This window comes from Gastrolobium bilobum, unplaced genomic scaffold (assembly GCF_033153095.1).
Source record: "Gastrolobium bilobum isolate Gb01-03AN ecotype WA unplaced genomic scaffold, APGP_CSIRO_Gbil_v1 utg5492, whole genome shotgun sequence".
NCBI lineage: Eukaryota > Viridiplantae > Streptophyta > Magnoliopsida > Fabales > Fabaceae > Gastrolobium > Gastrolobium bilobum.
In genome coordinates this window covers 29,664-101,752 of record NW_026897747.1, presented here as the reverse complement: position 1 = coordinate 101,752, position 72,089 = coordinate 29,664, and the positions used below count along the sequence as shown (strand labels likewise).

The following is a 72,089-nucleotide window of genomic DNA, read 5'->3' as shown; positions in this document are numbered from 1 at the left end:
ATAGCACTTAAAATACTTGTAAAAGATTAAAAAAATAAAATAAAATATAAAACTTATAATAAAATAAATATTGTAATTTTTTATTGAATAATTTTACACTTTTTTTATTTCTCTCTTCTTATTTTCATGTTTAAACTTTAGACCCTACTGGAAAAAGGTGTCAGCCTTTTCAAATTAAAATAAGTGAACCTAATAGAGTTAAAAGGGTCGTGGCGTGAATGTGCTCTATTAGGAATTTTAAGTACTTTATTTGCTTTTAATTATTTTCTTTATTGGGACATTTTGCTACGGCCATTAATCATTATTTCGTCCTATACACTTCCACTATATGAAGCCCAAAAACAGCCAAATGGCGATGATAGTAAGACATAGAAAACATGAAACGAAAAGATAACCCAACTAAAGGGGACCAGCGAAGCCATGAGAGGTCAGTGTTTGAGAGAGACACAAGAATGTGGTGAACCAAACTGAAAGGACATGCCCTTTCTAGATGATCTAATTATTCAAAATCGGCATGTGTGTTGACTAGAGAAAACGTTTGTCTCAAGTGGGACACTGCATTGTAACTGACTGGTACGTGTTAATAATCTCCTAATTTCTTTTTAAACAGAACTATAGTAATTTTCATTCAGTAGAAGAAAAAGCAATAATTCGTTTTGATGGTGACAAATACATATGTAGTATATTTTTAATTTAAATAAACCAATAAAAATATAATATATATATTTTTTAAGAGAAAGAGATTTATGGAAGTGGAAGAAGAATATGGATTTTTGAATAAACTACCACAGAATCCAAGACTTTATGCGAAATGATAAGGTTTTAAATTAAAGACAAGTCCGGGGAAGAAGAACTTAATTCGCATTCTTTTACTCTTTTAATGTTCTGCGTGATCCATTTCATTGTCATTTCTATTCCATGTACAAAGTTTTTAATGCTCAAAAATATCTTTGGTTCTTTTTTTTTTATCGGTATACAAGTATATATGCACCAAGCCTTTTAATTCCATTAAAATTCAAGCCTTAAATAATTTTTGTTTTTTTATCCAAACAGGCACTATATGTTCCTCGACATATATATGGTGTATTGATAGCGCAAGCTTTTGATTCCCATTAAAATTGTAAAATCTTTTTGTTTTTTTGGTCACATCATTGGCTACTTTTAAGATTTCCTTCTGATTACAAATTGCAGAATGACGTGAAAAGATGAAAGACAAGAGTGGGGGTGGGAGGATCTAAATTCTCTATCTTTTCGGCCTACTTAATGGTCTATAGCACCTTTTTTTTTTTTTTTTTTTGTTCTTGTTCTTCCTCTTGCATTGCAAAAACTTTTTCATCCTTTCAGCACAGTTTTTTAGTATCTAATTCAAAGCTAAAAAGAAACCAAATTATTCTCCTAGTATAAAATTTTCACTAATTAAGCATATATAGTTATCCTTTGTGGTCTCATCATCATTGGGTGCTTATCAATTTATCCCAAAAAATGTCTTATACAAATACAATATTTTTCAAGCAAACTCTATCAACGTTGTTATCTTAACTTACCATGTGTCTTGTTTTCAATTCTCAGTTTTTTATTTATCACGGTCCACAATCGGCTTAACAAAAGTGTTTTCAATATTCTTTTTTGATAAAAGAATCGCGCAGCCTTATTGTTACTAACAATTTTAATGTGGACAAAGAAGCAAAACTTTAGCAAAATACCTGTCACGGGTGATGTTTACCTTCCATGTTCCAACCGCAACCTCGAGCCACGAGAACACATCGCAGGTCCACAATAGAAATTCGAGGGAGCTAGATTTCCATATAATTATGGCCACCTTGACTTGCATATAATCATGGCCACCTTGACCTTATTCTTAGGCTATCAACTTGGTTCATTATTTCCTTTCGACGTGGCATAATAAGCTGGTAGAGAAATTTGCCTTATTTCTACAGGCTAAAATGGCTTGCCCACAAGTTTGGAAAGAAGACACAAGAAGGGCTTGAGAATTGAGATGAAGTCTTTTTTTTAAAAAATAAAAATAAAATAAAAAATTGAAGGTTGTAGTTTTTGTTTTGAATTTTTTAAAATAAGCACGAGTTATATTCTCCTTGGTTTTAAATTATTTATTGTTTAACCCAATGATTGTAAATTAGTGGCTAAGTAGGTGAGAAAATAATTTGAATTCGATTCCAACCAAATAAAACTAATACAAATTACTTAAATTCGTCACCATTAGATCAATTCTATTTCCTGAAGAAGCAAAAAGCTTTAACTGTGACTAAGTCTTAAATCGAAATTAGTCACATATATAGTCGGTTTAAAAAATTTAATCTTGGGGATGTACGGACCTAACTTGTCTCAAAAAGATAATTAAGATCATTATAAAAAAATATTTATTGTTTAAGATTTTATATAAGAATTTTAAAACTTATTAAGATTTTATATATTGCATTTGATTAAATTATTTTTGATTTTCGTAAATTTTTTAATTTCACTTAAAGAGATAGTAAAAAGAAAGAATAATATAATTACTGTTTTTAATTATTTAAAAAGCAAATAATGTAAAATAGTAAAAAGTATTTTAAAATAAAGTGAGTATCAATTTAATAATGGAATAAACCGACCACTATGTGATATGACCACTTGGCGGGATTAGTTGAAATGTTTGACTATTCTTCAATCAAATTTAGTGACAATATTAATAAAAACTAGTCAAGTTGCACAGAGCATACATAGGAAATCAAACCATGTTTAAAAATTATTATCTGATTGATTTAATTTTTCTATACTCAACGTTTCGCTTCTTACAACGTCAATCATTATAACTGCAACAGATGCTTGTTGACATTTTTGCGTGTGTGTGTTTGTGTGATAATTGTTTCTTGATTTGCACGATAGTGATAGATTTACAAACTTACGAAATTGAAGTTACCTAAACTTTGTTTGGTTGAAAGATTATTTTGATATTGACGAGAAAGTGTAAGTGGATATTGAAGAATACTATGTTTGGTTCAGGTTTTTTCAAAAAATTACTAGACAAATGAGATAGATGGAGAAATGACTTTTGTGTTGATTTTTGGATGAAATTCACTGTTACAGAATACCACTTGAGATGTGGTATTTTGAGATAACCGGGGAAGTGAAAAAACAGGTGCGAAGTTTCTCTCGAACATAGATTTTGCAAATTTAAATAAATTTCCCTGGTAATATTTCGGTCAAACAAATAACTTTTTTTTACATTTTCTTACCAAACTCATTTTTTAACCATTTTCTTAGTAATTACATTTTTCTAGTATTCAAATTTTTTTCCCTCAACCAAACACCTCTTGAAGGTGTGTTATATTGCAATCAAAGTATTGTGCAGATGCAGTTGATGAAGCAAACACAATCACTCAAGGGAACCCACCACTGAGAGTATCTTTTACTTTTTGGACCGAGAATGCACATGAAAGAAGCAACTCATCCGTGCCAATAATATAGCATGCCATGGTTAGGCTTTGTTAACGGCACCAAAGGGTGGCCCACTCCTGCGATGCACAAACAGTCCAATTGGGTTGGCTGAAAACGACTCTCGTTAGATTCTGTATTCTCTGGGAAGAGAATTCCAATAATAATTGAATTATAAAAAACGGATTAACGATGCTTTGTGAGAATTTTCAAATAAAATTTTATATAATCTATAGAGACGGGATCATTTAAGTATAAAATTTTATTTCTTTCTGTTCTTGATTCTTAATTATATAGTTTATAATTAATCTTTTTTATTTTTTTGTAACTTCAATTATGATATATAGCAAGTAAGTAATTAATAACCCACTAGGTTACTTTTGGCCATTATTAATATCACGGAGTCACTATTTTATGCTTATTCACCTTTCTGAGAATGTTTATGATCAAGTTGGTCGATTTAACTATTGGAATTGAGATTATTTTATCATTCTTAATTACCCACCTAACCAATCATTTGGAATCACTGAGCTAATCAATCAGGGAAAATAAATTCGGAGTTCAATTTTTTCTTTCATTTAGTTTAATCGATTTTGTTAGTTTTGAATAACAGCAATAGCCAGAATCTCGTTTTCTTTATAAGTTTATATTTTCTGAATTAATAATCAATGTTTGTTATGATATTTCCCATAGGCCTTGCTGATTTGAATTGAGTATCTTTTCTTTAGATATTTGATGTCAAAATTTTATTTACGGGCCTTCATAACATCGAAACATTCCTTTTTGTCCAGGAGAGTTTTCTTTCCATAATTAAAGTAGGAGAGAATCATATCTAGAGTGTATTAATTATGTCTATATCTATATCCAGAGGTGGCAAAGTTAGCGGTTCGTCCCGCCTCACCCCGTCATTAACCCGCCAAAAAAAGAGTCAGCTTGTCCCGTCCCACTTTTGAAAATGGGTTGAAAAACTCAGCCCGCCCCGTCCCGTTTGGCGGGTTGGGCGAGTTGATCCGCCAGTCCAAGCCTATTTTACACTGACTCGCCTTGGCCCGCCATCAACCCGCCAAAAAATGAGCCCGCCCCACTTTTGAGATGGGTGAAAAAATTCAGCCCGCCCCGCCTACTGTGTAGAGTAGATCGTTCAACACCTTTAGCAGGTTGGCCCGCCGAGTCGAGCCCATTTTACCGACTCTATATATATATATATATAGATATAATTAAAATTATCTTGGGAAACATTGATGTTCATTATTAATTTTTTTCGAGAAAAAATATTTTGAAAAAAATAATAACGACATTATATATTGTTTTCAAATATGAACTATGAAATATAAAGCTTTTTTTTTCTTATATAATAAAAATGCAAAATACACCTATTTTAGTTTATCATCAAAGTTTTAATATATTAATATAGGAAAAAGTGTTTGTCATTTTAAATGACATAAAGTTATGTCATTTTAAGAGAGAGATAAATACAAGAAAACATTTTTTTATTTAAAATTTAAATTAAAAAAACACTCATTTTCTCTCCCATAATTTCCATTCCTTGTGTCTATCTCTCTTAAAATGACATAACTTATGTCATTTAAAATGACAAACATCAAACCCATTAATATATAATGGTTATTTATACTAAGAGACAAAGTATATATACAAGATTTTAAAAGAAATTTATTTAACGTAAAATAAAAACCAAAATACAATTATGATTAAATTAAAATTATTTTTAAAATAAGTTAATTCCATGCTTATCAAATAAAAAGTTTAAATTAATGCACACAACTTAAAACAACCTATATAAAATAAGATAGGAGTTATATTGACAAAATTTTTTTTTCTTACAAACTACATTAAGTATGATTAGTAAGACTTCAATCAAGAGTGTATAATTAGTCAGACTCAGTATAATTTATAAGTTTGTAAGAAGTTTTTTTTGTTAATATAACCTTTCCCAAAAAACAATGATAAAGTGACTTGTACGAACTGATAGAAACTTTAACCTTTAAAATATTTTTGAAACTTCGTTTGCTTCAGCGTGATCTCTCTGTAGTTCTTATATATGTGGTCATAATTATTCACTTTACAAACTCTTACGAATTACGTTATGTCTTATTAGTAAGATATAATATAGTTTGTAAATTTATAAAAATATGATTTATTATAACTCTCCTATATATATATATATTAAAATTTGTTTTCTATTTCTATGAAAAGAAAATCCCTTAGATAGGATATATTGCACTTCAAAGTTTAGATTTATATTCACCGTAAAAATCAAGAAGAAAATGTGTATAATTTTTTTTTTTTTTTTATAACAATGTGTATCATTTTAAAGGATGTAAAGTGGTGTCATTTTAAGTGAGAGAAATAGATAGATAAAGGGAGAGAGAGTGGACAAAAAATATAAAGGTGTGAATTTTATCGCTTTGTGAGAATGAAATGATACATATTATATCATCTTAAAATGACAAACACTTTTTCCAAAAAATAATAACGATGAGAAAAAAGTCACCGACAAATATTAAGGAGTAAACCTGACACGTCGTAAATACTAGATTTTAAATGCTGATGATATCATACTTCAAAATGATATTTATAAGAGGAAATATCATTTTGATCCTAACAAATTTCACGATACCCGCTTTAGTCCATAGCAAATAAAACGGCCCATCGTAGTCCCTAAAATATTCAAAATGGACCCATTTTAGTCCTTTTGAAGACTAATATGGATCTTTTTTGAATTTGTGAGGGACCACGATTTCAACTAAATGGGTCCATTTTGAAATTCTTAGGGACCACGATGAGCCTTTTTATTTGCTAGGGACTAAAACGGATATCGTGAAATTTGCTGAGGACTAAAATAGATATTTACTCATATTTATAATTTAAAGGTCTTCAAATAACAATTTTTTAATCACTCAATTACATTACTTTTTCTATCAAATATTAAAAAATTAGAAATAATATTTTAAAAAATACAATACTTGATTTTATGTTAGAAAATACGTATGTAAAAAGAATTTGCTAGTTTACCAACAAAAAAAGAAAAGAAAAAGAAATTGCTAGCTTTTGAAATAATCAAATGTGGTGCAGACCTTTGCTAAGTGGCAAATACTTAACAACTAGTCAACTACCACGTGCAACTATCCATCGTCATATTTACGTCATAGTTTTGTTATCGCATGCATGTTATGCGTGGCAAAATGAATTTTTATTAGATATGGGAGAGGGCAGGGAATTTTGTATGTTCAGTGACTACTTTCAAATACAAAACAGGCCATAAATCAAGCTTATCATTTTTTAAGTTGTTTTGAAATAATTTTATTTCGAACTACTAAATCATAATAGTATAAAAATAGATAAATAATGATAAAAGAAAAAGAAAAAGAAAAATTATAACTATTCGTGAATCAATAAATATAAATAAATAAATAAAATAACGTAATTTTTGGATGAATAAAAATAAATATATTTCAGGTTATTTAATAAATATTTTTCTCATATATATATATATATATATATATATATATATATATATATATATATATAAAAGTGAAAAAGATTGCTAAAGGTTGAATTAATGGAGTTTGAGTCTTTTAAATATGTAATTAATTCGAATCTGATTTAAATGTTTGTATATGTATATAATATTTTATTTGACACTTGATGGTATTTTGAGATTTTGTCGCTCACTGATGAATGAGGAGATTAAAAAAATTCAAAAAATAATTATGTAAACTTCAAATTACAAAAATCAACTTATGATAAATAAAACAATTGAGGATTGTAATTAGTGAGTCACTCTTTTAAACATGATTGAAATTTGAATATTAGATTAAGTATTTATTGAAAAATCGTATGATCCAGCCAAAAATGCGCATATAGAATTAACTTTATAATAATATTGGTAAAAATATCACACTCAAAAGCAAAATAAAAATGTTAGTTATTTCAATGTTAGTTATTTCAAAAGCATTATTCTTATACATGTTTTACAATTTGTTTTTCATATTTTTTAATTATTCAAAATAACTACTTTTTTATCATAAAATTAAATGGTTAATTTTTGTTATTTCAAAATTTACGTATTAAAAAATGTAAATGAAATTTGTAAGAATAATAATATCCCACTTGTTTTAGTTATTAGATGATCTAGTTTATTGATATTTTTAAGCCTAGTTGAACATATTCATTAAAAGGCACACCATTATACATATAAAATGGTTTAATTAGTTGTGATGCTTATGCATATATTTTTTTAGCGTAAAAGAGGTATACCCCCACGTTAAGTATAAGCAAAAAGTAACTTAGTTTATTAGTGTGATGACAAAGAACTAAGTCAGCCAACTAAGACATCTACTCATATTTCCACTAGGAATTTTCGAGAAATCATAATTAATAGTTCATTGCATTTGCGCGTGATCAAAACTTCGTGGGACCAAAAACAAAATCCCTTTCTTCCTTAAAAGAAATGGAAAAGAAAACAAGGAATGGAGAGTTAAAAATTTGGGTTTGGATCTAATTACGAAAAACCGAAATGATGACCTGATTCTCAAGCTTTTGAGCATGCTAAAACGTGGCGAGGGTCGACATTAATGAAAAGCCTCGTAAGCTTTTTGACTGAGTCCATGACAATGGATTGTGGTTGGTGGATTATTCACATGTAACAAAATCAATGGTTGAAACTTGAAAGTATATTAATGTAAATAATGATTAATAATCGTTATATTTCAAAGGAGATATAATTAAGGTAGGTGGGTGCAAATAGCAGAAGCCAAATCCTCTTTACTTTTATAAATTTAATTTGGTTTAAGATAACTTCTGATTTTTATGTGTTTGCTAGATTAACTTATTTTCAGAAAAACGTTTGTTTTCTAAAATTAAACCATTCTCAAACATGCCCAATTTTTTTTTTGGTAGATTGCCGTCATGCAATTTAGTTGTCAATCATTTAAGTTTTAGTCTTTATAATTTTTTTACAGGTCTAATAATTTTGGAGAGGATGATGCGCATTATGTGTAAGTTACATTTTCAATTACAATCGTTGATATTCGGTGATTAATAAATTAAAGTTGTTAAATGTAAATAAAATCAATGATAAAAATTCATTGTAAAATTTGTATAATTGTTATTTAGTTTTGATGATTAGAAGGTATAAAAACTGAAATTTTAATAACATAAATATATAGGATTTAATACCCAATGGTAGAAATAAAAAATATATTTATAAAGATAAAAAATTAAATTAGTAAAAATTATGAGCACTAAAATCCAATTTACTTTTAAGGAATTTTTTAGTTAGGAATAAAAATCATTGTTAAAAAATTAATCAAATGTAAAAAATACATTTATATAATAAAAAATTAAAAACATTTATCACTTACTTCCCTCATTAGTTAGAAGCATTCTATGAAATACTTTACATCCAAACACTACCCTCAAGATACCCTATTTTTTAATTTGTAAAGAAGAATACTAATTTTTTCACATATCTATATATATAATTCGATTGTTTAATGGGTTAATTATGATTTTTTATGCTAAAGAGTTGCACTAAATTTTTTTAAGAAATTCTTACATCTTACAGGAATAAGAAAGTTCTTAATCCAAGAATACCAGCTCCACAGTTAGTTTTAGACATATCTTGTTGGAATATTAATTCCTCTTAACCTTATGGTGATAACCCTCACCAACAAACCAAGATCTATTATACCAAATCATAAAGGTATATTAACATAGGGGTGGAGACATACTTGTCTCTATAGCAGCGGAATAACTTTGATCTTTTTCTTTGGGGTATGCGATCTTCCTTTGTCGAATAGCCTTATCCTTATTCTTTAGTACGATCTTCTCCTTATGGGGTATGCGATCTTCCTCAGTCAAATAGCTCTAATCTTTATTCTTTAGTGTGTTGTCTCTCTCTTAATGGGGAAAAGAAACTATGATTGTTATTTGACAGATTGGGGACTATAACCCTTTATAAAGTTTTTTCTTTATTGTTGGGCCAATAAACTCCCATCATACTTAGTTGGTCCAACACTGGTAATGGTATTCACCCATTTGTCTCACATTTACTCAGAAATCTATTTGGACATCTTTATTTGATTACTTCAAGTTATCCAATACATATTAAATAACAACATAATATAATTATTTATACAATATGTAGCTCGGAAATATAATTTCCTAACATATCTTTCTAAACTTAAACATACCTATCCAAAATCGATTGGAGCAAATCCACTGTGTAAGGATTTTTGTTATTGTTGGGGATGTAAAAAGTACTCATTTACGCTTATATATGCTGATGGTAGTATAGAATATAGTGCAGTGCTACATACTTGGCTAGTACAGAGCATATGTCATTGTTATAAAATAAAATTTTCTCGCAAATGTTGCGACGAAAAATTAAAATATTCTCTCGCAAATTGTGTATCAGAAACTTAACGCATGTCCTTGCAAATTTTACAAACAAAATTTAGCAGATTCTCTCGTAAATTCTGCAATGGAAACTTAACACAGTCCCTCGCAAATTCTATGACGGATTTCTTTTGTATTCCGTCATAGATTTTTCAACGATAGTCAGATATTTTTTCGGTCGCTAACTTGCGACGGAATTTACACCCGCAATTTTCCTCGCAGTCTACGACGAAAAAACATTATAGTCAGGTCTGTTGTTCGCTACGAAAATTAAGTTTTTTGCAAGAAAAAATTTTCGTAGCAATTTGCGAGGGATTTTACGTATGAAAAATTTCATTTGCAAATATCTTTGCGAGGAGGGTTTTAGCGACGCGCCGTGTTCCCTCGCAAATTTTGTCGTAGACCATTTTTGCATGGAAATTTTGCTGTTTTGACACAGAATTTTTCTCTTGCTAATTGTGCATTTTCTAGTAATGCTCTAATAATAAGGTTTAAAGCAATTAATATATTAATATAGGGATATATTATTCTGCCTACCCTTATTTTGCCAACTTTTGCCCACCCTTTCAATACTCTTCGACTACAATCTAATCCAACGATCCATATTTGCAAAATAAAATAAATCCTTTTTTTCCCTTTCTCTCTTCTCCCCTTTCTCTCTTCCTCTACCACCAATACCTCTACAGACATCAGCGAGAAAGGGAAAAAAAATAGGTATAGGTAAATCTGATTTGCTCTATTCTTAATGCAAACTATTGGGGATTGTATTCTCTGAAGGAAATCTGCATATTTATATTCCTTTGAGCGATTATTAAGTTTTCTATAGTGATGTTGATGGGTGGAAAAAAATAGAGAGTTGCTAGTAAACGATAACCCAGAGTTTTTACCTATCAGATCAATAACATTTCTTGAGATGAGTGTGTATTAAATTAACATTAATTAAGGGTCAGTCTGGTGTGGAATTAAAAATGGGGTGAAGAATTCATTGGTGTAAGTCTCTTAAGAAGTGACTGCTTCATGGTACATCCTGTGTGGATTTGGGTTCCCTTTGTTGTGTATGTACCCATTTTTTAGTCACCTTAAGCTTTTAAAAAAAATATATTCCTTCATTTTTATGGAAGGTTCATTTCAACTATAAACATTTGCTTCTGACCATACCTATACAGACATCGCGAGAAAGGGGAAAAAAAATAGGTATAGGTATTGGCATAGAGGAAGAGAGAAAGGGGAGAAGAGATAAAGGATATGAGAGGAAGTGAGTAGACAGAAAAGGGAAGAAGGATTTATTTTTATTTCGCAAATATGGACGTTAGATTATATTATAATCGGTATTGAAAGGGGTAGACAAAGGTAAGCAAAATAAGTCTAGGCAGAATAACATATCTCATTAATATATTGTATATATACATTCGTTTTTTTTTTTTTTTTTACATTTGTTATTCTGTTATAATTTTCTGAACATTCAAATAAACACAAAATTCACATAATATATGTAATATCATTTTCTTAGCATGTTAATTAGCGACCGTTAATATTTTATTCAAATTTGAATTTATGAAACAATGAAGATTATTAACTATAAGGTATATGCCTAGCTGCATGGCTATTATATATGCTTTACGTCACATGCAATGATTTCTAAAAGAATATGCGCACGCACTTTATAATTCTTCCCTGCCCCATGCATGCATGTGAGTTTCGCTATTTGGAAAACTTACCTATAATGCTTCGTATAATTTAAAAAAGAAGAAGAAAAGAAAACACGAGAATCCGATTCCTATGCGTCGGGAAATAATTTGTAGCAAAATTCCTTTTAAGATGAATATAAGAAAAGGCATGATAAGGAAGAATATTTTCTTTCTAGAGAAGTATATAGGTTCATAAATAAAGGGAAGAAATTTGTTAATTTAAAGGACAAAATTTTATGTGTAATGACTCACTCTCTTTTAAAATACTTTTTCTTTTATCCTAATTTTATGCAGAAGAGAGTGTAAAAAATCAACAAATATATATCAAAATACGTCTGTTTCATTTAAAATGACACAAAATTATATGTTTATATATATTCTTTAAAAATGACAAATGCTTTTGCCAATAAAGAATACATTGAAAATTTTGGGATTATTTCTTTTAATAAGTTGTCAATTTGATTGTTCATATCAAACATTTACAAGCTCAACAGGTACGATTATTATGAATAACTGTTTGGCAACTCAAAACATATGGCCCAGTGCAACAAAAACATATTGGTACAAGAGAATCCCATATGTAATATGTTGAGTGAGTCATGTGTGTGTTGTCAAGGCCACAGAACCGAAAAGGCAGTTACGTTGGTTTAAGGTCACTCGCGAAAGCTCTTGTAGAGTTAACTTCATTTAATGTTTACTGTTGATGACAGTTATACCATCTTTTCAAGCTGAATCACCAATCTTGCAATTAATATTCAAACTCTCATTATCAGTTTGGATAATGTTGTTTTCTCTTATGCCGGCAATCAAGGCTTGTAATCCGCTTGAGAAACACATCTCCATCTTTTGATCTTGAGTTTATCATGGTCGGTAGTGGATAAGACTTAAGAGATTAATCTCACAGTTTTCTGTTAGTTTTGGTGTCAGTCTTTGACTCTTGGTTAGGTGGAATTTACATGGTCCTACATTAATGGGATACTTTATTTATGGATCAACAAAATGCGTGGAGAATTAGTATAATTCCCTTTTCTTTTGATCTGTCTTAATTAATTATCTTTCTTTTATCAATGAGTCAATTTATGCTGAAGGATCCTATAAACTGGTGCCGACAATATACTGTTGGAGATAATGTAATTTACTCACACGGTTTGGAACAAGAAGTCTCTGTATATTGCAAAACATTAATTGTAAAAGCACTGCTTATGGAAATGATGGTTCAATTAACTTCCCCATTTGTTGAAACATTAATTGTAAGAGCAATGCTTGGCATTAGTTGTAAGTTAAGAATGAAAAGGTTGGTGTATATTGCAAAACATTAATTGTAAGATCACTGCTTATGGAAATGATAGTTCAATTAACTTCCCCATTTGACTATGGTAGATTGGTAGGTATGTATTTTGAAAAATAGGATGAATAATTAATTGTAGAAAACATATTGTCGTAGGGATTAATTCATCTAATAAGAATACATTTTTTTCAGAAAAAAAATAAAAAAATGAAAACATTTTCATTTGGCATTTTAATTTTGGAGAGGATATCCTCATTAGCATCTTTTAATTTTTTTTTTTGGACTCTACTTAAATAATTATTTTAATTGATCAATTTTAAAACGAGAAGTTGTTTTCTTCTTTTGGAAGATGCATTTTGTCTATATGCATCAAACAGGGAATTTTAGCTATTAGAATTTGTTGTGTTAGGATGTAATTGAAGAAGCAAGAGTGGTAGCTAGCAACGATAGGATTTTTTTTTTTTTTTTTTTTACTTTTGGTTCATAACAACGATAGGAATTTGATTGAAGCGCGTATGGTAACAAAATCCCCAGAAAAAAATGGCAGGTTATATATCCAGCGGGAGAATATCTTACAAGGAAGACGTCCGTTCTGTAAACGAATAATTGAACCATAATAAAGTATTTCCGTGAGGTAAAGTTTTGAAGAATCTAAGCACAGTAAGAATTCTAAATGTTTTTGAGATTTTACTTTTGTTTAATAAGAAAAGCGAAGTGTTACTTTAACGTAGGTTAAAGCACACAAAAAGTCTAAAAAAAATACACATCAAAACATCAGGGAGGAAAAAAAATTTGCTTGGCATAATTCTTATTTTGAATAGCAAATATATGCCTTTTATCGGGAGATTGTTTTATTTATTTATGTGCAAGTAGCAAAATAATAAAAAAAAATTATTTCAAGCTTAGCGTGAATGTAAAAGATAATTTTATATCTATCTTACTTTTATTCTTTAATAATTGAAAGTTAAGAATTTAGAAGGTTGGGGAATTGCGAGATTCTAATTAATTAATCTAACAATATGGTGATCATAGCTAAATTTTGCTTTATGAATTCCTTTAATTTAATTGTTGGGTTAAAAGTCTTTATGTTAGTCCGATTCATAAACTTTCTTATAATTTTAAAAGTAACTAATACTTCAAAATAACAATTTATTTAACATATAGTACATTTTTTAAATATAAGTGAATGCCTTCTATTACATTATATCCTTAAGAATATTCGATTAATTTAAAATTTTGATATGCATGACTAGTTAAACTCTTATTTTATAAATAATAATAATAACAACAAAAATTAATATATAGTGAGTTGGACCCATCTCACGTGGGATATAAAATCAACTCATAAATGGCCTATGAGGTCCAGCGGTCAAGACTTAAAGGTTAAGAAAACGTGTTTATGTCATCTTGCATGTATACAATTATGGTATCAGTATTTCAGAACTTTATAGCCACCCTAATATTAACCAATAGCTAAGAGAAAAACACCTGGTTCCATCTACACCTAGAAGACATAATCCACAAATAGGCATCGACACCATAAGATAGCATGCAAGAGCCGTTTCTGCACAACAATGAGGTTAAATATCATCATATTAATTAAAGCGATATAAGTAGGACAACCAACTACTATGTAACAAAGGCTTGAAGTACAAGTATGATAATCTTATCTGTCATTACTAATGTTAATTGATCAAATATTGACTTGAGTGTCGAAATGTCGTCCAGATTCCCCAATATTTGTCCTAATTAAACAAAACAGCCCAGCATCATACCCTCTATCCACCAAAAGGTTCCCGCTTAAGTATCCTGTAGATATATCTCCCAATAGCATCTATACCAGAAAAGACCTAGATTATTATTGGACCAGGCTCAATTATGTGAGGTCAAATTTAATATGTATTCATCACATAGGAATATTAATAAACCACGTGTAAAGAATCAATTCAAAAGCTTAAGCTATTGGGTGATGCTACCTTAATGGTTTTATACTTCTATAACATGCCCCTCACGCAAGAGCTCACTGGGATTAAATGGTGAACAATATACATGCCCACCTACCTATGCTAAGAAACTCCACAAGACTTGATTAATTATTAAATAGGGATGACGATGATCGAACCCGTGACACCAAGTCTATGATACAATGTAAAGAGCAAATTCAACCCAAAAACTTAAGCTTCTAGGTTGAATTGATTCTTATACATGATTAATATTTTAGGTAAAAGCACTTAACCAACGGAATAAATCTTAATTTGAGGTTAAGGAACATTTTGAACGAGCTACAAGATACTCACGGATAAATATTGTTTGCATAAGAAGCGTCTCTACATATGTTGCAAACAATTGTGGGTTGTTGGGATTTGACAATGCATAGAGGCTTCTCCAATTTATCCTGAAATAATAGTTTGAGGTTTGAGTAAATCTTTAGTATTATTATAGTACCTAGGCAAGTATATAAGACTCATGTGACATTAAAAATAAAAGAATAACTAAAATAAATATAATTAAGTGAATTTTTTTTTCTAAATTTGACTAATGATGTACTTATTCTTCTTCGTGTTAAGGTAGTCCTAAAGATTACATGTTGATCCCTTGTTGATCTGACATTGAAGTACATGCATGTGAAGAACATGAAGGAAATAGATACATAACATTGTCGGGTAGCCTATAGTGCAGAATTCTTATCATCAACTGTGGAAATATACAAATATATGGCATTGAAGATCAGATGCGAACAAGTTGTCAATAAGCATACAAAGGAGAAGCAGGTGCTCCACTTAAGTTTTAATGTTGACATGAAATTCTCTGGGCACAAGCACAATACATGTATATACCATGGTAATTGAGATGAAATCGCAGCATCTAACATTGCGGCACAACACATATTCATCCATGCATTACCCAAGAATCTCACACACGTTGACAACCATGACACAATGGGTCTTGTCTTTAGTTTCTTTCGTATCAGATTCTCAGCCGTGGGCACAGCGCATTGTTGATTGCCTTCCATATCAAGATTTCAATGCTCATTTCTTAGCATGTAAGTTAGGTATTTTTTTGACATATCTTCGTGTACCATGCATCGCTTCACTGCATTAATCAAGTGTTCCTGCACACCGTGGTTGAGGTAGCAAGTTACTCCAACAACGCCCAAGTTATTGTATGTCAAATATGGTAACTCCTTTTTTTAGTTGGTATAGTTATAGATATAATATATAAAATTATTAATATGATTTTTATTTAACAGTTTGAATTAAAATAATTCTTTATATAATCTTAAAATTTATGTAATAATGATTAAGTAATAGAGTTTTGATTCTCACCTTCCTATTTTCTAATAAAAATAAAAAGTATGTTAAAACCAGCACAAAGACAAACGAAACTCTCTGATTTATGATAATTTGAGTGAGATTTTTTATTATAATATAAATATAATGTATAAGAGGATGGCACGTGTATATTCTGTTATAAGAAAAATATCTTCTTGTGTAACAGGCTTTTTGGTTGGTGCTTGATGTGGGATCGATTGAGTGAGTGGACTGGGCTGGTCGGGAGGCCCATTGGGGAGGGTTGAGGGTGATGCAGAATATCCTTCAGGTGAGGTCACTATGTCGGGTACGGTCCATTAAAGAATCCGTAAGTGAAAGTTCCTCTACGTTAACATTGAGGAAACATATCTAAAATTAATCCGTGTAAAGACATGATGAACTCTGAATTAATCCGTTTAAAAAAAAAAAAGATAGTAAAATAAAACAGAACAAATAGAGGTTAATGGTAATTTAATAGTACAAGAGAACACATAAAAGCTAATAATAATATGACTAAAGAACCTCTTAATGTCAAATGGTCCAAAAAAAATGCAACTAGAATTTTATAGGAATTGCAGAGCAAAGCCCAGCAAATGTACTTCGTTGTGTTGCTGGCAATAGGAACAACCCACTACAAGGTTTTTTCTATTTCGACTTTGTGTAGGAACCTTAGTTACAAGAATAATACACTTTTGGTCCATTACAAATGACCCAATCAATTTATGGATTGATTGAATAAGTTTAGTGTCAAACATAATTACGATCCATTAAACATGACTCGAATGTTCAAAGAAGTAACAATTTAAAATCTAATAGATTATATGATCAAATCCAAGTTCAAATAAAACATTACATGTGATTGTGATTTGTTTGGCAAAAAAAAAAAAAAAACAACAAATTCGACATGATTCGAGAACTAAGATTCATAATATGTTTTGAATGATTCAATTGTAATTATTTATGTATTTTGTAATGTAGTTATAGTTATATTTATTTTAAGGATTTTAAATTTTAAATTGATTTGTAATTAGTTTAGTGCTTAAAACCTTTATTCTAGTAGTTGAATAAGTTGCTCAGAACGTTGAATTTCTCTTATATCAAATCCATTTCCTTCTGTTTAGCCATTTTTCTATGCTTTTTTTTTTGCATCATTTGGTATGTTACTAAGTTGCCTTCAACTAATGGTTAAACAGAATCGTAGAGATAGTCGATAGTGGAGTCGTGATGGTAGGGATGTGGATTCATTCCAAAAAAAGACGGATAACCATGTCAGATAGACCGAGACAGAAAATGAAGTTCTTGGAAGACAGATTCAAGATTTGAAGCGACAACTTGTGCAGGCACAAGGCAAAAAAAATCCAAGTTTTCGAGCGACAACTTGTGTAGGTGCAGAGCAAGAAAATTCAATATTTGGAGCAACGACTTGTGTAGGCACAAACGAGAAAATAGAAGTTTTGAATCGACAACTATATGCGTGTGCAGAGTCGAGAAAATCCAAGATTTGGAGCGACGACTTGTGCGGACAAAGTTGGACATTAAATCGAAAGAAGAAATGGAATTAGAAGACACATGATAATGCAAAGGAGGACGCCAATCCTTTGGGGATGCTAAACCAGGGAGTATGGACATAATTGAGGGGTACGACCTGGAAATCTGTCCATTTTTTAAGATATCAAGATGCATATCAATATTCCTGATTTTGAAGTCTATGATGACAATTTAATTTATGATGATTATCCAATCTATGATACTAAATCTAATTTATGATGATAATGCAATTTATGATCATTATTCAATTTACTATGCTATTGCATTCTATGATAATTCAATTTATGATAAAATTGATAGAGAATCAGATAAAGAGTGTTCGTTTGAGTTACCACCTAATTTTTTTTTTTTATTAATATTGTTGCAAATCTAGATTTTTTAATTTTTATTAAAAATTCATATGATTTTTCAAAATGTTGTAAATCTAGATTATCATTTCTAATATTACAAATTCTATTAAAATCTTTTAAAATTCAATCTTGTCAAATCTTGATTGTAAAAAGAATATTTTAAAAAGTCTTGTAAATTCATATTATCCTTAAAAATTTATTAAAATCTATTAAAATCCGTACTATTTTTTATCCCATAAAGTTCCTTACAAGTTACAAATCTATTTATTTATTATTTATAAGTGAGGAGAAGTGAGTTTATTTTGAATTGAGTTTCTAACCTTTTTTTGTTTAAATTAAATATAAATTAAAATTTTCAAATAAATAAAGCACATTGAAAAGCTGATTTGGGAGAAATTGATTTCCCAATGTTATTTAAAAGAAGAAAAGCATTAGAAAGTTCTCAAGAAACTGACTTCTTTAATATTTAAATTAAAGGAACATTTTGAAAAACAGCCATAGAAATAGGTGCTCAGGCCAAGAGGAGTTGGGTCTGATCGTACATGGTTGAGCTTGGTTCAAGTTGGTAACTGAATGAGTTACATCAGTAGTATTGCCATGAAGGATGGTATTAGTGGGATGATAATCTTGTCGTTGAAGTGTGTGTTATCTGGAATAGATGGGGTGGGTAGGCATTCCGCTCAAATAAATATTTAAGTGATGAGCTCAAGTAATTGGAATAAGATATCATACATGGGGTTTGATTTTTAATTGTCACTAATCTAAATGCTGATTAACGATGAAACTAGCAAGAAAGTGAAACCTTTAAAAGATATAAATTCCAATTAATCTTTCTAAGTGAAAAATACAAGAGACACAAGTTAACTACTTGTGACTTCATTCCTACCTAATAAATAGAAGAGAAGAGAAAGGTATGAAGGAACCTTAAACTCAATCCTGATTTTACGTTAATAAGTGGCAGCCCTTGATATTAGGAGGTACTTGAACTTGATTACTTGAACCTGAATAAAATAAAATATCAACTCAAGGCTACCTTCACAGACATTTTTTTTTTCATTTTTATGCAGAGATACACATTGGATCAAGATGTGAAACTGGAGTGGCTGTGGTTCTATCTCTCTTTTATAGAGGGAGAAAGTAGAGACAATGGGGACTGAGCCCAACCAGTTTGGTCTTGTTCTTAATTTGATCCATTGCGTTTCTTTCTTTAGATCGGTTTGGTGGATTTGGTCGTTAGAATAGAATATACGTGTACTTTTCAAATGGGTTCCCTAACCCAAGGTTTACATGTACTATAGAGATCAGTTTATCATTGAGCCACATATCCCGGTTTTGTTCTCCATTCTTTCATTCTATTAGTTTTAGAGAGAATTCAAATTGAATTAAGTTATCTCATATCTCATTTACATCTTACGTAGTATCTGCAGTACATCAACATGAACATGACTCAAATTTATTTGTATTTATTCCACCCATTTCTTTATTATTAAAATATTCACGTTCATTTGTTAATTTTGGTAAGAAAGGATTTATTAAAAAATTATTAAAAATTTACTCCATTTTAAGAAGGCAAGTTCATTATTTTGTGAATGTAAATCTGGCCCATAAAATCCTCATTTATGCTAAAATTCTTTAAGTAGGAACAATGCTTGTTATGCCCATGCATTCTTTCAAATTATGAAACAAGGATTAGTGTTCCCCATTACGCACTTGTAAATTGCAATAGCATAAAATTTACGACTTTATGCATCAGGTAATAATTTTCCCATTTATTTTTAGAAACATAATTTTCATCTTTCACACACAAAAAGAAAAAAAATTCTTATGTAAACTTTGTAAGCTCCTGTTACAAAAGTAATTAAAAAAAAAAACTTTATAAAAAGGTTCAACAAATAAGAAACAGGTAATGTCTTTCGTAAAATGTATCTCAATACTCATTAATGTTGGGTTGGTGTCAGAAAAATCTATCACGCAACATATAAATAATTTTTTTAGTACATTATTCACATATAAAGTCCACTTTTCTTCATCTGCTTTACACAATGTAACCTCTGTACTCTTAACAAGATTAAGAGGATAGAAAACATATGGATGAACAATTATTATATGATCTTGTAATCTGTACATATACATCTAATGAAAACAGTGGTCCCCTTTGTCCCCATCCCATATTCATCTACAACAATCTCAAAAAGACTATGGCTTGACATCACCCTTGCCTAGGAAAAACAAACAAACAAACATTTCTCACAGCTCACAAGAAACAAAGGAGGAGCACCCAACTTGAAGAAGCCGGTAGATTAATTTGATTCTAGCATATCCCCTTGACTTCAATATGTAGATATGCCACCACACATCTATGAACTTCCAATGGTATCCACCCTATCAATGACATCCAAGGCCTTCATTCGGTCAATATCAAAGTCAATGAAAGGAATAGTAGGTAGCCTCCTTGTAGAGAATATATCGTTTTTACTTTCATTGATTGGGGAATGACTACTACTCTTGCTTAGCCTATGATGTTTACTCAACCTAGTCTTGGCAGTGTCAAATTCCTGGCTCTTACTAATGCCTGGTGTTAGTTTCCTCTTGCCAACATCTCGAAGCATTTGTTGATCTTCAACTGTTAACATGGGAGAAGTAGAGCAAGCTTTCTGTGTAAATGACTGACCTGTCTTCTGGGTAGGAGAACGAATAGGGGATTTGACTGGAGACCTTATTCCTCCATTACCAACTCTTACTTGGCTCACCAGATGATGAAGCCAGACAACCAGTTCAAGTATATAAGCTTCTGTTTTGTCTTTATCAGCATGGTGTAGTGTTTCAATTCTCAGCAAATCAGTCTGGCCCGCGGGTTTACGGTTGACGTCAGACCTGTACAAACTTGATTAGGAAAAATTAAGTAGAACATTAACATAATAGAGGGAATAAATCTTAAAATTCTGTCCTCACCCTGTATTTGCCCATTCTCCAACCCATCCAAAGCCATGATGAGCTCTGAATTAATCCAATTGAAAAAGAGATAATTAAACAAAAGAACAGAAAATATAGAGGCTAATGATAATTAAATAATAGAAGAGAACAGATAAAAGGTAATGGTAATTAGTAATAAGGCTAAAGCAACTCTTCATGTCAAATGGTCAATAATGAATGCAACCTGAATTGCTCTTTATGAATGGAATGATGCGCATTGCTGTTTAATGGCCATAATGAAAAGCAAATTTAAACAAATGTATTTTACCAAATGCAATACTAGGATTTTTAGGAATTGCTGAGTAAAGGCTAGCAAATATACTTTGTTGTGTTGGTGGCAATAGGAACAAGCCACTGCAAAGTTTTCTCCATTTCAGCTTTGATTTGTGGGACAGTAAGCTGCAAGAACGTTTCCTTCAATTCAGATTTGGATTTACAAATTTGGTTGGTCACAATCAATATAGGCAACGTAGCACAAGCTCAATATAACTTCTTTGGAAGAAAGGAAGTTCAATAAAATCATTAAATGAAGGAATTGGGCAAGTCATTGACAAGCATTTCATGAAATTAAAATAAAAACTTTGTTGTTATAAATTGGTTCTAAGCAATATGTACAAAAAAGAGCATTTTTTTGAAGTACTCATAACATGAAAATTATGAGGTAAACATTAGATTTAAAAAAAGAAAAACTAAGTGTATAATCAAAATTCTTCTAAGAAGATTATTATGTGGAAGATATTAAGAGAATATCATAAAGAGAACCATATATTTGTCTAATAATTCCTTATAGTTTCAAAGCTTGACTCCACAATATGTACAGACGGGCACGTAAATTTGCAGTACTTACAACACTAAAATATTACGTGACATATAATAACAATCTGTGTTTAGTTTTTCCACATGCTTAAATCAATTAAAATTCTTTTGAGCATCTGACTTTCATATAAGCGAAAAATACATACATAAGTAAATGGTGTATTTTATAATCCTAATACTATTTATAATCTTACTTGGAAGAAAGTGCAACCTTTAAAAGATAAAAGTTCCAATTAGATTTAATCTTTCAAAATAAAAAATACGAGGGACACTCGTTAGTTAATAACAACTCATGAATTTATAGCATGCATACTGAGCTAATAAAATGTAGGATGGAAATGGGATATGCACCTCTTCTTTAACCTGAAATGACTGCAACCTTAAGCGCAATGCTGATTTTACATTAGGCGGCAAGCCTTGATATAAGGCATCCCTTGTATTAGGTGGCACAGAACTTGAGCGAGATACCTGATTAAATTAAAATGACAACTCAGGGTTACCTTCACAAACGATTTGCTATCATTTTCTCAGATGCAGTAACACTGCAGTTGTGGCTCTAACAATTGTGAGTAGCATTATTCTTTGAAAAAATAAATTAAATTAATGTAAGGATTTTTCTTCTTCTTTTACAACTGTGACCATTATTCTGAAGTGAAAAATAATATAGCTATCCAATAAAATAGATGCAAAATTTATCAAGAGTCAGAATGACAATAAAATTCTTATAGCTATAATTGCTCCATATTGTGCGTTCTATCATCTTGATCAGAGCATATAGTTTGCCCAAGATTAAGGCAACCAAAAAATGAAGATACAATAGTATTACAAGGTAACTGCAAAACATGTAACATGTTTTCAGAAAGGACCCGGGCCTAAAAAATACAAAACCAGTGTAATTAAATTCGGAGTGGTCACTGGTCACTAGGTCAATGGTTCATTTGAACCAGATATACATAGAAGCATGTAATAAATATAATAACAGAAGCATTATAATAAGCATATAGCTGTTGTATAGTGGTTAGTGTTGCATGTATTAAGACACAGATTCAAACATCAAGTATGGAATTCTCTTCACACAATATTCCAAGAACCGGTTCAATCCAAAAAACCAGTGCTGGTTTAGTACCGATTTAACCCAGTTTAGAGTTGGTTCACCGGTTTGCAGACCGGTTTGCTGCATAATGGGTAAATTGACAAGACGGACTGATTGGTGGTCCGGTTCTCAGTTGAACTAGTCTGACCGGCCGATCTGGCCTGGTTTTAATAACAGTGTACAAAACTCCATCAGAAAGAAGGAAGAGGTGAAAATGAAGACAGCGACTAAATGGATTCTACGACATCAAGGATTTCGCCATAAGACTTCAAGAGGTACAAAACTCCATCAGAAAGAAGGAAGAGGTGAAAATGAAGACAGCGACTAAATGGATTCTACGACATCAAGGATTTCGCCATAAGACTTCAAGAGTATTCTATTTTTCTCTTTTTAATTTTTTCCTTTCATGTGAGGTCAATACGTAAATTACGATCTTATTCATGCAATGTAATTAAGAAGGGCCGGCTTGGCTCAGCGGTAAGCTTGCTTGCCGTGGTGTGTCAGGTCGCGGGTTCGAATCAGCCTCTCTGCAAAAAGCAGGGGAAAGACTGCCTAGAGTATTCCCTTCCCCAGACACTCACGAAGTGGGTATTTGAACTGGGTCGGCCCTTTATTCATGCAATGTAATTAAGAAGCCAAACAAAGTAGGAAGGACCCCAAACAAAAAAAAAAAAAAAAAAAAAAATTGCCTCTCCTTACGGACAGGACTTGCTTTATAGTTTATAGTGTGTCTAACAAACAAACATGAAAAAGAAACAACTAACCAATCATATTCCATTAACATATTTAAAATTGCGTCTCCTAATGGACAAGCTTACCTTTGTAGTATTCAAAATAAATAAATAAATAAAACAAAAAGAATAAAATAAAGATAAACCATATTCTATAAACTGTTTTAGTAATAATTTCACTTGGATAGACAAATGACCAGAACCTGGATAGATATAGAATCAAATTGATTTTAAAAATGAGGTAGGAAACTGCAAGATGTGGACAAAGTACTCAAATGATCAGCTCATCTTGCAGGATGCTTCATTTGCATTTAGAGGGGTAATGTTCTTCCCTCTGGTAACAACTTTTTATCTAGGACTAGATGATCATGACAAGGGAATGTAGAAAAGGAAGAGAAAAGCAAGAAAGAGAGAGAAGAGAAACATACAGCATGTTCAATCATCAGTGGAAATTTTGGATTCAATTATTAAAATAACAATTAATGCAGTTTATATAAGCAATCCTATTTGTCAACATATTAGGTTAAGCAACCTCTGAAAAATAGAATAGCTAATAAATAGTGACCCAAAGAGCTAGAATACAAAATTCTCAATATTTTACCTTAATATTGCTCAAAAAAGTTGTGAACAGAATTTCATAAAGAGGCAAGGGTGTTGGGGAAGACAGAGGCAGGGTTAGATAGAAGTGGAATTGGAACTATCCAATATTTTGGTGAATCGTTTCATTTCTATATCATTGTGATACGAACCCAACTAGACAGGTATATAGAAGGGATCAGCACAGAAAGGTTTGGGCTCAAAATACTGATGTGGACTCAAACATAAGGGGTGAAGATATTGAATATGGAGGCCCAAGTGGGGTGGTTGCTGGCCCAGGTGGGTTTGATGACCAACATGCCCTCCAACAGAATGCTAGTGGGGGAGAGCAAGGTGAGGGGGCAAGTTAGTTATGCGGAAGTGGTTATGAGGAGCTGGGAGCAATTGAGGGAAGCACATTTGGAGAATATTGTGGTTTGGAACTGTTGAGATATATAGTCCCACATTCATTCGATGGGCAACTAATATGACCTTTATAAGGCCTTGAGCACCCCCACCCCTTGGAGCTAGCTTTTAGGGTGGTGTATTCCAAGGTTCTTTACAGGAACCTTGGGAGAGAGTGAGGCCTCTCCAACTGCCTCACAACTATCCTTTACATTTTCTGCTTGGTCATTTTCGTTTCGTAATCCAGTGAGCTGGGTTTTCTTTGTTGCAAATTGTCTCTAGACTGTAATCGTTTCATTAAGAATATATGAAGAAAATATTGTTCAGACCTTGATTCTCTGTTTTTTGTGATCTTATTCTCATTTACCTTGTTAACTGCGCAAAAAACAAGTAGAACCAAAACCACCATACCCCTGACATTGCCATAATTAGGAAAGCTGGGTTTAAGGTGAAAAAGGTTTTATAACACCACACTATTAAGCTTGTTTTTGTAAATGCTTCTGCTTCCCTGCTTTTCTTTTCCCTTCTCAAATTTTTGTTATTAACAACTAGACATAGTTAGAAGTCGAACAAAGAAGAAATAAGAAACAATATTGTAAGACCATGTTTTTTAACGGGGAGTATGAAAGATAATTTGAACGATAATTATTATAGATTATGTAATTTAAGGAAAATCTTTAACTCACAAGAGTATCAATTTGAGTGATAATGTTTGCATAATGCAAAGCAAGACCAGCAGAGCCCAACTTCTTATGGTTGCCTTGAGAATCTTCTACTAGCTTTTCAGTATCTGCAAGGTTGAAAAGGAAAACAAGTATAAAAGACACGTTCTATTTGATCTGGCATTTTGACAACAACAAAGGCTGGTCTACATCTTGTCAGGAAAAAGAAACAAACGACTATTAAATTGATTTGGACTAAACTAAAGTACCAAAAAGGTCAGGGCAGGGTTAGCAGATCAGAAAATTCATTTGCAAACAACGAGCAGAGGATAATTTCAAAAACTTATGAGATGCAATTCTAATTGAGACAAATTTATGCCCACAACTTCACATCAAAGAATTGAAAGTACACGAAATTTTGCATTTATAACTATTTCAATGAATGGGCCATGTTGTCCTTTGCTGAATTTTATGTCATGACAGCGAATAGTATACTTTTCCTATTAGCAGACTCCAGCATGTTTGACATATACAAGCCTGGGAGATAACTTGATACCTCCTCCCTACCTCATTATCCATATTCAGGTTCAGGGAACAAAAATAAAGCATATACAGACACAGCTAATCATAATCAGTAATCTTTGCAATTCTTGAAAGCCTACCAGCACTACCAAATGCTTCGTGTATCTCCATGTGTAGAAAATGGACGATGTCTACAAGCTTTTCCATCACCTGCAGATACAACAATCAAATTATATATTTGTATGATAAGAAAACTGCTTAAGGAAAAAGGCTAAAAATAATTGAGTTTTCTTTATAGAAAAATAAATTTTACAAGAGGAAGAAGAGGGAAAGTATAACTAGGGGAAAAGAATATAAGTAAACTGAAACAACAAAAAGAAAGTAAACATAATTAAAAGAATTCAGGAAAAACACTTTTCACATGCCAAATCACCAACAGTACAAGACCAAAAACTAATCATAAATTCCTATATTAAAGTTCGAACTTCTATTATAATAAACACTCGCTATAAAAATCTATAAGAAATAATACTGTCTTCTTACCTCTTCCAAAATCTTGGACCACAGCGATTTTTTCTTCAAATTTCTTACATGCTTCTTTTGACTCTTCAGTTCCACTCTTAGAATTGCAAGGCTGTCTCCTACACATTATATAAACATTGATCGCCTAAAAATAAGAATGCTAATAGTGGTAACAAAGACTAACATAGATTTAACATTCTTTTCCTAAATTGTAAATATGTGGTCTAATTTTTGGACATCCGGACAAAGATTTAAGTTTCAGAGATAGCTTACAACATACTGACTGAACTTGTAAAGATAAATAGCAAACTGATCAATGTTATAAAAGTCCAATTCCGCCATGCATTCCAAATTGTTGTCCACTTTGAAAAGTAATATATTACACAAAACAGGAGGAAACAACTTCCTGCTAATTCTTCAACAAGTGCTTCATCTTCTGTCCCTCTGCTTCAAAGAAAGGGCCTGTTCCAGTTCTTAATGATGAACTCTGGTGTTTAGACGGTTTGGAGGGAGAAAGGAATGCAAAACTTAGAGGTGGTGTGCAGTTTTGACAGTTCTCTGGTGTATTTAGTTGGAGGGGAATGCTCATGTTTTCCAGATTTCTTTGTCCATCACCAGTTACTACCATTATGGAAAAACTGATTTTTGTGATTTCTCTTTGGTGATGTGCCCATTACTTCTTTAAGAGAATCTAACTCTCAGATAGGAAGAGGGCTTCAAGAGGTTTATTGCACTAATGAGATTATCTGCTGTTGTTGTTTTCTTTTTATTGTCGCTTTAAAGGAGGAACTTGTTGCTTGTACCCGGTCTTTCCTCTCTAATATAGAATTAACAACAACTGCAAACTCGATGGATCAACTCATATTTTTGGCGCACACTTACATAAATAACATATCGATTCTAAACAGAATAATTATTTTCAAATACATAATACAAGAACACAGGATTTAAAGACATTTGTACAAGTAAACACAGGCCAACATTTACCTCTTTGTGTGACAATTGTATTGTCCTCTTCTTGAAGCTTGCGCCGATAATCTTGATCAAATCTGTCTAGGGCATGCAATTCATGATATAATTCCTGCCCTCCAAGAAAATGTGAAACTAACTTAGGTTAAGTCTAAAAAAAAACCAGTCGTGCAGCTTAAAGAAATAAAAACCCACTTACCATCAGGATGTCTATTTTTGCTCTTATTTTGCAGAAAAGGGAAGGGATATGATTAAAATCAGATCATGCCTCATTTTTTAATTTATATGAATTCAAACTTTGACAACATCTGTGCACTCCAAGTTATAGTCATTCTCTTGTTTTCTTTGTTCTTTTATTAAGGAAGATTCCTTATCATCCTTTGTCATTCTAATTTTTTTCTCTTGTGAAATTATTCTTTTATCAGAAGTATAAAATAAAATAAAATCATCTTCCATAAGCTTGCTTGCTGTTGTTATAGACCATCTAATGCTTTACATTTTGTTACTCAAAAATAGAATTGAAAAAGCATGTAATTAACTCAAACAAATGAGCAACTGATATCCAATGAATAGCACAGATGTTGTTTTCGGTTTTCACCCACACAACATGCTCATTTTTGTTGAGTTCCAAGTGGAAAAGTAAAATAAAAAGCAGATAAGTTCAACATCTGTGTAGCTTGATTATACGGTTGGATAAAATTGCTAAAAGCTTAGATTTCTAAAGGATAATTTCTTGTCCCACAAAAGAGTGATTAAAAAAGCTTATTCCAAATCCCAAAACCAAGCACCTATAAGACAATAAAGACACATTTTACTGATACAAAACATATTATTTTACCTCAAACTACTTGACCACAACATATCTCAATTTTCCATATCTGATTCATGATTTACTTTTTATAATATATGATACACCATAAGCTTAGACATCCAACAAAGGGAATAAGTGGGATCCAAGAATTTTAAATTAAAAATAGAACACAATTTTCCCTTTTGCAGACTGTAAGTTAACTACATTCCTTAATATTATATGATACTCAAATATACACTTCAATGAAGATACATAGACTTATGAGTTTACACACAAATCCAAGGAAGAAGAGAAGTATAGGCACTGTTCCTTATAACAGGTGTACTCACAGCTGTATATTGAACAAAGGACATAAGTTGTTGCATCACAACCTCTGCCTCCTCTTTCAATTGCTTTTGTGGTGTAAGCTCTGAACCAAACCTAAATATCAACAAGGACAAAGCAAATCATAACTAACAAAATGATAGATGTAATTACAAGTAAAAATACGAGGTTTATGATTAAATCAATTCAACTACACTTACTTATCAAAATAACGATCCAGGTTGTGCCACTGAGGATCTTTACAACGATTTCCAAAACGCACAACTTCACCAGAAAATATTTTCAACTCTTCTCTGTCAAAACAGTATAATATAGTGATAACTTTAAGTGCAGATAGTAGCTGAAGAAAATAAGCTCCAAATCAAAGATAGAAAGATGCTGTGCTAAGTTGGTCATGAAAATATTTACAATAATCTACCTCTTATCTGCTGCAGCAATTCTTAGGAGTTCATCCATATCTCTCGATATCAAATTTTGCACTCCTTCAGATGGTAGAACCACCTCTTTTAAATGTCTAATGTTCTCTTTTGAAAGAGATTGCATCAAATTGGCACCCTTAACAATTGTGTTTGCAACTTCGAAGGCTAAAATTGAAATTTTATTTCCTTTTGTTGTTATGCCCGATGTAAAACCACTACTAAGATTCAAACTTGTCATACTACTACCTAGTGTGTCCAAAACTTCTACTGCCTTGCCAAGCCCGGCCGTACCAGCTCTGCCCAAAAGTGAACTCACTTCTGAAACCTGTAATACACCAAAAGATAAGACAAAAAGGCAATCTAATCTCTTTTTTTTGGGGTGGGTGGGGAAGAGGTACATAGGAGGCCTTATAGAACAGAAAGGGGGAAGGTAAAGGGATGTATAGAGATCTAAACCATGACAACAAGTACGTTTTGATCTCTAAGACCAATGTTCAGTACCATGTGAGATATTAGGCTATTTGCTCATGATCAAAAGGGAATTTAATGTAATTAAAAACATAACACATGTAAACACTTTTCTATAAGATCATATTATTATTTTTTGCTAAACTCTACCCTCTTTTATGAACTGTTCTTTCTATATCATAGGCATAGAGACCACCAAAATATCTAGAGTACTAGCCACAAAATATAGATTTGCGGGGGAAAAATAAGACGGGAAAGAAAGAAACTAATCGGATAACAAAAAAAGATTTTATTAGAAGAGATAGTACAAAGTGGGGCATAAGGTATCACTTCCCAGTATAAGCCATTAGATTTCATCCAGAAGAAGGCTGAAAATTATCTGTACCAAACAAATTGCAATGGTTGAGATTTCTGTCTAGAAACTCTAGCACTATAGTCTAACCATAAACAGCAACTGCCAGCAAAAAAATGCACTTATTGCTCCCAAGAAAGGAAAACAACCTATTGCAAAGTCTCCAAGGATGTCTGAGTATAAAATCAGATGACTGCAACCTCCACATCTGAAGCAAATCATTTACGTTATTTCCATCAAGTATCATAGTTCAAACAGATACCACTACCTTAGAAGCTCTTCCATAAACAATTATTAAAAATCAGGTTCTAATTGACTGCAGTTCTCTAGTGTATTTTGTTGGAGTGTTAGTCCTTGACATGGTACGAGAGTCTCTATAACCCAAGTGGTCAGGAGTTTGATTCTTGATGTATCCATTCTTCTAAATAAAGTTTAATTGGTTGGTGTTAGAGATATAAAAACAATTCATATGCTTCCATCTAATAGCTTAAGCTTTTGGGAGACTTGATCTTTGACAAAGTGGAGTGCATACATTTTACGGGTGTTTCTTTGCAACTGAATTTGCTTTGAGATTTATTTCGTGGCTTCACTCAGATGCTCTGCTCATGCCTTTTTCAAGAGAGTTTCCATTTCTGATATGCAGAAAGTTTAGTTGCAATCTAGATTTAATCCTTTTATATGTTCCTTTTCTGAATGATATCTTATCCTCCCCCTATTTTCTCTCAAATAAAACTAACTTTGTTTTACACAAAAACAGCTTTTCAGCCAAAAGCCTCATCACGGCATTTTGATTACAAGCTTTTCCAGATGCCAAGTAAGTAAATCCAAACACGCAAGATATAGAAAGATCAAACAAGAGAATGGCAACTTAACTTAACAGCAGCTTGCTTGGATTTAGCTAATCTAGATTTATGTGACAAAGCCCTGGACAGGCTAGGAATCCCATCATTGATATCATCAGCACTAGGATCATATGAAACTTTTTCCAATCCGGTAAACGAAAATGATTCTCGTTTATGCTTATCCAACTCATCATCAAGAGGATGCATAGTTGAATTGCTATTTATATTTCCAGGATGTCCAAAAGACTGATAAGTCATTTCAGGCTCATTATTAGCATGGCCATTTGCATGTCTCGAGCTTTCACTAAGAGCATTATCTGCAACTACACCATCTACGGTGGCTTTCCACGACCTTGAGCAAATACCACCCATACTATGTTCAATTGCTTGTGACTATAGTTTTACTCTCTCTCTTTGTCTGTATACAATGTCCATACAAAACCCCCTATAGCTTCATTTTGCTAAGGTGTTCAAATGACAAAACTGAACTGAACTGAACTGAACTAAGAAGCAGCAATCTCAAAACACAACACGGTCTTCAATTCACAGGAATGTTATAGTCAAGGCACAAATTTTGATTATACCAATTCTGATCACCTTTACAGCTCCAGTCCATCAACTCTGTTCAGGTCAAGAAATCTGAATTAAAAATCCACAAATTCTAGATAAAAAAAAAAAAAAAATCCACACACGAGAAAAATGAAGAAACAACAACAGCAACATCCAGTAGAAAATTAGAGATGTCCAATAACTAATTTGATTAAATTATTTTTTATAAAAGAAAAACCCCATGAACCAAAGTTAGTCTACACAACCGATAGAGTTATGGATCCAACATAGATAGTTGATGGGGTAGAGAGGTACCAGCAACAGAGATCTGTGAGAAGTTGCATGTGCGCCATTATGAGGTGCAAGAGAGACTAACGGCTATGGAGGGTCAAAGGGATCGGAGAGGGATAGCTCTCTCTCTCTCTCTCTCTAACACCGCAGAGGTGGAACAGGAAATGCTGCCACACGCAACACAAAAGCTCAGAAGCAGAATCTTTTTCTTCTCTTTTCTCTCTCTATTTTCGGCGATGGTCAAAACACAGACACAGAGCACACAACCCCACTACTCCCACTCCAATTAACGTTGTTTTGACCGTAGTGAAAATGTTTTTCCACTTGGCCAAAAACTAATCATATGATGGCGCTGGTTCGTCTTTTTTTTTTTTTTACCACTTGCTCTCCAAATGACAAGTATCACCTTTGTTATGAAAATTGAAAATTATTTATAGTACGATAGATACATGTTTTGTTTTTTTGTACTTAAAAGTTTGTTAACAGACAAACATTGTCCAATTACAAAGTTAAATTATGCTACTTGTTTTCGGAATTCAACTTAGAAGGTCAAACTTTTCAGTAACGTGTTAATCTTATTAGTTGGTCGTTTAATTCAGGGTTTAACTTTTCTTATGGTGTAGGATTGTAGGAGAGAAAAAAAGTAGGGAGAAGTTAAATGTGGGTCTCATATTTTATATTAAAAAAGAAAAGAAAAATTAATTGGCACGGAAAACGAATTTGTGTAGGAAAATGGGAGTATCTCATGTGGCATGAGAGTATTATTTCCCTTTAATTCATTGTTAACAGTTACTTTTTGAAGCATTTGTTTCCTTTAAATAGTACAAAATGTTTTAAGAGATTACTTTATCTCAAGCTTTACTTATATTTTGATTTCATTTTCTTTCCTGCAATTTATCATGTACTCGATTTTTTTCATTATTTTTTTTCCTTTTTTTTTTTTTTTGAAAATATTCCAATCAGTTCATTGCTTCGTAACTAATCCGATTCGGGACGGGTCCAGAATTAAACCTTTAAACCCTTCCCAAAGATGGTACTGGGAAGATTCAAACACATGCTCTCACCCCTACCTGTTTAGCTCCCGTGTGCCAAATGAACTACCACCGTTTGGTTTTTTTTTTTTTTCATTTTTTCCCCCTCTTGTTAAAGTGTTTTTTTGAAATAGTTTATTTTGCTTTTAATGCAGCATCATTCTTCAAAAGTTATTTTTTTGTCCATCGTCACCATATCTGCATTAATCCATCTCTCTTAAACACATATAAATCACACATCAAAATATAAAAATCAATGTGAAAGAAACATAATTTATTTTATTTCGGCATTTTGTTCAAATAGTGTTCAGCATTTCTGTTTGACAATTATTTTAAGGACAAAATATTTGTCATTTTAAATGCTAGAAAAAAAAGCTAAGCTTTTATGGTACACTTTTTTAAAAATTGATTATAAGTGAATTTTACGTTTTTGGTATTTTTCTGTAAGGTCATCTATGTCATAATAACCCAACATTTACCCTTTTTAAAACTACGTCCAATGACAGCAGCAGCACCATTTTTGTTTTTGTCAGAACGGAATTTACAGTTAGTAGAAAACAACACAATTCTTTGTTTTCTTTCTTTTTCTCCAACAATGCAAATTCAAATTGAATCAGGTCGCACTTCTCGGCGGAAGTGATTTTGGGAGGCGAAAACAAGATTTTCTCCACTCCATAACTCGCAAACTTGAATATATCGACGACAGGACGAGGCACAATGCAACTCCGATTCCGCACAATCTTGAATTAAGCTTTCAATTGTCTAAAGCAGATTACGTTTCCTCTTAGACAGAGCACTTTAACAAGTATTCCAACGAACTGAAAAACTTGATCAGATACGTAGTCACAGAAAATTTGATGAAACTTCAAGGAAATTTCTTATGGATTAATGACAAAACAAAAAGAAGAAAAGACGGAGAAAACTATTTCTCAGTTATTTGCCTTGAACATGGAGTGGTATCTCCCTCGTCAGGTTGTTAGTCCCAAAAGGCTTCATATTTTTATTTCTACGCTGAGCTTGCATCTGGCATCTTTAGTTTAGACAGATGAACGTTAATATTTCTTTATCCAACTTTTGTCCATATCTAGCAATGTACAAGCAATAATCAACACTCTTATGGAAATTTCTGAAGTTGGCACATAGTCTGCATGTCAAAGAATGGTTTGGTGGGTTATTTAAGCTGTTACAAAACTACGGGAACCTTGCTGGGAAACCCCATATAAGTCATCACATAGGAGTCTAGGACCAGAATGTCAGGCTATAAAATTGCAGTTTGTCAGCTTGTAGCAAATGCAAACAGGACTGACTACCTTCAATTGTGCCCACGTAATCATCGCCCGTGGAAATCTAGCCAGCTCTCATATATAAACCAGACAAAGCGAGGATCAGATAGCCCTCATCCTCATGCGCTGGCAAACTACACATGTCACTTAGGCACTAGAAGAGAGTCTAAAAAAAATAAAATTTGAACGTAGGAAGTGAGATGACTGTAAATGACCATCTCAAGGCCAACATCACATCACATCACATCTTCAGCATCAATAACTGGGGGGATATACACAACTTCAGTAGGATGTCGTTATTAGCTTTATGCACTAAAGCCAATGGTATTCTCCCGGCAAAAAACGGGGGATGGTAAGAAGCAGGAAAAATAGAAAGGAAGAGAACAATGGAAATTAGATTGTTGTAGTAATTATGCCCTTCTGTTCCCCAACATAATTATAGTAATATAATGAAGGGTCCCTCTTTTTTTTCTCATGTTGTATGAGAATTTTTTCTCTTACTATGAATACAAGATATGATGGGTCCCACCTCGCATTAAAAAACAAAAATAAAAAAAATTGTTGCACACATTTCGATGTATCACTAGTAGGAGAAATAAATCTCCTATAACATGATAATTCTTTTCCCCTATAATGAAAACGACGCTGATATTTGTTACCTATCCCCTGCCTGCAATTACACATGAAAGTTTGAGATAAACATGAGTTCAGTGAAATTCATAAAATCCCCAGAATGCTAACGCTACAAAATCAGCTTCCAGGAGACATAAGCATTGCAGGACCCAAATGGAAAATGAAGGAATTGAAAGTTGCAGCAGCTTAACATCCTTTGGTCCAGCACTGGATTTACATCAGACAAAATACCAATTAATCACACTAGCAAAAGAATAATTTTAACAAGGATATAATAGAATTTATAGGGTAAGAGAACTGACGTATAAATCCTATCCTTTATAAAAGAATTTCATGAGCTGAGCAGTTTATAATATTTGCAAGACTACAAAGAGAACAGAAGTAAAGGACGTACCCTCCTCGTTAATGTTGAGATACAAGGTCTTCCAGTTCATCTATGATAGCTTCATAGCAGAAAATATACTGATCCTGATAGGTTGCAGAAAGAGTCACCAAAAAATTCAAAGAGAATGGATATACAAGGAAAAGGCATGATCACAATGGTAATGTTAGGATATAAAAAATATTTAATAATGTGAAAAATATTTCAACATAGTATCAGAGTAGGACCATCTTCCATGACCTGTCTCGTCACTATTCCCTGCCAAGTTTCCTAAAATCCAGAGTTTCATTTTATCTTCATGACAAATTTCTTCCTTCCAATTAGCCATCTTTAAGTCAGTATCATCTTTTGGGCAACATCCTCTCCACTGTCCCTATTGCCTGCCACCCTCTGATGACATTTTGGCAATCATTCTGACCGGAAACACCACCATTGGCCTTTTCACATCTAAATTGGCCAATCTCCAGTGGTTTCAAGCTTAACCAACCTTATGCTGAAATTTGCTGCTTCTCTGTTGGGCCCTTAAGTCCATTTGACAAGGTATATCACAAGAAGAGGAAAGCCCGATTGATTGGGGAAAATGGTAATATAATAGTAAAGGGCAATGGGGAAGGAAAGTTTGTTATGGGAGAAGCCACGTGGAGTGCTATGAATGGAGAAGAGGAAGTGGGAGAAAATGTGGGGAGGGGATTCCTTGAAAGAGGAGATGTTATAAGGCAGTTATACACGGAGAAGGAGATGCGCAAAAATATTGAGTGAAGGGAGTGGAGCTGCTGAGCGTGGTGCTTAGTTGCTGAGTTCCTGAGGTAGTCTCAAGAGGAAGCAGGTAATTCTCGGGAGAAAGGGGATCATCCGTCAGTTGAGTAGTAGTCATGGAGTCTGTGTGGATCCGTAAGAGTCTAGTAATTCCGTGTTAGTAGTAGATTGTTGTAAATAGTATAGAAGTCCCACATTGTGTATATGTCTTATTTGGTTTAATATATAAATGAAATCTCCTTCGTGTAGTTGACACAAGGATTACAGTCAAATGCCTCTTGTATTTCTGATAGTTAACATGGTATCTAGAGCCTAACAAGAGGAATCCTAATCCGTATCTTTCCGGTGGACCACTGTCTGCCGAGTAAATTTTTTTTTTTCAGGAAACCGTCATATCTATCCGTTTCTGGCTTCCTTCTCTCATCTAAGAACCTATCGGAACTCTCTCGCTGTCAGAAACCATCGTTGACCGCCGTCTCCGACGACTTTTCCGACGAAACCCCCACCGTTCGAATCGTCTTAACCAGGCGGTCCTTTCTGTCCAGGACCCACCGCTGGCAACTCAGCCACGCGCTCTCACGCGCGTGAGAAAGCCGCTGCAGTCCGCTCCGTGCCAGCGGCGCGTGCAGCTCCAACTGGACTTCCAACCACCACGGTTCACCTCGTCTCCTTCTTGCGCCCCTGGATCTGCCCTCGCTTTGTTGTTACGACTTCGTTTCGGCTTCCTACAGTGTCTTTTCCCTTGTTGGTTACTGTTCACGCGTGTTTCTTTGCTTCTCGTTGCTGTTCATTTTTGTTTCAGGTGAACTATGGTTGATTCGTCACCCCACGATGCATCCAAGGGTTCTCAAAAGAATGACACGCCTGTTTTTTCCAATTATGTTAATGTTCCGTTGCACGTCGACAAGTTGGATGGCACCAATTATGATTCTTGGGCTTCTGATCTCCGACTTTGGCTTAATGGACAGGATTATACTGACCATCTCATTACTAAGGCTGAGTCCATCTCGGTACATGTACGCCCTCATTGGAAAAAGGTTGATGTTCAGTTATGTAGCATCATCAAGTCTACCATCCACTCGTCGTTGAAGCAAATTTTCCGTGCTCACGTCACTTGTGAGTCTGTTTGGCGTCAGGCCAAGTCACTTTATACCAATGACACTCAGCAACTCTATGGTGTTTGTCAAAATTTGATCACTACTATTGCTGCTCAACACCTTGATGTCTCTATGTCTGCTTATTTGGGAAAAGTTCAGGGTATCCTTCATGATTTCAATGAACTTTTGCCGCCTGCTGCAGACCCTGCTAAGTAACAAAGAAGAAAATGAAAAAAAAAAATGCAGCAGTTACAGAAGAAGAAATAGACGGAGGTGAAAAAGGAAGAACAGAGGTTGAAAACCAAATCGTAGAAATCGAAGAAGTGAAAGAAAACGAAAATGAAGAAGAAAAAGGAAACCAAGAAGGAGCAGGCAAAAGAAACAATGGTGAAGAAGTAGAGAACAAAAAAAAAGAAGGATCACAGAAAGAAGCAAAAGAAGAAGCAGTTGCAGAAAAGGAAGAAAGAGAAGATGAGGAAGAAAAAAACAGAAAAGAGGCTGAAGAGGAAGAAAGAAACGAAGAGGGAGGAGCTATGCAAAGAGGGTTAGTGGAGAACGACAAAAGCATTGACAGGCATGCGAGGTTCAGACGGTGAACAGAGGCAGAAATGGCGGATCGACGGTGGTGTAACCCATTTGCCAAAATGAAGGAAAACAACGTACAAAAAACCATAGATCGTGGGGCTGCAACCCAGTCTTCACGCGGTGGTGCTGTAAAAGCGATAGACGGCGACAAACGGCAGGGACCAGGGTTCCGGTGACTTGCGTTGGAGGAGAAGGCAGCAAAGCAAAACGAGTGTTTTGGTAGATTGTTGGTGGAGGAGAGTCATCACGCACGTGTGACCAATTTTTACAGCAAGGCCCCAAATAGTTTTAAAATGCAAGCCAATAGATGGGGAATAATTGGGCTGGGCTGGTTAGGAAGTGCTGGGCAATATGGAGTTAACAAAAATGGTCCAAGAAGTATTAATGTGATAGGAGGGCAGAAATGGAATTTCATTGGCAGGTCCAATTTGGGAATCCTGAAATTAGAAATTTGGCATCATTTATTGGCAGTATATGTTGCAAAAGTGCTGAAATTGACCATGGGGTCAAAAAACTTCAAACAATGGGATCCGGGTGGAAGTTTGTTCACATCACCTATTTCCTCTCTTCACCTTGAGGACAAGGTGAATTTTAAAGGGGGAGTATTGATGGGCCATGGGCCTAAAAGTAGGGAATTAGTTAGTTTGTTATGGAAATTATTCTAGAATATTCCTAAAGTATAGGATAAAAGGTAGGTAATATGGTATTGTGGGTAAGCATGTATTCAGAATATTTAGAGTGGAGTTTTGGAAAAGGATCTCTTGGGATCTCTTTGGCCTAGGTATTTTGTCTTGAGAGTAAGTGAGGTCTTTTAGTGTGTAATTTCTGCATTTTATCTTGAATTAGTGTTTGTAATCTCTGGATTTAGTAAATACATTGTTATAATTTTTTGGGTTCCATCAGCCATCTACCTGGGTCTGAACCATTCCAATACGCTGGGACCTAAACACAGCTATTGTATCAGCAATATCTACAGCAGACATATCACCAGCAAGTATTCTCTGAATTGTGTTGTGAATTGCGCAGTATGTTCCAGTTCTACCAATACCTGCACTGAGTGAGAGAGTTTGTCTCAGACAAATATGCATGTGATTTATAGTCATCATAGCCATAAAATGAATAAAGAAGGAATGAGATGAACCTGCAGTGCACCACTATAGGGCCAAGGTTTGGTGGTAATTGGTATAATCTTTTCAAAATTTCACGCACAGCAAATGTATCTTTGGGAACTCCATGGTCAGGCCATTCAGGATATTGAATATGCAAAACAGACAGTGGTGTATCTTCTACCTGCAATAATATCAACCAAATATTTATATGAACCAGAATGCTAGGCATCTTGAAGGTGGAGAGAAACTGAGTGTCTTCCAAAATCAAAACAAAAACTTGTGACAATTTTTTTGTTTTGATGGAAAAAAAATTATTAGGGAGAGAACAGGATATCTTCCAAAAAGCAAAATCCCATCTATATAGCCTGAGATGAGTAATATTTCAGGCTGATATGTATTGATGCAATTGGCCTTGGCAGCACAAACCAAATTAGAATTTGGCAAATTAGTTTTCATTGATTAATATCCAGTAGGCTTTCAATGAAGACTAAATCTATTTATGTTGTCTTTGTGTCTAGCTAGCTCAACACCAAAGTACTATCTTATAGCAATAAAAGAGAAGATAGAAAAATAATGATAAAAGAGCAGACACTGCTCTTCCAACTTGACTTGGTATGCAGCACATTTAGAAAACAGAAAGTGGAAAGGTTGTATTGTTTTTTCTCTAGAAAAAGAATTTTTATTTGAAAGAAATGGGGGAATATACAGCTAAGGGGAGGGGAAAAAATCCTCCAAATCAGAAGAAACTAAAAATTAGAAAGAAACAAGGTTATGTGATTCAAAGGTCATTTACCTATGGAAGACTTATATAAGCGCAAAAACTATGTACACAACCAGCAAACTTTGCAAAGCTATATGTTGTTATTTTATAATTAGAAATAATTACTTTGAAGAGTGTCACTTCTTGTATATTGATAGAACCGATATTTCTTTATCTGAAAATATTATTAACCTCCAAATACAAGAGTAACATCCAACCACTAAACTTTTAATATAATCTAGCTCTAAAACCACCCCTCCCCGGAATAACATGAGCACAACCTATCATTCTATTAAACTTGCACCCTTAAATTTGGAAAGGCCTCTCAGCTTCTGGTGTTACAGCACTACTGTTCAGAGAGATATTATCAAGAAAAGCATTCAGGTTTACTATTACTATAAAAGCTCAAGGTATCTAATACTAAGAAAAGTTCTGATATTCAAGGCCTTAGAGTGGACTCAGAAGTATTACAGCAAAACAATTATGAACAAAGGCCAAGAATTAGATGGAATTATAAAGTTTTCAAGAAAGAGGGGCTTCTACTCAAATCTCCCCTGCCCCTTAAAATAATTATCAGCCATGTCAGTCTGTAAAGAAAGATATATAGCCTGAACAATCATTATAAGTGGAAAAATCATCTCACCTCTCTCTGGTTCACCTCTAAATGGCGCAGCACCAGTGAATTTTCAGTAGTTTTCATCCATTTACTGATAATAGAGATATTACCAAATTCTCTAGGTCCATCCTCAGATTGAAAATAATCTCCACACTTAACCATCTATAAAAAAGAGTTTTGAAAAAAAAAGAAAAAGAAAGAACAGAAAGTATATTAAAATGTATATATATACATTGATTGTAAAGGCTAAGTAAGCAAGCACCTTCTCATTGTCGACCAATCGAGTAAGCATCACAATTGCAGGGCAGTGATACTGCATAATCATTTCCCAGAAATCCTCATAAGTGTGTGGCAGCGGGCCTTGTGTGGCTATAAACTGGGATACAATTCCAGGGGATGAGGTCTACAAACACACATTGAAGAAGAGAGGCACTTGCAATGTTCAGTCAAACTAAGAATATAATCTTCCAATAGCTTTTTGGGACCAAATCATCAAATAAACATAAAATTAATAAATTTCTACCGAGACAAAGCTTGCATTGATATACCCCAGTGCTGCAGGTCTATAATCTGTACTTGATTTAAGAACAACCCTGTTCGTATCAACTGAAACAAGAAATGGTAAATTTCATTTTCCTCAAATACATGCAATTAACTTAACCCTTAAGCATGGTTAGTGGTAAATTTACATGGTAAAACGTCAGTGTATCTGTTTTTGCTCAAATTAACAGCATCAAGAGCTACGGTGCATCTTCTCCTCATCTCGCTTGGTGTTATCCTATTCGCCTGAAATCACAACTTTTAATCTTTTGATATGATGCGATAATCGTAAATTAGGGGGAAACGATTACTGAACCTGCAAGTGCGCAAACTCTTGGGCGATCCTGCGAGGAGTGTGGAGCTTCTCCTTCAACAAGGAGAGCGCTTCGGTGCAGTACTTGACCTGATCCGAAGTGAGGGGGATTCGAGTCGGGTAATCGGAGGAGAAATTCAATTTCTCGCGAGAATCTAAGGAGGAGGTAGTTGCGGGATTGCCGGCCATGGCGGATCTCCGACGAGGACGAGAGCGGGTAGAGAGGAGGTTCCCCAGTTCCACAGGTTGCGTTGCGTGGATTTGTAATTTTAGTATTCTCACTTCACCGAATCACTGTGGTGATGGACTCACGAGTTACGAGTGCCTTTTCAAGTCTTCTGGTCTTCAGCTTTAAATAAAACTATAGCAATTTCGTAAGGGAGAGCCCTTTTCAAGTCTTTTGGTCTTCAGCTTTAAATAAATTTAAATAAAGGGGTTTTGTTTTCTTACGTCACACCAACACTATTCCTCCTTCCTAGATTTTGCACCAGCTTTTTTTTTAATTTTTTTTATTTTAAATGATGCCCCCACTTATTAATGTCTCATTAGGAAAGCATAGTTTCTCCCCTGCAAATGATGAAAAACATTCCCCTTAAATAAAACTATAGCAATTTTGTAGGGACAAGCCTAATCAAATTATTTATCAGACTATCACGTTAACAGTAAAAAATCTTGGAATGTCACGCGGCATAATTTACTACACTATCCTACGAATTATACTTGAAAATAATTCGCTACACAGTATACCGAAATATGTCATGTCAGGCTGCACAGTCAGCAAAAATGACACGTGTCAAGCAGGCAGTAATTTGCTACACTGTGTAGCGAATTATGCTCGGATTACTGCCTGCTTGACACGTGTCATTTTTACTGACTGTGCAGCCTGACATGGCATATTTCACTACACTGTGTAGCGAATTATTTTCAAATATAATTCGTTGCACAGTGTAGCAAATTATGTCGCGTAGCATTCTGAGAATTTTTACTGTTGACGTGGCAGTCTGGTAAATAATTTGACCAGGCATGACAAAATGGTCACTTTTCCGATTATAGTTATTATCTCTTTTTGTTATTATTAAATCATAATTGTTAATTTTTTTCAATCTAATAGTTATAATTTATTGAAAATTAATAAAAAAAAAAATTGATAAATTTGAAAATTAGTAATTAATTAATAAGTATGACCCAATAAATTATAATAATTAAATTGACATAAATCAATGATTACGATTTAGTAATAACAAAAAGAAGCCGTAAGTATAACTAGAGGTGGCAAAGCGGGCTGCCCGCCTCGCCCCGCCCCTGCCCGCCAAAAAGCGGGCTGGCCCGCCCCGCCCCGCCATTGAAGGTGGGCTAGATATCTCTGCGCGCCCCGCCCCGTTTGGGCGGGGCGGGCTGCCCGCCAAGCCCGTCACATTTTACACTAAAAATAAAAAAAATAAAAAAAATCAACCCGGGCGGGCTGGCGAGCTTGGCGGGGCGGGCTTGGCGGGCAGCGGGTTTAGAAAACTCAGCCCGCCCCGCCCCGTTTGGCAGGCCGGCCCGCCCATTTTGCCAGCTCTAAGTATAACCTTCATCATTTTGTAATTACAATAAAACTATTTTATCACTAGCCTAGTCTTTGTGCTTAGTTTTATTTTCTTTTTGTCTTTGTTTTTCTTTTCATTTCGTGTCCAAAAAAAAAAAAAAAAACTGTTTTAAAAATAACACTAGTCAAACTATTTTTTTTTATAAGGAAATCAAATTTACTTGTTAAACTAAAAATAAAATAAGATCATTTTCTTTTATATATATGTGAGGGGTTATATTTATTATCTTTTTTTCTTATTATCTCTTGCTATCAAATCTTAATCGTTGATTTCTCACAATCTAACGGTTATAATTTATTAAAAATTAATAATTAATTAATAAGTATGACTCAATAAATTACAACTATTTGATTGACGAAAATCTACGGATAAAATTTAGTAGTAAGAAAAAGAGATAATAACTATAACCTCCCTATATATATATATGACTTTAATGTTTCTACAGTAAATGTAAATAAGTTATCTACATTCGCTCCCAAAACGACGTCGTTTTGGGTTGATAAATTAAAATATTATAATTAAAAAATATTATAAACCTGAAATAAATTATAATTATAAAAATATATTAATTTCAGCCTCAAAACGACGTCGTTTTAGGCTCAATGTACATAAGTTACCTATATTAACTGTAGAAAAAGCAAACCATATATATATATATATATATATATATATATATATATATTATATGCTTTAATCTTTCTACACGAAATGTAGATAAGTTATTTGCATTCGCTCCAAAAATGACGTCGTTTTGGGCTGAAAAATTAAAAAACTATAATGAAAAAGATTATTATAACCATAAACTAATTTGTAATTACAAAAATACCTTGATTTCTGCCTCAAAATGATGTCGTTATGACGTTGTTTTGGGCTCAATATAGATAAGTTATCTACATTGACGGTAAAAAATGAACCTATATATTCTTGAAGTTATTCTACCTACTCTCATTTTGCCTAGCTTTGTCGACCCCCTTTCATCACCGTTTGATTACAATATAATCCAACGGTCCATAATTGCGAAATAAAATAAACTCTTTTTTCCCTTTCTCTCTCCCCACTTCCTCCCACACCTTTTCTCTTTCCTCCCTTTTCTTTCTTCCTCTGCGATCCGGCCACATCCTTCTGATCTCTCTATACCTATATTTTTTTTTGAACTACAAGCAAACACGATTCACAGTGAATATCTATACCTATTATCGAACTCTTTGTTGTTGTCCTTGTTGGAATGGAGGTAGTGACAGTTCTTTCCGATTAGAAGAAGCATGGAAAAGGGTTATTAAGCGATTTTATGAGGAAAAAGTACTGCATTTTTTTTGTTAGATTTGTTGCAATTGATTCATAGAATTGTTTCATTACAAATAAAGCAACCCATCTCTTATTATTATTTGCAGATGTAAATAGGTAGATCCATAAAAACAAGGTGAAAACTTTTTACCATGCGTTGTAAGCAGTAAGTAGGGTTGGCAAAACGGGCCAACCCGGCTCGACCCAGCCCAACCCGCATTCAACCCAAAAAACGAGTCGGGTTAGGGTTGGCTCGAAAAAAAAAACGAGACAGAAAACTCAACCCAACCCGACCCGAGTCGGGTTAGGGTTGGCTCAAAAAATGGCTCGTGGGTTGGCTTGAAAAAATAGCTCGCGAATTGGCTCGAAAATTGGCTCGCGTGTTGGCTCGTTTTCAGCTCATTTAAATGAACCTGTAGTATTAATGCACCAACCATGTGGCTTCCATAAGCTTAAACAAAGGGTTACAAAATGAGAAATAAAAGCAAAATATTTTAGTTTTTAATTTTTTTCACAACAAATTTACACAACACCAAAAAACAATCAGAACCACTTACTACCAAGTGAGTAAGATATTTGAACCAAACAAAGCCAAAACAGCCTAATAATATAAAAATGTTAGGGATGTGAGAAGATTAGAGATTTAGGTTTAAAGAAGGAAGAAAGACGATGACAGCATGTGTGGATTTTTTATATTATATTTTGTATTTTTTTTAAAAAAAAAACCTCAACCCGCGAGCTGGCTCGTTTGACCCGTGAGTTGGCTCATTTTTTCGAGCTGGGCTCGGGTTAGGTTGACTCGGGTTGGCAGCTTATTTTTGCCAATCCAACCCAACTCGTTTTTGACGGGTTAGGTTGGCTCGTTTTTGCCACCCCTAGTAGTAAGACATCAATGGTAGAGTCTGAATTGAAAGCTTTGACAATATCAAAACGCAAGTTTTTATAGTATTATTGAATTATATATTAATAGGGAAGGGTACAATTAAGGTTAAGCGTAAGCAGTGACTGAAATTTTCAAGTTTAGATCTGTTTGGTTATCAAGGGTACAATCTGAAACTTATATATTAATCGTGTTCGATTGTAGTTCAAAAATAAATAAATTAAAATAGATATAGAGAGATCAGAAGGATGTGGCCGGATCGCAGAGGAAGAGAGAAACGGGAGGAAAGAGAAAAGGTGTGGGAGGGAGTGAGGAGAGAGAAAGGAAAAAAAGAGTTTATTTTATTTCGTAATTATGGACCGTTGGATTAGATTGTAATCGAACGGTGATGAAAGGAGTAGGGGCAAAGGTAGGCAAAATGAGAGTAGGTAGAATAACATATCTCATATATATATATATATATATATATATATATGTCACTCGATGGTTAAGTCATGATTAAACTACGTCGTTTTGTTTATTTATTTCCTTATATTAATTGATTCATCTTTGTATGATTATGATTCCTTTTTTTCTCTTCTTTTATTACCATTGATCCACCTTTGTACAGTTATAATTTAATGACCGAACAAAAGCTTATATCGAGTGACTTGACACTTATATTATTACCCATATATATATATATATGAGTTTGATATTTTCCTTATTGTAGAATATAAAATTATCTCCTACATATATAAAAATGTGAGGCTCGTATGGAGTCATGTGAAGAGAAGAAAAAGAAAAAGAATGAGTCTCACACACTTTTATTTGTGTGTTATCTCCTATAACATGAGAAACATTAAATGCTTATTAGTATTATTATTGTTAATATAGGATTATATTTCTTATATTATTGAAGATAATTTATCTTTGACATATACATAAAATTGTATGAGGCTCATTTTTTTCACTGTTCTCTTGACATGGACCAACATGAGTTCCACATATTTTTATACATGCCTAAAAAATAAAATTATCTCGTATAATATGAAAAATATTGAAACTCTTGGAAACTACAGGTATCATTAATCGTGAAACCATAATAAATGTATTCCAATTCTGCATTCCAAATTATTAAAAAAAAGCTCCTTATCACTTGTACAATGTGTATTTGAATTAACTTATTTTGGAGTAAAAAAGAATTAACAATTTTCAAAGAGAGCTTTAAAAAAATAATTTTTTTTCCCCCTAAAATGAACTGTTACTTGAAACGGCACCAATGGGAAATGGAGTAGCAAGAGTCCAGGAAAAAGATACTAGTATACTACTTTTCCAACAGCAGACGGTTATACATGTTTTTATAAGCATGGAGCAGAATCAAGTATACAGATAAACCACATGTAACAATAATCAAGAAACAATCCTTAATGTCACAATAAAATAGGAAGGAGTAATTGTATAGGTCTGATATTAAAAATGATGAAGTCGTGTTCTCTGTGTTTCTTCTAAAGCCAATGAAGAAGCCTCAAGTCAGCAAAGATGAAGATGGGGAGCAAGTTGGAACTGATGAGGTTGCAATAGTGGATATAGAAGTGGCATTGCTATTGATTCCACTAGAAGATCCAACTGTAATGGATTTTGGGGATGGTGGCATCTCAATATCTGTCACACCTTCTAGCATTTGCAAAACTTTGCCCATTGTTGGCCTCTGAGAAGGATGCTCCTGTATGCACCAAAAACATGCCAGAAGCACTCTTTTTGCTTGCTCCAAGTTTACTTCTTGGCTAACCAGTCTGCTGTCGATAACTCCCATGATGTTACCTTTCTCAAACTCTTCATATGCCCAAATGGAAAACTTTTTTCTACTTGTTTCTTCTGAGATTTCAAAGTTCCTTCTACCACTCACTATCTCCAACAAAACCATACCATAACTGTAAACATCAGATTTGGAAGTTATGGGAAGATTTGCAATCCATTCTGGAGCTAAATACCCTCTGGTTCCTCTCACACTTGTCAAGGTTCGGCGCCTATCCGTGGGATTTAAGAGCTTTGCAAGGCCAAAATCTGATACTTTTGCATTGTAATTCTCATCTAAAAGAATGTTTTCAGGTTTTACATCACAATGGACAATGCAGTTTCTACACTCCTCATGAAGGTATGTCAAGCCCCTAGCAGCATCCAGGGCTATGTTGAAACGATACCCCCAATTCAACAATTTTCCTGACTGTTCTTCATTGACAAAAAGAAAATTATCAAGAGATCCATTCTTCATAAACTCATATACCAAGAGCCTATGACGCCCTTCAGAGCAAAAACCAATCAGCCTCACTAAATTCAGATGATGTGTACTACTTATGGTAGAAACTTCCATCCTAAACTGTTTCTCACCTTGCTCAATGCCCTCAAGTTGCTTAACTGCAACAACAGTTTTATTAGCAAGAATTCCTCTATAAACAGCACCAAACCCCCCATCACCAAGTTTCTCCTTGAACCCCTTTGTTGACCTTTGGAGCTCCTTATAAGAGAAATGGACCGGTGCACCAGAAGCATACTCAAGAAGAGCATATTGAGCAGCAAACCCTCCAAATCCCGGGCTGTTTCTACAGCACCACAACCATAAACCACCCTCAAAGGCAAGGAAACCTAAAAGGGTACCAAAAACAACTACAGCAACTATCCAAGCATGTACACTCCAATCCTTCCCCTGGCCAGCATTATCTGACAAAGGTGGTGAGTTTGGAGCCGATGGTCCACAAACCTTGATATAGGAAGTGCTAGGTAGAGCAGGATTATGATAGCCACTAATAAAATTTGTTGTCTTTATGTAACAGAGTCCAGTTCCATCTGACAAGGAAGTAGAAGCCGAGCAAGAACTGGATGCAAGACAATTTCCACTGCAAGGTGATATCCCAATGAAAAATATCTCAGGATTAATCAAAAACACAGGAGGATATGTCAAGAATCGAGTATGGTCCACTTGCAACATAGCCTCCTTCCCTACACAATCAGCAAGCCTCACCTTCCTCTCACACCCTTTCCTACTATCATTTGGATCAACCATCTCAAAATTCTGAGATGGACATCCACAAATAGGGTTGGAATCACTATAACTACAAATACCATTATTTCCACAGTAACCAAAAACATCACATTGATCCTCAACAGCAACCCATCTCACAGTCACAATCCCACTACCTCTCTTTGAGCTATAAATCCTCAAATTCCCATCACCATCCAGCTTCAAAATCCTCAACACATCACTCCCTTCGGCATAGTCACTGCTGTAAGCAACCACCACAGGAGCAGTCAAATTCGGATCAAAAAGCTGCAAAATTCCCACTGATTGCAACCCCAAAACAGGTGAACTCAAATTCACCACGCTCATGGAAGAGTTCAAGCCTTGATCCCAATAAGGCACGCTATCATTCCATTTGAGGGTGAGATTCCCGGACCTAAGAACAGAAAAGGAGTACAACCCATAACTCAAAACCATACCAACTGTGAAGTTTTGGGACGGCACAATGGTATCAGTGGGGTTGTCAAAGCTTGACCACACAGTGCCGGTGCCATTGGATAGAACCAAGTTTCCATTGTCATGAAGCATTGCAGAGGAGACACCCATGTTGGAAGTTCCAGACTCCCACACGGTGGAGCCCGACCCGTTAACAAGGCGGAGGTTTCCGGCGGAGAGGAACCGGAGGGATCCGCCGGAGTCCACGGCGGCGCCCTTTCCGGCGGACCATACGGCTGGTACGCCACCGGAGTAGACAACGGCGGCGATGAAGGACGGAGGGGAAGTTGAGGGTTGGAGAGGAAGGAAGTGGAGTGAGAACGTGTTGTTGGGAGAGGACCAAGATTGGGTTGTGTTGGAAGCATAGAGGGTTGTGCCTGGTAAGATGGTGGTGGTTCCTGCAATGGTGGAGATGAAAATGGAGAAGAAGATAAAGAACAGTAGCAGAGGGTGTTCTTGTGTTTGGAGCATCATTTTTTATTTTTATTTTTTTTTAGAACGAAGTAAAAACTAAAAAGAATTGAATTGAAACAGACGAGGGTAGATAGGGGAAGAAAAGAAAAGAATTTAACTTGGAAGAAAGCGTGGTTTGGGGGAAGGGTATGAAAATTTTTTCAAGCTTGACGTGAGTTTTCAATTCTGTGTTTTGATTTTGGTCGGATAGTCAAATAGTCATACATGGTATGGTATGAATGACAGGACTTTGTGTTTCTCCAATGTTTTGGGATTTTTCGTTTTAATCTTTGTTAACAGTCACTTTCAGGTGCTACAGATATTTCAACAAGATAAATAATTCTCTCCGTTAAATAAAAAAATACTATAAATAAATGGTTTATTTTTGCTGCAGTTACTTATATTGAGGCTAAAACGACATCGTTTTGAGAGAAAAATCAAGGTATTTTTGTAATTTTAATTTATTTCAGGATTATAATAATCTTTATAATTATAATTTTTTAATATTTTCACACTAAAACGATGTCGTTTTGGAAGTAAATGCAGATAACTTATATGCAATAACCTATGAAGCACCAACACTTCAAAAATCCTGACGTGTTGTGTCTGATACTTCCTCACCGACACTCCGACACTTCCGACACTCCAATACTCGTTGCAAAGACTCAAAAAAGGTTCAAAAATTACGTTGCATTGCATTTTGAGTTCCAACTATTATATTCGTTAGATTACGAGTACGATTTTATTGATTTTAATATAAACATTTGAGATATTTTCTCTTTCTTTGCAAAACTGATGAGTATTATAAGTTTAGATTTATTTTTTTAATTATTGAATACTTAATATAATATACACTACATAAATTAAAGATATTATATAATATCAAAACGTGTCCTAACGTGTCAGAATTTAATATTTTTTAGAATTAACGTGTCGGAGTGTCGTGTCGTATTGTATCATGTGTCCCGTGTCGATGTAGATGCAACATAGACAGTAACTGTAGAAATATTTTTCTGATAAATAAATAGGGTAGGTTATTCATATTATAATTATTTTTATTATCAATTTATTACTCAGAAAAATATTTTTGCAGATAAGTTATCTGCATTTACTTTCAAAATGATATTTTTTGTATTAAAATATTAAAAAATTATAATTATAAAGACTATAATAACCTTGGAATAAATTAAAATTACAAAAATACCATGACTTCCGCCCTAAAATGACAGCGTATTGGGCTTACTACAGATAACTTATCTTCAATAACTACAGAAAAAGTGACCCTTTATTACTACTTTAATCATTGTTGGATCTCACTTTTCAGCCAACAATCTATGAAAAGTTTTTGAATATAGAGAAAAGAAAATCAACTTTTAATATATTTCTCGAAATACATAAACATATAAGAGTAATAGTAGATTGGTAGTAGAAAAGATGGTAGTATGAATATCCAACCTCATAGTCATGTTAGTTGAGTACGTATGTAGTTATGTATTTTTAATTTTTTTTATGATAAGATTGGACGAGCTTTATATATATATATATATATATATATATATATATATATAGGGCAAGATGCTTTGACACTGGTGTCAAACAAAAAAAGTTTGATACCAAATCTTAACCTTTGACTTCTACTATTTGATGATTATAATTTATTGGGTCATACTTATTAATTAATTAATAATTCCAAATAAATTATAATTGTCGACTGACAGAAATTAACGGCTAAATTTTGGTGTGAAGAATTTTATCCCCACACACACAGACAAGATATATATATATATATATATATATATATATATATATATATATATAGGAAGATTATACTTATTACCTTTTTTTTACTATCTCTTACTACCAAATTTTAATCGTTGATTTATGTCAATCTAACGGTTACAATATAACACACACACACACACACATATATATAGGAAGATTATACTTATTATTATTATTTTTACTATCTCTTACTACCAAATCTTAACCGTTGATTTATGTCAATCTAACGGTTACAATATATTGGGTTACACTTATTAATTAATTATTAATTTTCAATAAATTATAACCGTTAGATTAACGGGAATCAACGGTTAAGATTTGGTAATAAAATATAGTAAGAAACAAAAGTAGTAAGTATAATATTTTCTATATATATATATATATATTAGGATTAATGTTTCTAATGTTGTGGTAAATAAATTTATTTTCTATAAACAAATAAAAGTGTGTGGGATTCATGTGAATCCAAGTGAAGAAAAAAAACGAGAAAAAAAAATTATGATCCCCGTATTACTTTTGTGTGTGCATAAGAATTAATTTATCTTTGACAACATAAAAAATATTAAACCCATATACATTCTTGGAAATCATGTTGATTCCAATTTATAATTGAAGATATCAAATAAAATTGTGGATAATATTGAGGGCTTGATAAAAAGACTGCAAGTCACGTAATGATAGTAGTTCAGAGATAAGTAGGTAGGAAATGATCTAAGTTCGATCTCCATCAATGTCAGTTTGAGGAGAGATATAAAACCTTAACTCTTAATCTGCCTTTGTGGGGCTATTTGTAGAAACCTACTCGCCTTATGGTTGGTATTAAGAAGAAGAAACTCCAAGTCATAGATGGTACGCATGGTAACCTTCTTTTGTTCTTTGAAAATATCTGTGAGAAATTATAACTTCATTTTCCCAACTTACACGGTGGGACAATTAATATTGGATGGAAACTATGTTTTTCATGCACTTAATAACTCCAAGTCATAGATGGTACGCATGGTAACCTTCTTTTGTTCTTTGAAAATATCTGTGAGAAATTATAACTTCATTTTCCCAACTTATACGGTGGGACAATTAATATTGGATGGAAACTATGTTTTTCATGCACTTAATAACTCCAAGTCATAGATGGTACGCATGGTAACCTTCTTTTGTCCCAACTTATACGGTGGGACAATTAATATTAGATGGAAACTATGTTTTTCATGCACAAATAACTACTCGAATTGTCCCTAGATACTAATGAATCAAATATGTTTATAGTATGATTAACTCATTCATCATATAATAAATGTTGTTAATTGAAATTTCACTTATCGGTAACTTGGTGTTGCTCATATATTAGTTTTTAAGTTTAGATGAATTTTTTTTTAATACTGTTACGATCTGATAGATCGACATGTCCAATCAGAGATTGGTATGTTAATATAGGATCTGTTTGCCCTCCCTTAGGTACCTATGGGGAAGGAACCCTAGAGATCAGCGGATCACTGTGCACAATAATATATACGACATAGTCAAGACGTGGGGTGTGTGCACAGTGACAAGCTAAGAGAGAGGGTTTAGAGTTTGTGTACCTTATTGGTTAAACCCCTTATTTATAGATGGGTTACCTGGCAGGAGTGGACTTTTGGGCCTCTCAGGAGCATTGGGGGTCCAATTGTTGATCCATTGTGCCGTAGTAGGATTAACATAATTAAGGAATGTTTCCTTAATTCCCTCTTAGCTGTTAGCCCTATTTGGGCCTTCTAGAATGTAGGCCTTTGTCAGGTCCATAACAGTTGCCCCCCAGCCCGGTAGTTTGGTTGTCCAAGCTGCCGGGGTGAATTGTCTTTCCTTTTGCTTCAGGTTTTCTGCTGAGCTAAGAGCGTTTGAGTTTTTGTAAACTTTTTGCATATATGTTCCTTACATCTCAGGCTTTTTAAACCGGGGTCGTCATTGCCCCTTATCTCGACGGGTTGATCATAAACCATGGAAAACATTTCACGTATTTGTATATTGAGTTTGGGATGAGCTTGAGTGGTTGGTATCCAACAGGCGAGTTGCCCCCAAGTATCATTCCATACGCACACGTCCTGAGCTTGTAGCTTTCTTCTGGAACCGGGAATGATTTTCCCTTGTCAACTATGTGGACGGGTTATGCATGAACCCGACAAGATATTCTGCGAATATGCTTGAGTAGTTGGGATCCAACTGGCAAGTTGCCCCCAAGCATCATCCATGTGACCCGGATAAAAGTTGCCCCCCAGCCTGGTAGTTTGGTTGTCCAGGCTGCCGGGATGAAATAGCAGTAATCTCTACATTTGAATTTCCTTTGCAAATTTTATTCAAGTTAGCAGTTGAATTCTTGCTTTGACTTGGCATCTTTATTGAAGCAATTTTCTTTGGGTTGGAACTTTTCTTGGCTGACTTAATTTGGTCAGCGATTGCAGATATTATCTCTGTCATTCGTTCAGCTCGAGTATTGAATAAGTTGTTTCCATATTTCTCCCTCAACCTGTTTTGGCTGAGGTGGTGCTTTGGTGAGGCAGTGTTTGCCTCCTTTTAACATCGAGCTCGTAGCTGTTCCTTCCGAGGCTTTCGCTTTGAGCCCAACTTCTTGCACTGGCTTTATTGATTCAGATTTAGCTTTTCAGCATTAACTGAACAAAATGACCTAGCCAAGGTCTTTCATGCAGATTTCGCTTTTTGCTTTTAGCCTAATTTCCTTAATTAGGTTTTCAAATTTGAGGCGTCTTGATCAAGGTCGTACCAATCTGCCCCTTATTTTTCAAGCCTGATTTGATTTATCACAGCTTGTACACATGTTGTTTATTTTGACAACATTTAGGATTCGAAAGCGTCCTTCCGTTTTCCTATGCCTCGGCTAGAAGCCACAGTCCTACAGTGTGCTTTTTATTTTTAACCCGTTTTCTATCCAGGTTCTTGCACGTTGCTAGACGTAGGTTTCCAATACCTTGGCTTTATAATATTTGATGTATGTGTCATTTTTTGACTTCGTCTTGTTTCGTCGATTTGACTTGTGAGCCATTTCAGATTGGGGTATGATCCTTTTTCTAGGATCACATCTCGCCAAACCCGTCTTCATTTTATCGCGGATTGGGGCATGATCCTTTTTCCCAGGATCCCATCTCTCCAAATTCGTCTTCATTCCATCGCGGGTTGGGGTGTGATCCTATTTCTAGGATCCCATCTCTCCAAACCTGTCTTCATTTCTTTACCCCATATTTTTATCATGGGTCTTTATCCCAGATTGGGGCGTGATCCTTTTTCTAGGATATCATCTCTCCAAATTCGTCTTCATTTTATCGCGGATTGGGGCGTGATCATTTTTTTCAGGATCACATCTCTCTAAACCCATCTTCATTTTATCGCGAGTTGGAGTGTGATCCTTTTTCCCAAGACCCCTTTTCTCCAAACCCGTCTTCATTCTATCGCGGGTTGGGACGTGATCCTTTCTCTAGGATCACATCTCTCCAAACCCATCCTCATTTTGTCGCGGGTTGGGGCGTGATCCTTTTTCTAGGATCACATCTCTCCAAACCTGTCTTCATTTCTTTACCCCATATTTTTATCATGGGTCTTTATCCCGGATTGGGGTGTGATCCTTTTTCTAGGATCACATCTCTCTAAATCCTTCTTCATTTTATCGCGGATTGGGGTGTGATCCTTTTTTTAGGATCACATCTCTCCAAACCCATCTTCATTTTATCGCGAGTTAGAGTGTGATCCTTTTTCTTAGGACCCATTCTCTCCAAACCCGTCTTCATTCTATCGCGGGTTGGGGTGTGATCCTTTTTCTAGGATCACATCTCTCCAAACCCGTCTTCATTTTGTCGCGGGTTGGGGCGTGATCCTTTTTCTAGGATCACATCTCTCCAAACCTGTCTTTATTTCTTTACCCCATATTTTTATCATGGGTCTTTATCCCGGATTGGGGTGTGATCCTTTTTCTAGGATAACATCTCTCCAAATCCGTCTTCATTTTATCGCAGATTGGGGCGTGGTCCTTTTTTCCAGGATCCCATCTCTCCGAATCAGTCTTCATTTCATCGCGGGATGGGGAGTGATCCTTTTTTCCAGGATCACATCTCTCCAAACCCGTCTTCTTTTCGTCGCGGGTTGGGGCGTGATCCTTTTTCTAGGATCACATCTCTCCAAATCCGTCTTCATTTCATCGCGGGTTAGGGCGTGATCCTTTTGCAGGATCCCATCTCTCCAAACCCGTCTTTATTCTTTATCCCGAATTTTTATCCTGGATTGTTGCCCCTCAGCCCGGCAGTTTGGATGTCAGGGATACAGGGTTGTCGTGCATTACTCTTTATCGCATTGCGAATATTTTATTCTCAGTGTCTGGAAATCTGCCATGTTCATGGTCCGAGCCTTGTTAGCCTTTGTTGTATGGCTTCAGCTATCTTGTTATGTTGACTTCTTTGCCGAAGTTTTATTGATTCATTGATCCATGTTCTGAATCCATAGATTCTTGTCGATCCGTGTTTCAGATTTATTTTTGTTCTTTCTTTGGTGCCGGACTTCATGAGCCGGGTGCCGTGTGTACTAATTCAACATTCCTCCCTCAACCTCTTTTTTTTTGGCCGAGGTACGTAGCTCGGACTAATTGACCAGTCTTTTTGACTGTCTTACCGAGATCTTGAAGTATGAGGATTGCTGCTTTTTTCTTTTAATTTTGGTTGCATTCCTGCATTTGCCCCCAGTCCGGCAGTCGAAAAATCCGGGTTGTCGGGCTGTAGTGCTTTAATCCAAGTATTTTTATGTTGGAGTACTGTCTTGCTTTTGTAATTTGCCTTTTTTTCTTATTTGAGGATATTCGAGATCCCTTTTGACTGATGCTGCGGGGTTTTGTTCCCGGTTCTTTGCATGTTTGGTTTGCAGAGTTGAGTTTCTCCTTGCTATAATTAGCCTGGTTTTATATACTGTAGCTTTATTTATCTGAGCTCGGCTTTGCCAGAATCTCTTATTGATATCGTCTTCTGTTTTAACCCGGCTGTGCATACCGTGTTTTTCACAGATTTTGACTTGATCAACATCATTCACCTTTTTTAGTCCGGCTTGCATTGCCGTGACGTTCAGATAGAACGGGGTGAGACTCCCACTGAATGATTTTGCCTTTATACTCGCATCTTGAGTTTTATGCGTCCCTGATAACTTAGATATATTTTTCTAAGTATTCGAGGTTCATCAGATTCCAAAGTTGCCTGAAGTATTCGTTAAATACTTCTAAGGACTTAGCATTCTCTTAATTTTGCCAACGAGCCATATTTTTCAAGCTAACCCACGAGCCATATTTTTTAGCAACCTGCGAGCCAACCCTAACCCTAACCCGACTCGGGTCGGGTTGTGTTGGATTTTCTGGCTCATTTTTTTTCGAGCCAACTCTAACCTAGCTCATTTTTTCGGGTTGCATGCATATTTGGCCGAGTTGGCCCGTTTTGCCAACCCTAGTGGCGGTGATGGTGTTATGACCATGGTAGTTAAAATCTGGATTTAAATCTTAAAATCCCGATTTTAACGATTTATTTGTGCTAAAACGATTTAGATTTCACTTAAAATCCTTTCCAATATAAAATCCCGATTTAGACATTTACTTAAGTCCCGATTTTAAGATTTAAATCTCAATTTTAACTATTGGAATGATGTTAAGCAAGTTAGAAAAATTGTTGAATATAACATTGCTGATGTTTCATCCAAAGATGAATGGATTGTGGAAAATGAAGGAACTTTATCTCATGATGAAAGTTTAGTTGAAGACAATTTTGAATGATGTAGTTGAAGATCACGTGGAACAGAATGTCTTCGATGATAATAACTTGAATGATTTATTAGCTTATTAGATCCTTAGAGTGTGACAATTGTATGCAAATGTATAAGGATGGTGGCAGGTAGTCTATTTTTCTTAATTTTTTTTTATACATAAGCATATGTATATAAAAATTTAATTTTAGAGTGCAGGTAAAATCTATGATTTGTATTACGATTTTACGATTTACGATTTTTTATTCCCTTTTCGATTTTAGGTAAAATCCTAATTTTGACTACCTTGGTTATGACAATGATGGTAGTGGTGGCGATAGTGGTAGTGGTGGTGGCATGATGGTAGTGATGGTGGTGATATGTGGAGGTGGTGGTGATAACGACGACACTGGTGGTACAACGACGACGGTGATGATGGTGGCAGTGGTCATGTATGGATGATGGTGGTGGTGATGATGATGGTAGTGGTGATGATGATGGTAGTGTTGGAAAAAATCGGTTCCCTCAAGCTCAGCTAAGCAGCCTTTGTCTGTTAATTTAGGATTCAAAAGGCTTCAGTGAAGTCAATCAACAAGATCCTGATCTCGGATATCGGCAATACCTCGGCTTGAACTTCACCAGGTTAGGCAGCGCAGCGGAAAAAATCAAAACGAAAAATCACAAAACAGGAGAGAGAGAGAGAAGAAGAAGAACACAACCAGATTTAACGTGGGAAAACCTTCTTCAATGAAGAAGTAAAAACCCACGGGACCTAGTCCAGATCAAAAATCCACTAAGAAAATAATGGTTACAAAGAATCAAATACACCAATGTGGTGGTTAACTCAACCTCTCCAACAATGGTGATAATCAAACTACCCTAGAGATGTTTCACTCAAACTCTCTCTAGATATCTCTCAAATGCAAAGCATAAAGCTTTGCTCAAACAATCAAATAATTATCTCTCAAATTTTTCTCTCTCATTCACTTAACCTAGCTCCACCCACAACTAATGAATATATAGAGGAGGTGAGATCTAGGTTAGGGTTTTTAGGAAACCCCTCAATGGGCTTGGGCTTAGCATTGAAGGAGGAAGCCCAACAAATCTCCCCCTCCGACTTCAATGCGTCGGCTTCAGCATCAACCCGGCTCCTTCACAGCAGTCTTCAAATTTTCTTGCTAGAACCGGCTTTGTCATCATGTCGGACCAATGTTGGTTAGTGTGCACCTTGACGAGTTCGAGCTCTCCACCTTCCACCACATCCCGGATCTAGTGATACCTCACATCAATATGCTTAGTGCGAGAGTGATAAGTTGAATTCTTCGCAAGATGGATTGTGCTTTGATTGTCACAACCCAGCTCGTACTTGTCTTGATCATGGCCGAGTTCCATGAGGAACTTCTTCATCCACAACATCTCTTTGCTTGCCTCAGTAGCGGCAATGTACTCAGTCTCAGTTGTCAATAGTGCAACACATTTCTGAAGTATTGATTGCCAAGAGACAGCTCCTCCGACAAATCTCATCAAATATCCTGTAGTCGACTTCCTCGAGTCGGCGTCTCCCCTTAAATCAGAATCCGAGTAGCCTTGAAACTCGGCTTTGCCTTCTCCAAATCGGAGACATAAGTCGGTCGTACCTCGGAGGTACTTGAAGATCCACTTCACTGCTTCCCAGTGCTCTTTGCCAGGGTTTGACAAATACCGGCTTACCATTCCAACAGCATACGCCAAGTCGGGTCTAGTGCAAACCATTGCATACATCAAGCTTCCGACAGCGGATTGGTACGAGACCTTCATCATCTCATCTTTGTCTTCATCAGATCTCGGACATTGCTTCTGGTTCAACTTTATGTGTCCGGCTAGGGGGGTGCTCACTGTTTTGGCTTTGTCTATTCTGAATCTCTTCAGAATCTTCTCAATATATTTCTCTTGACTCAGCCACAGCAGCTTCTTTTGTCTATCTCGGATAATCTTGATTCTGAGTATCTGCTTTGCAAGGCCGAGGTCCTTCATTGTGAAGGACGAGCTCAACGCCTTTTTCAGGGCGGCTATCCTCGATTTGTCTTTCCCTAAATAAGCATGTCGTCAACATACAACAACAATATCAGAAAATCTCCGACCTCATACCTCTTCACAAATACGCAGTGGTCCGCTTCTGTCTTCTCAAACTTATGATCAGTCATGAATGATTCAAACTTCTTGTACCACTGCCGAGGTGCTTGCTTCAAGCCATAGAGACTCTTCTTCAACTGACATACCAAGTCTTCTTGGTCTGGAGCTTGGAATCCTTCAGGTTGCTCCATATATATTTCTTCTTCTAAATCACCGTGAAGTAATACCGTCTTCACAACCATTTGTTCTACCTCGAGGTCCATCGAAGCCGTCATGGCTAACACGGTTCGGACCGAGGTCATTTTCACCACAGGAGAAAAAATATCCTCAAAGTCTACTTCTTTCTTCTGATTGCAGCCTTTCACTACAATTCGGGCTTTGTATCTCGGCTTTTGCCCGTTCTCTTCATTCTTAATCTTGTAGACCCATTTATTCTTCAGAGCTCGTCTTCCTTTTGGCAACTCAGTCAGCTCATAATTCTGATTCTCGTGCAGAGACTTCATCTCGTCTTGCATTGCCTTTTCCCATTCTTTTTTCTCTGAGCTCGTCACAACCTCATCATAACTCTGAGGCTCACCGTCTTCAGCAACAACGGTGTATTCATCAGATGGGTATCTCGTAGAGGGTCTTCTTTCTCGAGTTGGATATCTCGGCTGTTCTTCAGCTTGAGGACCCGGTTCATCATTCTCATCCCTGATCTCATCATCAACTCGAACCTTAATGTCTTGGTCATCTTCAGCTTGTTGCTGATCATCATTTTCTTCATTTTCTTGATTTTCTCCCCCTGCTTCAGCTCGGACAGGAGGGATGGGTTCTTCGTGTCTGACAGTAACTCGGACTTTGGGCTTCGAGATGTCATGAATGCTCTCATGCTCATGAAAGATCACATCTCGGCTTCTCACGATCTTCTTATTGATTGGATCCCAAAGTCGGAACCCGAGCTCACATCTCGGCGAACCAAGATAGATGCATTCTTTTGTCTTCGCATCGAGTTTTGCCTTTTCATCTTTAGGGATATGCACGAAAGCTCGGTATCCAAACACCTTCAATTGATTATAGGCTGCTTTTCGACCTGTTCAGACTTCTTCTGGAATTTCTCCTTCAAGTGGCCGTGATGGTGAGAGGTTGATCAAGTCAACAGCTGTTTTGACGGCTTCTCCTCAGAATGATTTCGGTAATCCGGCATTGGACAACATACTTCGGACCTTCTCTTCAATAGTTATATTCATCCTCTCAGCAAGTCCATTCAACTGTGGAGTCTTGAGGGGCGTCTTCTCAAGTCGGATCCCGGCCGCTCTACAACATGCATCAAAAGGGCCGCAATACTCACCACCATTATCAGATCGGACCACCTTCAATTTCTTGCCAGTCTCCCTTTCAACCATCGCATGGAATTCTTTAAAGGGTTGGAGTATCTGGTCTTTAGACTTCAACAAATATACCCACACTTTGCGGGAATGGTCATCAATAAATGAAACAAAGTATTGAGCTCCTCCAAGAGATTTCTCTGACATGGAGCAAACATCAGTATGGACGAAGTCAAGAATATTCCTTCGTCTTCTTGGTTGATCCGGTCTCACAAAAGAAACTCGGTGCTGCTTTCCAGCTAGACAATGTGTGCAACTCTCCAACGCTTGGCCTTTCAACCCGGTCAGTAATCCCTTTTTGTCCAGGATCTGGAGCCCTTTCTCGCTTATGTGGCCGAGGCGCTTGTGCCATAGCTCCAAGCTAGGTTCATCTCGAACAGAATTGGCTTCTCCGCCATTGATCTTTCCTTGCATCACGTACAAGGAGTCTTCCTTCTTACCTCGGGCCACGACCAAGTTTCCCTTGATCAGCTTCCATCTAACACTACCGAAGTAGTTCACTAACCCGGCATCATCAAGTTTGCCTACCGAGATTAGGTTCAAACGCATGTCAGGAACATGCTTTACATCTTTCAATACAAGTCGACATCCGACATCTGTGGTCAGAGTTACATCACCGACACCAACAATCTTGCTGGTCACTTGATTTCCTATCTTCACGACTCCAAAATCACCACCTCGGTAAGAGGAGAAAAAACCTTTGTGTGGAGTAACGTGGAAGGAGGCACCAGAGTCAACAATCCAGGTGCAGTCATCATATGCAATGATGTTATCCGGCAAGTATACCGTTTCGCATAAGTAGTAAAGTAGTAAGAAAGATCGTCTCCTCAGGGATTGAAAACCAAGTACTAAAATAATCAGTCACTTTAAGTTGAAAAACTTGATCTTTTGTTGGGAAAATTAAATTGAATCTTAGTAACCATAAAAGTAAAGACTTATTTTTGAGTTTTTGTATTTTCAAGAATGAAAAGAAGAATAATAATGGAGTTGGTTTTGAAAATATGAGAAAGAATTGCAGTTAGGGAACACTCTCCCTATGATCCCCACTTATTACTTTGGATTGATACAAAATACTTATTTATATAATTTCTCAGATAATTATGATCTCAATATATTAATAATTAAATCCCAATCCCTTGGTAACTTAACCCTTTAACCTCACTTAGAATCCTAATCCCTTAGTAACCCCTCATGAGAATTAAGCAATGAACACAATAATTCCAACATCCGCAATTAAATAGACATCTATCCCTAGTATGCATACCAATAGTTATCTTATCTCCTTTCGAGATCAGAAACCCCAATATCCCTATTTAAGGTTCTAACCCTCAAACTATTTTCAACTATCAAATTGATCAGGTTTAATAAGAAAATATCAAATACGCACAAGATAAGATAAAGAAATTTATATAAACGAGTAAAATAATTTAAATCAATCCGTCATAACAAGGGTTCACATAGGGTTGTGACCCTAACTACAATAAAAGAACTTATCCAGACATAGTCATATCCGACATAAACAAATATTCAAAAGAAAGCATAAAAACTATAATTACTAGAAAGAATGGAGAAGAATTCTTGATCTTCAGTCCTCTACTGCTTGCTCCGAGTTGTGAATTGGTTGCTTTGTTGTGCTCCCAATCTCCTTATTTATAACCACCGGCATTGAGCCCATCCAAGAGTTTGTATTTGATTTAAACTTTGTTTCCTTTTTTTCATGTAACAACCTTGGAGATTTGATTGATAAATTAGAATTTCAAATCTTGATTCAATCTTACCACAAATCATCTAATCTGCAAATTCTTGATCTTGCTGCAAACAATTTTTCTGGATCAATTCCCATAAATTTGGGAAATCTATCATCCTTAGTTATCTTGGCTGTTGACTCAAATCAATTAACAGGAGTCGTGTCAGAGAGAAATTTTGCCAAACTATCAAAGTTAAAGGATTTGTCTATCTATTCATCACCACCGTTAATCTTTGATTTTGACTCTCACTGGATTCCACCTTTTCAACTTGGACAATTGAATTTTGGATTTGCGGGTTCTAAACTCCCTGCGTGGTTATATACCCAAAGATCTATTGATTTTCTAGCTATCGTAGACTCATCATTTGAGGCTAAAGGCGAGTTTTGGAATTTTGTATCAAGAATGACCTTCCTCGAGTTAGATGGGAATTCGATAGTTGGGGATCTGTCAAACGTGTTGTTGAACTCTACATACATAGATATGTCATCAAATCACTTGAAAGGTGGCCTGCCTCGATTATCATCAAATGTGGCCTTTTTGGATATATCAAACAACTCGTTATCAGGATCCATTTCTCCTCTCCTGTGTGATCGTAAGATGCTGCTGAATGGGAAAAGCAATTTGGTGTACTTGGACTTATCTCATAATCGTCTCTCTGGAGAGCTCACTAATTGCTGGCAGAACTCGGAATCTCTGCTTCATATTAACTTGGGAAACAATAATCTGACAGGAAAGATACCCCCATCAATGGGGTTGTTATCTAATCTCACCACACTGCATCTGCATCATAACAACTTATACGGAGAGATACCTCTCTCGCTGCAAAATTGTCGTTCTCTATTGATCTTTAATGTTCGTCAAAACAACTTTTCAGGAAATATATCAAACTGGATACCGGAGAGTGCAGTGGCTCTCCAATTGAGGTCCAATCAATTCAGTGGTAATATTCCACCACATATATGCCAAATGTCTTCCCTCATTATTTTGGATTTTGCAGATAACAGAATCTCAGGGCACATACCCAACTGCCTGGATAATATCACTGCCTTAATTTACAGCAATGCTTCTGATAGTAAGCTTACTTTTTACTCTCGTTATGGTGGTGCCTATTTCTACGTGGGAGACAGTCTCGAGCTGGTTACAAAAGGTCTTTTATCACAATATGGAGCAAATCTGCACTTTATGACCTTAATTGATCTTTCAAATAATGATCTGTCTGGAACAATACCTCCACAAATGTTTAGCCTCATTGGATTGCACTCCTTGAACTTGTCCCACAATAAGTTAATGGGAGGCATACCAAATGAGATTGGCAACATGTATAACTTGGGAGTCCCTTGATTTTTCAACAAACCAACTATGGGGTGAAATTCCTCAGGAGATGTCAAATTTGTCTTTTCTCAGTTATTTGAACATGTCATTCAACAATCTCATAGGCAAAATACCATCAAGGACACAGCTTTAGGGGTTTAATGCACTCAGCTATATTGGCAATCCTAATCTTTGTGGATCTCCTCTTACTAAAAACTGTTCATCTAACAATAAACATAGAGAAACAAAGCCTATAGATGAACATCAGGGTGAATCTGAATTTTTATCATGGTTTTATATTGGCATAGAATCTGGATTTGTCACGGGCTTTTTGGGAGTTTGTGGTCCCATTTTCTTGATTAGGAAATGGAGACACATTTACTTCAACTTTCTTCATGACATGAAAGACCGACTTTATGTCATGGTGGCCGTCAAGATAAACTCTTTCCGTTGATTTAACAAGTTGCTACTATGGTAAGTTGAACCTTTTCATTGAGATTTCAATTGATTTATATGATATTACATAATTTTCTGCTTCCATATACTATGTTGTTTTCTTCTATAGACAAGTGTTATAAATAACACATTCTATTCGGACTAAGGATATTTGCATATTGTCATTTATCTATCATTATCGTACCAGAACAATTATAACATATCATATTCTTATTTTTTTTCTTTCTTTCTATAATCATCTAATTAACAGTCTACGCCATACAGGGAAATGGGAACTTTCCTATAAATTAAATTAGTTCTATTCCATCCTAATAGTTTGCGTGTAGGGAATGTTATGCACATTGTTGTAATCTCCCAAAAAGCATGTTAGATGCAAGCTTATCCATTGCATTTACATTGCACATTTCCTCTTCCCCCACATAATCAAGGCCATTGAACCGTAATACAATATTAATATTTTGGACAAACTTGCGTAAATGAGTTTAGTGAGAAGAAATCAAAATGCCATCGCAAAAACTAAACAATCATTAAGAGTATGATTGTTTCGTGAAAATTATTTTTGTTTTAATTTTAATTTTATTAATAATTATAAAAAATTTATATTACTTTTATTTTCCTTTTTAAAAAAACTGTATTATTATGTGTACAAATTGTAAACTAAAATTAAAGTATAAGTAAGGTGATATTTTTATTTTATAATTATTAATAAATAATATTTTCGTAAATCAAACACATCAGACGTCTTTTGGAAAAATATTTACATGTACTTTACATGTTATTGGCGGCATAATATTCAAAGTTAAACACAAACAAATTTACTAATTATTTACTCTTGAAAGTGTTGCTTACTTAATTTACAGGTTGTTTTGGTTGTATGTATCCTGGAACACGACACTTGGACTTTTCAGCTCTACTCACCAAGAGATTACAAAGTGGTTGTACTGAAGCATATGTTATTAATTACTTGTAAGGTTCCAGTTTGTATTTCGTAACTTTGCACAATTATGTTTCTTGCAATATTATTTACTTTCAGTGATAAGTACTTATGTCCACACCAATAAATAGAAATTGTTTCTTTCTAGCTAGATTCTATATTACAGAAAATATTAAGCCAGTAGCTACTTGGTTAGTGGCAAGTCATAGTAATGTTGAACAATCCAATTTGGGAGCAGATCTTCTTTGGTTGTGGCTACTTACCTAAATAGCATATGCTAATCCATTCACGATACCCCTACATGTACTACTCCATCGTCCCTTTAACAAAATCCTAACAACATAATCCAGACAGCAGAAAGCAATTCAAAAATAAGGAAATTTGAGAAAACAAGGGGAAATCTCACGTGGCCCTGTTCCTCAGTTCGGGTCATGGATCGATCCAAAGAAATTATAATTTTTATGCTCTCGTAATCAGAAGAGAGAATTTGACGGAAACAAAAGAATAGAAATTATAATTTATTGAGTAAAATTCGTTTTGGGTCCTTAATAAAAAATATGATCCCAATTTAATCCTTTATATAAAAAAAGAATCAAAGTTCTAAAGAAATTCAAAGTGGACATATCTAGTTGAAATCGTGATTCCTCATAAATTCAAAAATAACCCATGTTAGTTCTTCAAAAAGCCTAAAATAGATCCACTTTGAATTTTATATAGGGATCAGATGACTAATTTTTTTTTTTTAAATTAAAGTGAGGATCATATCTTTTATTAGGGATCCAAAAAATACTTTGTTCTAATTTATTTTATTTTTTGACTACCATATAAAATAGGATAGAAAAAATTACACTAAAACCTAGAGCCGTTAAAAACAGGTTATCACTTCTTGAACAGTTGGTTTTATATTAAAAATATACGGCCCGTAGGCTAGTCCCTCATTGAAACAACGGGTACATTGAGCTTTGCTACTGGAGGAAGGGTGAGACTAATCCCTCTTTCGAAGAGAGAGACACATCCTCTGACTCCCAAAGATTTTTCAAAAATTTGCTCGAGAGAGAGTTTGAACATCTAACACAAACAAATCTTTGAAAATATCTTAAATTCACCTCTACTGATTACTTTCATGCTTCCTGTATTAAATGGATTGGGATATGAAAATGAATCTAATCGAATCAAATGGGCTAGCTGGAATAACCTGAAAAAATTACGTCAACTAGACTAACAAACATAGAAAATTATTGAATTGGTGAACGGAGATACCCTCCAGGTTATACTAAAATAAAAATCATTAGAGGTAAATTTAATGGTTTTGATATATTCTCTTGAACAGTTGGTCTTATATTCAAAATACTTTCATTAGAGGTGAATTTAATGGTTTGATTTTTTATAATAAAAATGAATTAAACAAGACTTTGTATAGCACTCTCAACTTTTTTGCTACAACATATCAAGTAATATGAAATTTTAAATTGTTTTTCATGATTTTTTTACTGAATTTTTATACTTTTTAAAATTTTAAAACTATAAATACATATTTATAGTTATATAAGATATTTTGTAGTGTTATTATAGATTTTAAGACGTTAGTTATAATTTTATAATTATTAAATATCTAATTAAACATTTAGTTAAATTATTAAAAAGTTTAAAAAAATAAAAATTATTAAAATAATAAAATTATATAAACCTGTTTGAAATTTAATAAAGTTATGAAAAATAGCAAGTTAAAGACAAAAGTTAGAGTTTATTATCTCTCATCCTGGTCCTGTATTGTTTGAATTTATGAAAATAATATAAGATTGTACAAAACAAATATTTGGTCATTGAAATTAAATTTAAAAAAATAAATAAATTCCCCCCACCATTTGGATCTTGATATGATTTCTGCCTACATTTCACCAATTAGATTCTTAATTAGGACCCAAAAAAGAACTTAAGAACTAAGATGAGGATCGTATTTATTGTTAGGATCCAAAAAAAACTTTGTTCTAATTTATTTTATTTTTTGACAACCATGTAAAATAGGATAGAAAAAATTACACTAAAACCTAGAGCCGTTAAAAACAGGTTATCACTTCTTGAACAGTTGGTTTTATATTAAAAATATTGAAGTCATCAGTAGAGGTGAATTTAATGGTTTGATGTTTTTATTAGAGAGGTGAATTTAATGGTTTGCTTTAATGGTTTGATATATTCTCTACAGTTGGTTTTATATTCAAAATACTTTTATTAGAGGTGAATTTAATGGTTTGATTTTTTATAATAAAAATGAATCAAACAAGACTTTGTATAGCACTCTCAACTTTTTTGCTACAACATATCAAGTAATATTGAAATTTTAAATTGTTTTTCATGATTTTCTTACTGAATTTTTATACTTTTTAAAATTTTAAAACTATAAATACATATTTATAGTTATATAAGATATTTTGTAGTGTTATTATAGATTTTATGACGTTAGTTATAATTTTATAATTAGTAAATATCTAATTAAACATTTAGTTAAAGGGTTTGTTTTTTCTGATGTTACTTTAGATAACTTTATCTAATGTTCATCAAAACGACGTCGTTTTGGGACGAAAATCATGGTATTTTTATAATTTTAATTTATTTCAGGGTTATAAAAGTCTTTATCACTCTAATTTTTTAATTTTTCGTCGTTTCGATGAACATTAGATAAAGTTATCTAAAGTAACATCGGAAACTTTTTTCCCTTAGTTAAATTATTAAAAAGTTTAAAAATATAAAATACTATTAAAATTATAAAATTATATAAATCTGTTTAAAACTTAATAAAGTTATGAAAAATAGCAAGTTAAAGACAAAAGTTAGAGTTTATTATCTCTCATCCTGGTCCTGTATTGTTTGAATTTATGAAAACAATATAAGATTGTACAAAACAAATATTTGGTCATTGAAATTAAATTTTAAAAAATAAATAAATTCCCCCCACCATTTGGATCTGGATATGATTTCTGCCTACATTTCACCAATTAGATTCTTAATTAGAAATCAAAGTTAGCATTATTATATCAATGTCAGCAATTAATTTGAATTTTTATTTTATTTTATAAATGTTGTCATTAAAATTGTGATCATTAATATGTTATTTAATGATTGAGATTCGTGACATTGTTACATTCAAATTATATACAAGAGGATCCTCTCCTATAGGACTTATCCTTACTCGCAATATTAATTATTATTTATCAGAAAATATTAATTTTTTGCAACATTTCAAACCAATGAATTCAAATTTGAATAACTCAGATATTACAAATCCATATTTTAATATATGTTTATCATTTTTAAATTATTTAAATTTTGTTATAAGTTTATTTTTAAGTATTGAATTTATAAATACTTTAAATCTATAATTAATTTTACTTAAATATCATATAAGAATGAAAAAAATATAAATAGAAAAAATATATTTTGCTTAAAATAATTTAAAATAACAACTAAAATAAAAAAAATAATTATTATTGAATTGTTAAAATATATATAATTCATAGACTTATATACAGAATATATTTATATTATTATGTATTTATAATTTATTTTATATTTTTTAATTTTATTTTAAGGGTTCATTTTTTCTGCCGTCAATGTAGAGAACTTATTTGCATTGAGTCCAAAATGACATCGTTTTGAGACGAAAATCAAGTTATTCGTGTAATTATAATTTATTTCAGTGTTATAATAGTCTTTTTTATTATAATTTTTAATTTTTCAATCCAAAATGACATATTTTTTAGAGTGAATATAAATAACTTATCCAAATCCATTATAGAAACGTTAAAGTCTTATTTTAAATGACGCACATTTTGATAGAGAAACAATTTTGACCCTTAAATAAATGTCAATGCAACCCGCTTAAATCACAGGGTTTTAAAGATTAAGGCTAGAAAAATACTCAATACAATGTTGACTTTTATAAATTAGGCCTAATATAGAATTTTATAAGCTAACACGGAGGACACCACCTTAAAGTGATGAGAAAATGAGGAGAAAAGGAAGCATAATCATAAAAAGCCATTCAATATTCAAATAAGAGTTGAAAGAAAGAAAAAAGAAAAAGGTGAGAGGTGAGTGAAACCCAAAGCAATATATGAGAAGCCGATTGAAAATTCCTAACAAAAACCTATAAGAGCAACAGATCTGAGTCCAAATTCCCATTAGATTAGACAACTAAAGAAAGTTCTTACAACCCTCAAGGGTAGCTCAGTTGGAGCTGAGCTCCCAAAGGATTGCTTGGTGTAGGGATCAAACCTTGTCTCAAGCAGTTTCTTGAAAAAATTTTGGGGGCCAGAGGATAGGTCAAAAATCTTCGGTTAGGAAATTAGTCTCGTCTTTTTTCCGGTTGCGAAGCTTAGTGCACCCACTGTTACAATGAGGGGCTAGCCCAAACGGACCGTACCCCGAGGGCATGGTGCCCGGAGAATGTTGAATGGGGATACCTCCTGGCAATGTACCAAAAAAAAAGTTCTTACTAGTTAAACATAGGGTCATGCAGTAGGTAATTGGTACCATTAAACTATAAATCTTTAAATTGTTAGGTATGGGTATAGTTATATTGTTTATCTATTTAATCTTCTTACCCTTACTATCTTTTTATAATCATTAGATTAAATTTAAATCAACGGTCTCAAATAATTTTTTTTCTTTCTCTCTTCTTTATTTTTCTCAACTAATTATACATTTTATTTCTCTCTCTTTCAATCATTGATTTAAATACAATCTAACAGTGATAAAAAGATAATATAGATAGAAAGATTAAATAGGTAGTGAATATAACAATCCCCTTATTTCAAACTGTTGAAGAGAAGTTTGTAATTTCATTTTTAAATGTTTGTTGGGATTCGATATCCTTTGATAGAAATAGGAAAACTAGGAAGTTGTTAGTTTGTTGATAGTTTGTTAATATTCTAAGTAGTTGTTTAGATATTTGTTTCCCTGTATATATACTCCTCAAGTTTGAGGTTTCAATATATGAAATACAGATTATCAGAAAATTGACATGGTATCACAAGCTTTGTTCTGATCCTAAGCAAAGAATTATTTTTCTCATCCTACCCGTACCCACCCACTCCCACTCCGTACCCGTACCCACTATTATATTTTTTTTCCTTACCCATTCATTTTTTTTCCTTTGCCAAATCCAACCCATACCCATCTCAGCACCCACTCCACACACGTATCCTTCCTATTTCTAATTTTTCCCCAATTCTAAACCCTACTCTTCTCCGCCGCCATGGAGAACGAAAATCTTGACAACCAAAATTCCGAAATCGTTCCTCCTCTGCACACCGCCACTCCACAACCACCCAACATCGTCATCCACCAAGATCACTCTTCCTTCCCTCTCATTGTTACCCTTGACGAAACAAACTACCCCCTATGGTCACAACTCATGGATATGAGAATCGGAGCTCGCAACAAATCCGGTTTCCTTACCGGTGCTACACCCAAACCAAACCTTGGTGATCCTTCTCTTGATTCATGGATCACCAACAACAAACACGTGAAGAGTTGGTTAATCGACTCCATGACCCCAAGCCTGATGCACAGGTTCATTCGACTGTAAACGACATGTGAAATTTGGGAGGCCACTTCGAAGACGTTATACGATGGCTCTGATGAGTCATGCCTCTTCGACCTTAACCAGCGGTCGTTCACCACGAAGCAACTCGGACGTCCCCTTGCTGTCTACTACAACGAACTCTTGGCCATCTTCCAAGAAATTGATCACCGTACCTCTCCATCTGATTCAGTTACTAATCTTGTTCATCAACAATCGACCCTATCTCGATTTAGGGTTCACATCTTCCTTGCTGGTCTTGATTCTGAATTTGACCAGGTCCGTAGTGAAATTCTTCGTAAAGATCCAAAATTGGACCTGTAGGGCTCTTATGCGTATGTCAGGCGTGATTCTCAACAACGTCTTACCATGAGTCACACGAAGACCCCCTCTAATGCCTCTGCCCTCCTCACACATTCCCCACGCATCAGTTCTCCACACCCTCCTAGGCCTCGCCGCGACAGTGCTCCTCCCACCAGGCCTTCGTCATTTCTGTGCTCTCATTATGGAGAGGTGGGTCATTCCAAGCAACGGTGTTACGAGTTGATTGGGTATCCGGATTGGTGGGACTTCACCAAACGTCCCCGCAAGAAAATTCCTCCAAGAGCAAGCCTTACTGTTGCTGATGCTGAACAGTCCCTTCCTTAGGCCAATGTCGTCCAGAGCAGCATCTTGGGTAAGCCTATTGTCTTCTCTGCACATTCAATGAATAATATCTGGATAATTGATACGGGTGCTTCTGACCATATGGTTCAGGACCTATCTTTGTTGTCTAATTTCCAACCATGTTCTAAACCATTTATTTCTACTGCTAATGGGGGTATCTCCTCCATCTCTGGACAAGGCCAGCTTTCCCTATCCCCTGCATTACATTTTTCCTCTGTTTTGTGTATTCCCTCCCTGGAATTCAATCTCCTTTCTATAAGCCGTCTAACATCTGACCTCATATGCTGTGTTATTTTTTTCCCCTCTTACTGCATCTTTCAGGACATCCACCAACAAAAGACACTTGGTTATGGAGTTAAGATTGGTGATCTCTACTACTTGGACCTCAAATGCAACATTCCTTCTTCTCGGACTTGCACCTCTGTTCGTGACTCCTCCCTTTCCTCTCAAGTTTGGCTCTGGCATCGTAGATTATGACATTTATCTTTCAGTTATCTTAAAAAATTATTTCCCAAGTTTTTTACTTCTGTTCCAGTATCTCATTTTCAATGTACTACTTGTGAGTTAGCAAAAAGTCACAAAAGTTCTTATTCTCCAAGTATGAATAAAAGTTCAATTCCATTTCAAGTTGTACATTCTGATATTTGGGGACCTGCGAAAATTCCCTCTTTATCACACAAACTTTATTATATTACCTTCATCGACGAATGTACTCGTATAACATGGGTCACCCTTTTGTCTCATAAAAGTGGTGCCTTTTCTGCCTTCAAAAGTTTTTGCACCATGGTTCGTACACAATTTAACTCTTCTGATCGTATCCTCCAATCTGATAATGGTACCAAATACATCAACTCTAGTTTCACAAAATACCTCACCATTAATGGGATTAAACATCAAACCTCATGCCCATACACACCCCAACAAAATGGCATTGCTGAACGAAAAAATAGACACCTTCTTGAGGTTGTCTGTGCATCCCTATTTGGCATGAATGTTCCTTGATATTATTGGGGTGAAGCTGTAGTTTCTGCTGCCTATTTAATTAACCGCAACCCTTCCCGTTCACTTAATTTTCTTACTCCACAACAAAAACTTGAATCTTTTTTCTCTATTCCCCACTGCTCAAATCTTGAACCCCGTGTGTTTGGATGTGTTGCTTATGTTCATGTCCCTAAAGTTCTTCGAAATAAATTAGATCCATGTGCAAAGAAATGTATTTTTGTTGGCTATTCCAATGAACAAAAAGGCTATAGATGCTATGATCCTTGTTTACGAAAAATTCATGTCACTTTAGATGTCTCCTTTAGAGAATCCGAAGCTTACTACTCAGGGGGAGATTTTCCCTCTTCTCCTCAGGGGGAGATTGTCTATGGAGGAGAAGTCTCAATTCATATTCCAGTAACTTCTGCAGCTTCTTCTCTCGGCCCAAGGCTCCAAGAAACAGAACCAGAACATGAAACACAAGCAGCATCACCAATCTTAACACCTATGACTGAATCAGCTTCTTCGGATGTCCCAAATACTACAATTCCCAGGGACAATGAGGTAAATTGTGATCCTAACTCATCTACAGTTAACTCTTTTAACCCCTCACAACCCACTTCAATCTTAAGGAGGGCTTACAACTATTGAGAGATAATAGTCTCTCTGGAGGGCTTACAAATTATGACTTCAATTTGGTGTACTTGGACTTATCTGGTAATAGTCTCTCTGGAGGGCTTACAAATTGCTGGCAGAACTGGAAATCTTTGGTTCATATTAACCTGGGAAACAATAACCTGACAGGAAAGATACCCCCATCGATGGGGTTATTATCTAATCTCACCTCACTGCATCTGCATGAGAACAACTATTGATCTTTAATGTTCGTGAGAATAACTTTTCAGGAAATATACCAAACTGGATACCGCAAAGTGCAACGGCTCTCCAATTAAGGTCCAATCAATTCAGTGGTACTATTCCACCACAGATATGTCAAAGGCCTTCCCTCATTATTTTGGATTTTGCAGATAACAAAATCTCAGGGCATATACCCAACTGCCTGGATAATATCACAGCCTTAATTTCCAACAATGCTTCTCAGAGTAAGCTTGCTTTTTACTTTGATTTTCAAAGTATATATTTCTACTTTGGAGACAGTCTTGAGTTGGTTACAAAAGGTCAAGGATCAGAATATGCAAAAAACCTCCACTTTATGACCTTAATTGATCTTTCA

At 34.5% G+C, this 72,089-nt stretch overlaps 6 protein-coding genes across 10 annotated transcripts in view; 3 read left to right on the top strand and 3 right to left on the bottom strand.

The window, feature by feature from the left end:
- Positions 1-20,055: 20,055 nt before the first annotated feature.
- LOC133309794 (protein PSK SIMULATOR 1) lies at positions 20,056-31,589 on the bottom strand. Of its 4 annotated transcripts, none has more exons than XM_061510620.1 (14): positions 31,387-31,589; positions 29,830-31,143; positions 29,107-29,707; positions 28,860-29,025; positions 28,642-28,734; positions 28,447-28,537; positions 27,325-27,418; positions 26,359-26,456; positions 25,956-26,025; positions 25,318-25,421; positions 22,178-22,294; positions 21,333-21,409; positions 20,990-21,034; positions 20,056-20,911 (listed from the first exon to the last, which is right to left on the bottom strand). In XM_061510620.1, exons 3-14 carry the CDS (start codon positions 29,258-29,260, stop codon positions 20,395-20,397), a joined length of 1,626 nt encoding a protein of 541 aa, XP_061366604.1. In that variant the 5' UTR covers positions 29,261-29,707; positions 29,830-31,143; positions 31,387-31,589; the 3' UTR covers positions 20,056-20,394. The 4 variants fall into 4 exon arrangements, with proteins under 4 accessions (XP_061366604.1, XP_061366603.1, XP_061366602.1 ...); XM_061510619.1 differs by having other exon boundaries at positions 28,860-29,707; positions 29,830-29,888; positions 31,107-31,143; XM_061510618.1 differs by having other exon boundaries at positions 28,860-29,707.
- A 2,466-nt stretch (positions 31,590-34,055) lies between these two features.
- On the bottom strand, positions 34,056-40,917 carry LOC133309792 (protein-tyrosine-phosphatase PTP1). 2 transcript variants are annotated; one of them, XM_061510615.1, is made up of 9 exons: positions 40,471-40,910; positions 40,304-40,400; positions 40,138-40,220; positions 39,877-40,017; positions 39,642-39,776; positions 38,271-38,419; positions 38,041-38,182; positions 34,704-34,777; positions 34,056-34,516 (listed from the first exon to the last, which is right to left on the bottom strand). In XM_061510615.1, exons 1-8 carry the CDS (start codon positions 40,654-40,656, stop codon positions 34,712-34,714), a joined length of 999 nt encoding a protein of 332 aa, XP_061366599.1. In that variant the 5' UTR covers positions 40,657-40,910; the 3' UTR covers positions 34,056-34,516; positions 34,704-34,711. The 2 variants fall into 2 exon arrangements, 1 of the variants encoding a protein (XP_061366599.1); XR_009751370.1 differs by lacking the exon at positions 34,056-34,516 and having other exon boundaries at positions 34,766-34,777; positions 38,041-38,177; positions 40,471-40,917.
- Positions 40,918-45,560: 4,643 nt separating this feature from the next.
- LOC133309801 (G-type lectin S-receptor-like serine/threonine-protein kinase At1g34300) lies at positions 45,561-48,184 on the bottom strand. The gene has a single exon (XM_061510630.1). It carries the CDS (start codon positions 48,182-48,184, stop codon positions 45,728-45,730), a length of 2,457 nt encoding a protein of 818 aa, XP_061366614.1. The 3' UTR covers positions 45,561-45,727.
- Positions 48,185-61,328: 13,144 nt separating this feature from the next.
- Positions 61,329-62,267, top strand: LOC133309810 (receptor-like protein EIX2). The gene has a single exon (XM_061510639.1). The coding sequence runs from the start codon at positions 61,329-61,331 to the stop codon at positions 62,265-62,267; it is 939 nt and encodes a 312-aa protein (XP_061366623.1).
- A 6,614-nt stretch (positions 62,268-68,881) lies between these two features.
- Positions 68,882-69,856, top strand: LOC133309809 (uncharacterized). The gene is made up of 3 exons (XM_061510638.1): positions 68,882-69,151; positions 69,236-69,487; positions 69,533-69,856. The coding sequence occupies exons 1-3, from the start codon at positions 68,882-68,884 to the stop codon at positions 69,854-69,856; spliced, it is 846 nt and encodes a 281-aa protein (XP_061366622.1).
- A 4-nt stretch (positions 69,857-69,860) lies between these two features.
- LOC133309808 (receptor-like protein EIX2) overlaps positions 69,861-72,089 on the top strand; it is a 2,790-nt gene continuing 561 nt past the window's right edge. Inside the window, exons 1-5 of the mRNA XM_061510636.1 lie at positions 69,861-69,884; positions 70,196-70,324; positions 71,231-71,419; positions 71,580-71,625; positions 71,761-72,089. The exon at positions 71,761-72,089 is cut by the window's right edge and continues 561 nt beyond it. Of these exons, the coding sequence (XP_061366620.1) occupies positions 69,861-69,884; positions 70,196-70,324; positions 71,231-71,419; positions 71,580-71,625; positions 71,761-72,089 (717 nt within the window). The remainder of the gene's footprint in view (positions 69,885-70,195; positions 70,325-71,230; positions 71,420-71,579; positions 71,626-71,760) is intronic.

What these genes read in the sequence shown, in the direction of transcription:
- LOC133309810 (XM_061510639.1), top strand. Translation starts at nt 61,329, where the DNA reads ATGACCTTCCTCGAGTTAGATGGGAATTCGATAGTTGGGGATCTGTCA.
- LOC133309794 (XM_061510618.1), bottom strand. Translation starts at nt 29,260, where the DNA reads ATGTACCTCTTCCCCACCCACCCCAAAAAAAAGAGATTAGATTGCCTT. An exon ending in CTGGATCGTTATTTTGATAA is followed by an intron (nt 28,538 to 28,641) that starts GTAAGTGTAGTT and finishes GTTGATATTTAG; the next exon opens with GTTTGGTTCAGAGCTTACAC. An exon ending in GGAGAATGGGCAAATACAGG is followed by an intron (nt 20,912 to 20,989) that starts GTGAGGACAGAA and finishes AAGTTTGTACAG; the next exon opens with GTCTGACGTCAACCGTAAAC.
- LOC133309792 (XM_061510615.1), bottom strand. Translation starts at nt 40,656, where the DNA reads ATGGCCGGCAATCCCGCAACTACCTCCTCCTTAGATTCTCGCGAGAAA. An exon ending in GATTGGTCGACAATGAGAAG is followed by an intron (nt 39,777 to 39,876) that starts GTGCTTGCTTAC and finishes TCTTTTTTATAG; the next exon opens with ATGGTTAAGTGTGGAGATTA. An exon ending in CCTATAGTGGTGCACTGCAG is followed by an intron (nt 38,183 to 38,270) that starts GTTCATCTCATT and finishes TCTCTCACTCAG; the next exon opens with TGCAGGTATTGGTAGAACTG.
- LOC133309801 (XM_061510630.1), bottom strand. Translation starts at nt 48,184, where the DNA reads ATGCTCCAAACACAAGAACACCCTCTGCTACTGTTCTTTATCTTCTTC.
- LOC133309809 (XM_061510638.1), top strand. Translation starts at nt 68,882, where the DNA reads ATGGAGAACGAAAATCTTGACAACCAAAATTCCGAAATCGTTCCTCCT. An exon ending in GGATCACCAACAACAAACAC is followed by an intron (nt 69,152 to 69,235) that starts GTGAAGAGTTGG and finishes GAAATTTGGGAG; the next exon opens with GCCACTTCGAAGACGTTATA. An exon ending in TTGATTCTGAATTTGACCAG is followed by an intron (nt 69,488 to 69,532) that starts GTCCGTAGTGAA and finishes TTGGACCTGTAG; the next exon opens with GGCTCTTATGCGTATGTCAG.